The sequence below is a fragment of the Chionomys nivalis genome, chromosome 10, assembly GCF_950005125.1.
Source record: "Chionomys nivalis chromosome 10, mChiNiv1.1, whole genome shotgun sequence".
NCBI lineage: Eukaryota > Metazoa > Chordata > Mammalia > Rodentia > Cricetidae > Chionomys > Chionomys nivalis.
This window is the reverse complement of record NC_080095.1, coordinates 9,745,426-9,817,514: the sequence shown is the minus strand read 5'-3', so window position 1 is coordinate 9,817,514 and position 72,089 is coordinate 9,745,426. Positions and strand designations below refer to the sequence as shown.

The window sequence follows — 72,089 nt, the reverse complement described above, 5'->3', positions numbered from 1 at the left end:
AGAACCTGGAAACAACCTAAATACCCCTTGATGGAAGAATGGATAAGAAAAATGTAGTACATTTACACAGTGGAGTTAAATACAGCATAAAAAAAATGACATCTTGAATTTTTCAGGAAATTGGATGGAACTAGAAAACATTATTTTGAGTGAGGTAACCCAGACACAGAAAGACAATTATCACATGTGCTCACTCATAAGTGGTTTTTAAACTTAAAGCAAGGAAAACCATCCTACGAATCATAACCCCAAAGAACTTAGACAACAATGAGGACACTAAGAAAGACTTACATAGATCTAATCTATATGAGAAGTAGAAAAAGACAAGATGTCCTGAGTAAATTGGGGGCATGGGTGACCTTGGAGTTGTGTTGAAGCAAGAGGAGAGAGGCAGGAAGGGAAGCAGAGAAGAATGTAGAGTTCAGTAACAAGCAATTTAAAAAATTCTAAACAAACAAACAAAAAAACAGAGACAAGGGAAGGTTCCTTCCTTTTTTTTCTCACACCAGCTGCAGTAGTGATGTGTGTCTCCTGACAACATCTTGTGGAATGGAGTCAGCTGTCAACTTTCATGTACTGGCAGCATTCATTAAGCTGAGCAGTGCTGGAGGCTGACATAACAATTTAAGGTTCATCTTATGGAATCACAAAGCAAAACATACTAAGTAAAACAGATCTAGATAGGGAAAAAATCTAAACAGGTTACACTATATTTGAAAATATACATAGCCTTGGGAGAGAAAAGAAAAGGAGCGTATAGTTATATGTTTAAAAATCGTTTAAAAATCTTGAAGTCCTTAAATAAGGAATAAGTTAATAAATAATATAATAAGGTATGTAATGATGGGAAATACAAAGATACTGAATCCTGTATGTTATTGTGTTGTTTTTCAAATTTTTGACTGCTGATAAAGGTTCAAATAGCTGGTAAGAATAATTGAATTATGAAACTTGCCTGATTATGCAAAGATATATACTTTAGAAATATCTTGAAAACAAAATGTTTAGTCAAAAGCTGTGTTGCTTTGTGGAAGAGCTTATGCTTTTATTTCCACAAGAAATTAAAGGCTGTATATTCGCTCTAAGTTGATAAGGTTCACGTTTGATCGAGGAAGACTCCATGAATATCCTGGCTACAGATATAATGAAACAACAAAGAAAATCTACAAAACACATGATGTATATTTTAACTGTTCAAACATAAAATATAAAATCATCTTTGGCTAACACATGTTCAAAACACAATCTATACTTGTCTTAGTGCAGGTATCTATGTTACCTCTAAAGTTTTTTTATATATTCAAATCAAGCAGACTAAACATGAATGGAAACAAATGGCCAAGGTGATTCAGCCACTTAAAATGCCTCTATTGAAGTTTCCTCACAGTGCTCAGAGTTCTGCATCTAGATCAGCCCCAAAGTTGTTGACTGAGTAGGTGCAGACTCATAGAGTATGACTTGACAATGACCATAATTTTTTTTCACATTTTCTCAATTATGTCAGTGCCCTAAATAATCAAAAAGCAGTCTAGAAAAAAAGACATCCACATTCTCAAAATACGGATTATAGATGTTTGTCTTTATTAAGGGGATGGTTATAAATTATTATTTCTTATGGTAAAACAAAGCAAAACAAAACAACAAAAACTTAGCATTGGATTTAAATTGAAAGATATCTTTCTAAAGCAAAAAAAAAATGAAGATATAACACAGAAATGATCAGATAAAAGGGCAAGATATTGAATCTACTTTAATCCGAGATAACTATATAACTATTAATCTCAAAATGTTTTGCACACACACATATGCACACACACACATATATGTGTGCTATTTTTTGTTTATTTTTTGTTTAAATGTCAATGGATGTGGTCACTGATAAAGATCTAGTAAATTTATGTTGTAGCATAGAGGGGGTCCAGAACCAGCATCACTTCATTCTCTGATGTCCTTTTGGAAACTTGATAAATTCCTTATAGGACTGTGAAGTGACAAAGGGACACTCAGAATGATTATGTCTGTCTCCAGGACAATAATCTCTGTTATTTTAATCGAGGGCAGCTTCCTGCTCCTCCAGGGTTTCTAACATGCTCAGGATGTGGTTGTAACACTGTGTCTGGCACAGTAATAAACCGCAGAGTCCTCAGATGTCAGGCTGCTGAGCTCCATGTAGGCTGTGCTGGAAGATTTGTCTGCAGTCAATATGGTCTTGCCCTGGAACTTTTGTGCATAGCCAGTACGACCATTACTAGGATTAATATATCCAATCCACTCTAGGCCCTCTCCAGGTGTCTGCTTCATCCAGTTAATATTATAGTCAGTGAAAGTGTAGCCAGAAGCCTTGCAGGACATCTTCACTGAAGACCCTGGTCTCTTAAGCTCAGCCCCAGACTGCTGTAGCAGGACCTGGGACTGGACACCTGTGGAGAAAAAAAAATGAATAAGTGTCATTGTTACCAGAGTGTATAGACCATATTTATTTCTGGAACTGGAGAGCCACTTACATATAGATGCAGCCGCCAGGAAGAAGATGACCCAGGTCCATTCCATGGTGAGGACTTCTGTGCTCAGTGACTGCAGAGAGCACACTTTGATAATCTGTTGTGTGTGGACACCTTTGTATTTACAATCATAGATTCACATTGTTTGCATATTCATGAGGCATGGCACTTCTTAGATAAGGACCTAGTCCAGCTAGATCAGTCAAAAGGATGCTGAGGTATAAGTCCTCATCCTGTCTGAGGTGGTAGCCATTACTGAGAGCTGTGATAAACATATAGTTAATAGGAAAGGCTTAATCATTCAGCTTAATGGAATCCCAACGTGAGACATTTAAAAATTTTCCTGAAAATATTGATTTTTAGGTGGTGGTAGTGAAAAGGATAATTGTGAAGGGAAGTTAAAGAATTCTCAATTTATGAGAATTTGTAATCTTTTAAATGTACAAGGAATTAATATTTCTTTTGCAGCAGGTTTCAGGTATATATTCCTGGAATGTTTTCTTTGAATTCTTTTCTTTTTATTTACTTGTTTTCTTTCTGTAAAGAGAAGGAATGGTTGTAGAATTGAGAAGTAGGAATGTGGGAAGGATCTGAAAATAGGCACAAAAACTGTGATCAGAATAAAATATTGTTTAAAAAACTATGTTTTTCAAAAACCAAAAATAAATAAGTAAATTTTACTCGTATAAATGAAAAAGTAGATCAATGTTTAACAAAAACATTTTACTGTGTTTGAAAATTAGGGATTTTATATAATAACTGTATCAGGTGTTGTTCTATTAATAAAGGAGCCCACAAATACCACTCCTCATCTCATTTCTGTCTTGTTGATTATTGGCTCAATTTTGCCCCCTACTGGTCCTGAATTCCCCTGCAATTTGGTATGTCATGATTTATTCTTAAGTTTCAGGGTCTGAAAAGGCATGGGATAAAACTGGAACATGGCGGACAATGAGGGCTGCTGAGAAGCCAAGGACAATGGCACTGGGTTTTGATCCTACTGCATGTACTGGCTTTGTGGGAGCCTAGCCTGTTTGGATGCTCACCTTCCTAGACCTGGATGGAGGGGGGAGGACCTTGGACTTCCCACAGAGCAGGGAACACTGATTGCTCTTTGGACTGGAGAGGCAGGGGGAGGGGAGTGGAGGGTGGGGAGTGGGGGGAGGGGGAGAAAAAAGGGAGGCGGGGAGGAGTTAGAAATTTTTAATAAATAAAAAAAAGAGAAAAAAACAAGCAAACAAAAAAGTTTCAGGGTTTCTCTTGCACAATAACATAGTCACGCTACTTCAGTGCTCACAGAGATTGGCTCTTGTTTTCTTGGAGATACTGAAGGGATGTGCCACAGACTGTACCTCTATTGTTATACATACTCTGTTTAATGCCATGATATTTACTCATGGCAACTGAATTCATGTCCACCGTATTCGCTAGCACTACAAACTCACTGCAAAGAATGATTGCAAGCCAAATCACAGTTGACAGGAAAAATAAGCATTTTGTTTTTGCTAGACTCTTCATATTTTTCAGGGAATCATATAGTTGGTCTAGTCTAGTTACCTTGTGAGGCACTTGTCATAGGTTTCCAGGTTAGAGACCTTGGTTCCTGGGGCACTGTGTGCTTTTCAGTTCTTGATAAAAACAAGTCACTTCCTGAGGCAGTGAAGCTTACAGGTCATCTCTATTTCTTTATATTTCCTGTAAGTCCATGAAAGATATAGAAGCCTGAGAGAACAATTGGTCATAGACATTAATATTTAATACCCCAACTTTCAAATATCATAATATGCTGTTAAATACCATTTCTACAATCATAGCGACTGCTATTATAATCTTGTTTTGATAAGAGTATAAATATCTGATTGTTCACCATATAACTGTTACATTGTCAGTCTTACTGAGTTGCCTCTATCCTGGCCTAGTTAAAATTTAGTTCTCACTGACTATAATATGGACACTTTGGCTTGTTAAGAAAGTAATGCTGTTTACAAGGATTTTATCAATTGGACTAATGTAGTATTTTTAAGAATCATTTGCTCAAATCCTCGAAAAACAGCTTATTTCAAGTTCATTAAATATTGCTCATATATTTACCTCTTTTCTTCAGCATACATGGGAGATATTTAGAAATTAATTCACAGACTCCTGATGTCCATAGTGTGCCCAACCTTCAGGTTCACTGTTTTAATTGTTGGTCACTAGCAGCCATCTCTGATGACCCTCACTCTGACATTAGGGAACAGACAATAGATCTCTTGGTTTTTGTGTCAACACTGCACTTTGGAATGAGTTGTTTTTCTCTAGATATCAGTAATCCCATATTCTACAGTTGGTTTGTTCTCTAAATTTTCTTCATAGGTAACAAAAATATTATTTGAAAATGGCTCAGATATGAGCCTGCAGATTCTCTTTTTCTTTTACATATATATGAAATCTGTAATCCTTAATATTAAAACAACAGCAAGCTTTGCTTCTACCATTGATGCATCTCTAACTCACAGGTAAAACTTTCCAGCTTCCTTACTGTCAACAGCAACAAAGAATTCTATTTTAGTAAGCATGGAACCAATATAAACAAGAAAATATCTATAAAAAGCAGAAAACTATGAATAAGAATTTTTTGTCAATGGAGTGCAGTTAGAACAGAGACTGGAGATGACAGCAATTGGTATGTATATTGTCATCTCTCAGACTTTTTGACAACCTGAGGGTATAAGAAACACCTTCAAAGGAACAATTGCATGAAACATTAAGGCATAAAGTAATCTTTAGAAGGATGCAAATTTCCAATATGCATTTGTGAAAAATGTTGTTTCCATCCTATTAGGGCATTAAAACATTGGAAGCTAGAAAGAGTAGACATCTTGTTTGCCTCTCCTATTAAATCAATCCTTCTTCCCAATCCTTAGTTTGCTCATCCAGCCTATATTTCATGCCTAGCTACTGGCCAATCATCTTTTTTATTAAAAAGAAGAGCAACACATTTTTACAATGTACAGGATTATCCCAAAGCATTAAAAAAGTACAGATCAGAACCACCTAATTCCACGTACTGTGAAATCCCATACAAATACAAACTTAAAAGCTATACTATGTATGCAAAGGAACTTTAGGTTAAAATAAGAGATATATGAATAAACAAATAAATAAAATGACAAAAAAAAACACATGATATAATTGGAATAGGAGCCTCCAAAATGGTTTTCAATTTGATAACTGATGATTATCTTTTGCAGGTCATACAACTTATTAATGAATTTGGTTTTCTAAGTTAGACTCCCTCATAGAGAAGCATTTTTTTTTATTTGCAAGGGGTTATGTATTAGAGATGTTAGGAATGAGCAAATACGTCTTCTTCCCCATTTAGCTATAAGATCCCATCTTGTGCATATCCATACAGGCTCTGTGCATGTTTCTTCAGTCTCTCTGAATTTATTTGTGCAACTATACTATTCATCCAAGGGGCCTTTTATTTTTGGTGCTTCTACCACTCCTGACATTTGTACTATTTTCGTATCTTTTTCAGTGTTTCCTGAGCCTTGATAAGATGTCATGAAGTCATATAAAGTGGTGCTAATTGTCAATGGTTTCTCCATCTCAGAATATTATCTGATTGTGGGCCTCTGTATGTGTTCACATCTGTTGGAGGAGGTAGCTTCTCTGATTATGGCTGAGCAAGGCAATAATCTTTGAGTGTAGCAGAATATCATTGCGAGTAGTTTTATTGCAATCATCTTTTTATAGAACAACAATATTTACTTTTTTTACTTTATTTTATTCTTTTTTAATTAAAATTTCTGCCTCCTCCCCGTTGCCCATTTCCCTACCCCACCTCCCACACATTGCCCCCTCCCCCCACTCTCCTCCCTCTTTCCCCACTCCTCTCCCCTTCCCCCCACTCCATTTCCCCTCCCTCCCCATACTGAAGAGCAGTCCAAATTCCCTGCCCTGCAGGAAGTCCAAGGTCCTCCCACTTCTATCTAGGTCCAGGAAGGTGAGCATCCAAAAAGGCTAAGCTCCCACAAAGCCAGTTCATGTATTAGGATCGAACTTAGTGCCATTGTCCTTGGCTTCTCATCAGCCTTCATTGTCCGCCATGTTAACAGAGTCCGTTTTCATCCCATGCTTATTCAGTCCCAGTCCAGCTGGCCTTGTTGAGCTCCCAAGTGATCAGTTCCACTGTCACAGTGGGTGGGTGCACTCCTTGTGGTCCTGCCTTCCTTGCTCATGTTCTCCCTCCTTCTGCTCCTCATTTGGACCTTAAGAGCTCAGTCCCTTGCTTCAAATTGGGTCTCTGTCTCTATCTCGATCCATCGCCAGATGAAGGTTCTAAGGTGATATGCAAGATATTCATCAGTATAAGATAGGGTCACTTCAGGTTCCCTCTCCTCAGTTGCCCAAGGTACTAGCTGGGGACATCTCCCTGGACACCTGCGAACCCCTCTAGAGTCAAGTCTCTTGCCAACCCTAAGATGGCTCCCTTAATTAGGATATATATTTGTCTTCTCCCGTATCCACCTTTCCTATATTCCAACCATCCCATTCCCCCAAGCTCCCCCATCCTCCCCTTCTCATGTTTCTCACCCCATTTCCCCTTAGACCCATGCCACCTCATCCACAAGTTCCCAGTTTTTGCCCAGCAATCTTGTCTACATCCAGGCGGATGACTATACGTTTTTCTTTGTGTTCACCTTCTTATTTAGCTTCTCTAGGATCACAAATTATAGGCTCAATGTCCTTTATTTGTGGCTAGAAAACAATTATGAGTGAGTACATCCCATGTTCATCGTTTTGGGTCTGGGATACCTTACTCAGGATAGTGTTTTCTATTTCCATCCATTTGCATGTAAAATTCACGATGTCATTGTTTTTTACCACTGAGTAGTACTCTAATATGTATATATTCTACACTTTCTTCATCCATTCTTCCATTGAAGGGCATCTAGGTTGTTTCCAGGTTCTGGCCATTACAAACAATGCTGCTATGAACATAGTTGAACAAATACTTTTGTCATATGATAGGGCATCTCTTGGGTATATTCCCAAGAGTGATAGTAATGGATACTGGGGTAGGTTAATCCCGAATTTCCTGAGAAATGGTCTCACTGATTTTCAAAGTGGTTGCACAAGTTTGCATTCCCACCAGCAATGGACGAGTGTGCCCCTTTCTCCACAACCTCTCCAGCAAAGGCTATCATTGGTGTTTTTGATTTTAGCCATTCTGACAGGTGTAAGATGGTATCTCAAAGTTGTTTTAATTTGCATTTCCCTTATCGCTAAAGAGGTTGAGCATGACCTTAAGTGTCTTTTGGTCATTTGAATTTCTTCTGTTGAGAATTCTCTGTTCAGTTCAGTGCCCCATTTTTTAATTGGGTTAATTAGCATTTTAAAGTCCAGTTTCTTGAGTTCTTTATATATTTTGGAGATCAGACCTTTGTCTGTTGCAGGGTTGGTGAAGATCTTCTCCCAGTCAATGGGTTGCCTTTTTGTCTTAGTGACAGTGTCCTTTGCTTTACAGAAGCTTCTCAGTTTTAGGAGGTTCAATTTATTCAATGTTGTCCTTAATGTCTGTGCTGCTGGGGATATATGTAGGAAGTGATCTCCAGTGCCCATATGTTGTAAAGTACTTCCCACTTTTTCTTCTATCAGGTTCAGTGTGTTCAGACTGATATTGAGGTATTTAATCCATTTGAACTTGAGTTTTGTGCATGGTGATAGATATGGATCTATTTTCATTCTTCTACAGGTTGACAACAGTTCTGCCAGCACCATTTGTTGAAGATGCTTTCTTTCTTTAATTGAATACTTTTAGCTCCTTTATCAATAATCAGGTGTTCATAGGTTTGTGGGTTAAAATCAGGGTCTTCTACTCGATTCCATTGATTGACTTCTCTGTTTTTATGCCAATACCCAGCTGTTTTCAATACTGAAGCTCTGTAATAGAGTTTGAAGTCAGGGATGGTAATACCTCCAGAAGTTCCCTTATTGTATAAGATTGTTTTGTCTATCCTGGGTCTTTTGTTTTTCCATATAAAATTGATTAATGTCCTCTCAAGATCTGTGAAGAATTTTGATGGGATTTTAATGGAGATTGCATTGAATCTATAAATTGCCCTTGGTAGAATTGCCATTTTTACTATGTTGTTCCTCCCAATCCATGAGCAAGGGAGATCCTTCCATTTTCTGCTATCTTCGTCAATTTCTTTCTTCAAAGACTTAAAGTTCTTGTCAAATAGATCCTTCACTTCCTTGGTTAGAGTTACCCCAAGATATTTTATGCTATTTGTGGCTATCGTGAAGGGTGATGCTTCTCTGATTTCCCTCTCTGCTTCCTTATCCTTTGTGTGTAGGAGGGCAACTGATTTTTTGGAAGTGGTCTTGTATCCTGCTACACTACAAAAAGTGTTTGTCAGCTGTAGGAGTTCTTTGGTAGAGTTTTTGGGGTCGATTATGTACACTATCATATCAGCTGCAAATAATGAAAATTTAACTTCTTCCTTTCCAATTCAAATCCCTTTGATCCCTTTATGTTGTCTTATTGCTATTGCTAGCACTTCAAGCACTATATTGAAGAGGTATGGAGAGAGTGGACAGTCTTGGTATGTTCCTGATTTTAGTGGGATGGCTTTGAGTTTCTCTCCATTTAATTTGATGTTAGCTGTCAGCTTGCTATAAATAGTTTTTATTATAGTTAGGTACGATCTTTGTATCCCCAATCTCTCTAAGACCTTTATCATAAAGGGATGTTGAATTTTGTCAAATGCTTTTTCAGCATCGAATGAAATGATCATGTGGTTTTATTCTTTCAGTTTATTTATATGATGGATTACATTGATAGATTTTCATATGTTGAACCAGCCCTGCATCACTGGGATGAAGCTTACTTGATCATAATGGATAGTTTTTCTAATGTGTTCTTGGATTTGGTTTGCCCGTATTTTATTGAGGATTTTGTCATCGATGTTCATGAGTGAGATTGTCCTGTAGTTCTCTTTTTTGGTTGGGTCTTTGTGTCGTTTTGCTTTCAGAGTAACTGCAGCTTCATAAAAGGATTTTGGCAATGACTTCTCTGTTTCTATATTGTGATATACATTAAGGAGTATAGGTATTATGTCTTCTTGGAAGTTCTGGTAGAATTCTGCATTGAAGATGTCTGGACCTGGGCTTTTTTTGGTAGCGAGGTTTTTTATAATAACTTCTAATTCTTCGCGATTAACAGGTCTATTTAGTTTGTTCACCTGGTCCTGGTTTAACTTTGGTATATGGTACTTATCTAAAAAAGTGTCCATTTCTTTTACATTTTCCAATTTTGTAGCATACAGGATTTTGTAGTAAGATCTAATGATTCTCTGAATTTCCTCTGTGTCTGTGGTTATGTCTCCCTTTTCGTTTCTGATCTTGTTAATATGGGTATTCTCTCTTCACCATTTGATTAGTTTGGATAGGAGTTTCTCAATCTTGTTGATTTTCTCCAAAACCCAGCTTTTTGTTTCATTATACTTTGGATTGTTTTCTGTTTCTATTTTGTTGATTTCAACCCTCAGTTTGATTATTTCCAGTCTTCTACTCCTAGGTGAGTCTGCTTCTTTTTTTTCTAGAGCTTTCAGGTGGGCTGTTAGGTCTCCAATGTGTGCTTTCTCTGTTTTCTTTAAGTGGGCACTTAATGCTAAGAACTGTCCTCTTAGCACTGCTTTCATAGTGTCCCATAGGTTTGAATATGTTGAGTTTTCGTTTTCATTGAATTCAAGAAAGACTTTAATTTCTTTCTTTATTTCTTCCTTAATCCAGGTGTGGTTCAGTAGTTGACTGTCCAGTTTCTGTGAGTTCGTAGGCTTTCTGGGGGTAGCATTGTTGTTGAATTCTAACTTTAATCCATGGTGATCTTATAAGACACAGGTGGTTATCAATATTTTTTTGTAACTTTGTAAGTTTGCTTTGTTACTGAGTATGTGATCAATTTTCGAGAAGGTTCCATGAGCTGCAGAGAAGGTATATTCTTTCCTATTTGAGTGGAATGTTGTATAGATGTCTGTTAAGTCCATTTGATTCATTACCTCCCTTAATCCTCTTATTTCTCTTTTGGTTTCTGTCTGATTGACCTGTCCATTGGTGAGAGAGGAGTGTTGAAATCTCCTACTATTAGTTTGTGTGGTTTGATGACTGCCTTGAGTTTTAGTAATGTTTCTTTTACATAAGTGGGTGCTTTTATATTAGGGGCATAGATATTCAGGATTGAGACTTTGTCCTGATGAATTGTTCCTGTTATGAGTAAAAAATGTTACTCTCCATCTCTTCTGATTGATTTTAGGTTGATGTCAACTGTGTTAGAAATTAATATGGCCACACCTGCTTGTTTCTTAGGTCCATTTGCTTGATAAACCTTTTCCCAGCCCTTTACTCTGAGTAGGTGCCTGTTTTTGTGGTTGAGGTGTGTTTCTTGTAAACAGCAGAATGTTGGATCCTGTTTTCTTATCCAATCTCTTAGCCTGTGCCTCTTTATAGGTGAGTTGAGTCGATTGATATTAAGTGATATTAATGACCAGAGGTTGTTAACTCCGGTCATTTTTTCTTCCTTTCTTTCTTTTTTTTTGGTAGTAGAGTTTGTGTGTTTCCCTTCTTTGAGTTGTACTGGTGAAGGGTCATTAGATGTCTGAGTTATTGTGGGCATTGTTGGACTCCTTGGGTTGTGATTTTCCTTCAATTACTTTCTGTAAGGCTGGATTTGTGGCTACGTATTGTTTAAATTTGTTTTTATCCTGGAAAATTTTGTTTTCTCCATTTATAGTGAATGAAAGCTTGGCTGGTTATATTAGTCTGGGCTTGCATCCATGGTCTTTTTGTTTCTGTAGTACATCTATCCAGGACCTTCTGGCTTTCATGGTTTCCATAGAGAAGTCAGGTGTAAATCTAATAGTTTTACCTTTATAAGTAACTTGACCTTTTTCCTTTGCAGCTCTTAATATTATTTCTTTATTGTGTATGTTTTGTGTTTTGATTATTATATGACGAGGAGATTTTTTTTTTTTGATTCAGTCTATACGGTGTTCTGTATGCTTCTTAGACCTTCAAAGGAATATCTTTCTTAAGGTTGGGAAAGTTTTCTTTTATAATTTTATTAAATATATTTTCTGGACCATTGAGCTGTACTTCTTCTCCTTCTTCTGTTCCTATTATTCTTAGGTTTGGTCTTTTTATTGTGTCCCAGATTTCCTGAATGTTTTGTCATGAGAATTTCTTGGTTTTGCTGTTTTCTTTGATCAGTGTTTTTATTTTCTTTATGGTATCTTCAGTGTTTGAGACTCTTCTATCTCTTGTAATCTGTTGGTAGTACTTGTCTCTGTAGTTCCTGTTCATTTACCCAGATTTTCCATCTGCATTCTTCCCTCGGTTTGTGTTTTCTTCATTACTTCCATTTCATTCTTCAAGTCTTGAACTGTATCCCTTACCTGTTTGATTGCTTTTTCTTGTTTCTCTTAGTTTTCTTGGGTATCTTTGAGAGATATTCATTTCCTCTACCTTTTTGTTTGTAATCTCTAATTGATTATGGCAGTTTTTCACCTCCTGTTTAAAGTCCTCTATTATTTTCATATAATTCAGTTTTGTGTGGAATTCTTCTAATTCTTCTGGAGTAGGGTGTACAATTCTCTTATTTTGTGATTCCTGGATTCTGTTGATGTCATGTTGCCTTTCAGGTTGTTGGAGGAATTCTTGCATTGGCGCCTGCCCATCTGTTCCTTCAAATGGAGCCAGGAGAGGCCTGGATTCTTGGTCCAGTCTTTGCTGTGATTAACTCCCTGGGTGTATCTCTTCAGTGTAGGAGCAGGAACCATTCCCTTCCAGATGGACTCCTCAGCACCACCCAACTATGCCTGGTAGTCCAATGTAGGGGGTAGGGCGGGATCGAGTAGGACACAGGAGACCCTGCAGTGCAAGCTAAAGGTGCCTGCGTTCCCTTCCGGGGTCCTTGAGGCCTGCCTGGTAGGCAGGCACTCACCACTCTGAGTGGATAGCCTTAGTGTGGGAGCAGGAAGCTGTTCCTCAGCAAAGGACCTTGCAGACAAGGCAGGCTTTGGGGAGGTCGTGTGTAGGAAAGAAAGCCCTGCAGCAGGAGCTGTGGGAGGGGGGTTTGTGCTCTCTTTCAGTACAGTCCACCCCTGGATATCACACACTCACCCGTCCAGATGGAACTCCTCAGCACCTAAACAGGGAAGCCTGGTAGCCCAATGAGCCAGGGACAAAAGGAAGAACGTGGCAGGCAGGGCGGGGTCCAGTAGGGCACAGCAGACCCTGCAGCCCAAGCTGAAGGTACCCGAGCTCCCTTGTGGGGGGAACTTGAGGCCTCCCTGGTAGGCAGGCACTCCCCGCTCTGGGTGGGTAGCTTTAGTGTAGGAGCGGGAAAATTGTTCTTGAGCAGAGGACCTAGCAGACAGCAGGGCAGACTTGGGGAGGGAGAGCTGGGGGGCTGGGTCGTGTGTAAGAAAAGGGGCCCTGCATCAGGAGCTGGGGGAGTGGGCTTTGCGCTCTCTTCCGGGACAGTCCACCCCTGGATAGCACACACTCACCTGTCCAGATGGAACTCAGCACCTAAACAGGGGTGCCTGGTAGCCCAATCACAATATTTACTTTTATCCTATTTTCCCTGACTATCTAGCCTCAGATTTCTGGTTACTCAAGTAGTGTAGAATAGGAGTTCTATTTCTTGAATAGGACTAAAATAAAAAAGATATTATTGATTACTCCCAAAAAAGTTTCATCTACCTTTGCCATACAGCATCTTACAGGCAAGAAACCATTATAAATCAAAGGAGTTGTGGATTATGTTGTTATTAAATTTCTTCTACTGTATTATGTTTCCACACTACTGTTCAAATGTCCCTTACTTTTATCTCTCTTTCCTCTTATTCCTTTCCTCTTATTCCCTCCCTTACTTTCATTTTCTTCAAATTGTGATTTTGATCCTCCCTTCCAGCTATCCCTCCAAACATCCACAGATACACACTATTTCCTGTTCCTACTGGAGATATATCCTCTCCACCCTGACTTAATCTTAAGACTTATCTTAAGACTTAATGGTCTTAATTTTGAACCCATGTTTTCAATTCTGGCTGTGAATAATTTATTCTTTTTTTCTTTTTTAATTAAAACCATGAAAGGATTTTCTTCTTCTTCTTTTTCTTCTTTTTCTTCTTTTTCTTCTTCTTTTTCTTCTTCTTCTTCTTCTTCTTCTTCTTATTATTATTATTATTATTATTATTATTATTATTATTAATTATTATTATTATTTTATTACAAATTTTCACATCCTCTCCTCCTCTCATTTCCCTCCTTCTCCCCCCTCCCCCTCCCTCTCCAGTCCAAAGAGCAGTCAGGTTTCCTGCCCTGTCGGAAGTCCAATGTCCTCCCAGCCCCATCCAGGTCTAGGAAGTTGAGGATCCAAACAGACTAGGTTCCCACAAAGCCAGTACATGGAGTAGAATCAAAACCCAGTGCCTTTCTCCTTGTCTTCTCAGTCAGCCCTCCATGTCACCCACATTCAAAGAGTCCGGTTTGATCACATGCACCATCAGTCCCTGCCCAGCTGTTCTTGGTGAGTTCCCATTTGATAGGCCCCACCATCAAAGTGGATGGGCACATCCCTCGTGGCCCTGACTTCCTTGCTCATGTTCTCTCTCCTTCTTCTCCTCATTTGGACCTTGGAAGCTCAGTCCAGTGCTCCAATGTGGGTCTCTGTCTCTATCTTCATCTATTGCCAGATGAAGGTTCTATGGTGATATGGAAGATATTCATCAGAGTAGCTATATTATAGGGCCAATTCAGACGCCCTCTCCTCAGCTGCTCAAGGAACACACTGGGGACATCTCCTTGGACACCCGGGAACCCCTCTAGAGTCCATTATCTTGCCACCCCTCAAATGGCTCTCTTAATTAAGATATATACTTCCCTGCTCCCATATCCGCTCCTCCTCCATCCCAACTGTCCCATTTCCCCAAGCTCTCCCCATCCTCCCCTTCTCACTTCTCTCTCCCCATCTCCCCATACCCCCGTCCCACCCACACCCCAAGTTCTCTATTTTTTCCTGGAAATCTTGTATACTTCCAATATCCAGGAGGATAACTACATGTTTTTTTTGGGGGGGAGGGGGGTTACCTTCCTATTTAGCTTCTCTAGGATCATTAATTATGGGCTCAATGTCCTTTATTTATGGTTAGAATCTACTAATGAGTGAGTACATACCATATTCATCTTTTTGGGTCTGGGTTACCTCACTCAGGATAGTGTTCTCTATTTCCATCCATTTGCATGCAAAATTAAAAATGTCATTGTTTTTTACTGCTGAGTAGTACCCTAATGTGTATATATTCCACACTTTCTTTATCCATTCTTCCATTGAACCAAAAAAGACTTGATCTCCTGTGTAAATTATGAGTGTGGGGATCATTGGAGAGAGCAAAAGCAGAGGGGGGAAGGAAGGGTGGTGAGCAGAGAAAAATATATAGCTCAATCAAAACAATGAAATACAGCATACTGAATTCTTTCTTTTAAATAGTGTTCAGCAATTATACAACAGAATGGAAAAGAGGCTTCAACAACCTCTGCATTTACCATTCATCAGATAATGGGCCTCTAGGCTGATTCTGGTCTTAGCTTCTGTGAAGAGTGCAATACTGACCACAAATAATCTGGCATCTTTTCTGCAGAGAGTCCTTAGGTGTTTACCCCTGAATGATGTATCTAAGTCACATGAAGTTTTTCTTTTTAGCTTTTGGAGAAAATTCTAAGCAAACTTTCAAAAGAACAACAACAGTTCACACTCTCCCCAACCATGAAATATGGTTCCCTTTCTTCAATTAATCATCAATATTTGGTGTCATTTGTTACCTTAATAATTACTATTCTTACCAGGAGAAGATTGACTCTAAAACTATTTTTAGTTCGAATTTTCCTGATGGATCAAACGTTGAAAAATGTAAAAAGTATATACTAGCCATCTGTTTAGTGGTTGTGTTTCAATCATATGAAAAAAATATGCTTCTCAAAACACCACAACGGTCTGTATATAGAATGAAATTTGATGTGGGATTTCATTGGTTAATAAAGAAACTGCCTTGGCCCATCTGATAGGGCAGAATTTAGATAGGCGGAGTAGACAGAATAGAATGCTGGAAAGAAGGGAAGTGAAGTCAGAGACGCGATGCAGCCAGCCACCAGGTCAGACATGCTGAATCTTTCCCGGTAAGCTGTAGATACCTTCTTGAGATAACTTGATCAGAGTCAAAAATGTCAGATGAAGTTTTCAAGGCCCCTTTCAATTAATATCACAGGATTTTCTGACGTTATATCTCTCAGAAGCCTCCAGGCCCCCAGTAATGATTTGGGAACTTTAAGGGTTCCAGAATGATGAATGGAGCAGTTAACAGCTCTATGCACCTCTATTGGAGAGCCAGTGGGCAGATAGCAGGGAACACTTTTGGTTTTGATCATTTTCGTAGTTGTGGAAGGTATAGATACATATTGTATTTACAATAAATGTACTTGACATCAGATAAGTGCACATTTATGGTCTAACATTTTAAGCATCCATACAATGAAACCTTCTTTTACCATCATCAATGTCACAAAAGTGAACGAATAAAGGTCATCCATTGTAAAATTGAAACCAATTTACCAGTTCAGATGACATGAATATACATACAGAAATACATATATAAGCAAAAAGTTTGAAAAATTGGAGAACATTACAGGTCAAAATACTACATCACAGGCTCACAAATTATTGTGAAAGGGGGAATGTTCTGAGATGTTTATGCTTTTTTGGCTTTTTGAGGGTCCCAACATCTAGCTACCAAATAAATCAGACATGGAGGCTTATTATCACTTATGAATGCCCAGCCTTTGCTTGGCTTGTTGCTAGCCAGTTTTTCTTAACTTAAATTATCCTTAATTCATTTTTCCTCTGAACTTTTACCTTTCTTATTCTGTATATATTACTCTCTTTATTACTCGAGAGTTGGTTTGTTTGCCAAGTGGCTGGTCCAAAAGGTCCTTCTCTCATTCTTTCATTGTTCCTTCCTTCTTCCCAGATCTCAGCTACTATTTATACTCCTTGCTGGCTAGCTCCAACTACCATTTTTCCAGCATCACTGTTGACCATTCAGCTCTCTATTAGACAATCAATATTTTAGACAGGCAAAGAATCACAGCTTCACATAGCCAAATATACAGCATAAGCAAAATCACACACCTTAAAATACATTCTCCAATCTTTCCCATTTTTAAACAAAAAATGAAAAGTTTTAAATTTAATATAGGAGTACTGTATACCATAAGAGCAATTATCAAGTGAAGATCACATTTATAATGTACTGAACTCCTATTTAATTGTGTCTGATAAATTTAAAGAAAATACTCCATAATCTATCCTGTCTTAGTAAATCCAAAATTTTATACCTAACAATTTTTTATCACAACCAAGAAACAGTAACTATGAATATGTAGTCCTCAATTTCATCAATGGTACCAACACTATATAATATTCTTTAAGTAAACAAAAATTGAATTGAAAACATCTACTAAAAACTCTAAAAATGACAAAGACATTTGATTGCTTGGTCACTCCTCCAAATTTTCTCTGCAACATTGGGGCATCCATCTTTAGCCTACAGGCCCATAGTATCTGGCAGACATTTCAATGAAGCAAGAAACATAAAAGACTGTTCCACTTATATTTACAGATTGTCAGTCACATTTCTCTGAGTCCTGCAGAATTTCTGTTGATTTCTTTAGTAAATGTGGAACTCAGAAGAACAATTCTACCTAATTTTAGAAGAGTTGCTGGTCATTTTCCTGTTGGTCCTGCCGACCTAGTTTATACAACATAAAGTCAAGCTATCCAAGCAAGAACAACTTCTTTCTCAAGTGGCTAATCATGTCACAATGATAGTAAACTCCACAGAGAGTTTCTTCAGTGCCCACCATCTCTGAAATAAACTGGTACTTCCAGGAACATAAGACTCTCATTGTAATGAAAAGCTATAGGTTAACAAAATAGTCAAATAGCATATTCTGTTGGTCTTTGAAGAGTTTAAAGAACATTCATCTATCTAAACTAAATCTCTGTAATATCTAAAAAAAAAACATGTAAAACATATCTGCAAAATTGACTGTTATCAATGACTAACTACAACCATGTTTCTTGATTGTCCTATATAGATTAAAATAATAACTTTCAAAAACTAGAACTTCTCCATATATTTTCAAATCAACTGCCAAGACACAACATCTCAAACAAGAGGAGAAACACATATACAATATGCTGTAACAAAAGTAAACTTAAATTTTTATCGATATATAGAAACCTCTGAACAAAAGTAGAAACATACATATAGTGTGTTGTACCAAAAGTTGTCTTAAATTTGTGTCAATATACAAAAATCCTTTAGACCAGAGTGTGTGTGTATGTGTGTGTGTGTGTAGAGAGAGAGAGAGAGAGAGAGAGAGAGAGATAGTATTATAATAAAATTACAATAAACTGCTATGAATACACAAAAATTTAAACAAGAGTAACATATACAGTATAAGAAATTTACTTTGAATTTGTATCCATATACCAAATTCTGTGCCAAGATATATTATCTGAGATTAATAGTTGTTTTTTGTCCTACATTTCTATGTTCCCCTAAGTCATAACAAACATCCACAACCCACCAGTTAACTAAAAACCTCCCACAGCCCAGCTCTTGGGAATGCTTTAAGGGCCATATTATTTGGAGTGTGGAAAACAGTGTTGCTTAGGGCGATTTGTAATTTGGAGTATCACCTTAAGAACTTTCAGAGCAGAAGAATTTTAGTACGTGGCCTAGAGACTCTTCTTGTGATATTTTGGTGAAGAACATGGCTGCCTTTTTCCTTGTCTGAAAAATCTGCCTGAGGCTAAATTGAAGAGTTTATGATTAATTGTATTTGCAGAGGATATTGAAAAATAGCCTACTGTGGACTGTAACATGTAGTTATTAGTCACCATGTATATTCAGATTTATAATGAATAAAGCAAATTGAGCAAATAAAGTTAAATATACAACTTGAGGTGAAAGGGTAAGCACAAAGTAGGATTGAGATAAATCCTGTGTTCAAGAAGATAAACTCACTAAGAAAGTATTAAAGAGAGTGGTAAACTCAGAACTTGACTCACTATGCTAAGCTTCAAATTTGAGAGTATTATATGACACTGACATTGTCTACACATCCCTCTTGTCTCTCTTTGAATCTAAAACACTGTCCTAATCAGAGAATCTCAGTTTCAGTATATTCTGAATCACATGAAGGAAAAATCTCCCAATATTTTCTGAGCTTCTTTGGCATTTTATGTTTCTAACCAGTATAATATCTACATTCACCAGAAATTCCTTTTGTTCTTGTTAATTTTATAATGCTTGGAATATTTTCTGGTGTATATAAGCTTAAAGAAAATAATAAAAAGATTTAGAAAGAATTAGAAGTAAAATATCAAGAATGAGAGAATAAGAAATAACACAAATAGAGTTAGAAGAGATTAGAAAGAAACCATGAAGGGAGACAGAAGGGACATTTCTGAATAGATATAATAATACAAAATCAGAACACAAAAGAAGAATAAGGAAATGGTCTGAAGGAAACCATTAAGAGAGCGTGTGTCTTTTTGCTTTATTCTCACCGATTAAAAAAAATGATACAGTAAGTCAAATCCATGAGTTTATTTCAAGCTCAGAACTGCTGTAACCTGGCACACAAACAGCAGAACCTGGTGCCTGGAACAAGGATAATCAAGACTGTTGGTAGGAAGAGGCAGCTCTTTTTCCAGATATTTTGGAGTGTGGCATTTTCCTGGGGATTGTTCAAAAAGAAGAGGTAATCCCCTAAGAGATATCACAAATGGGATTACATATATTGTATTGGAGGCCCCTAGCTAGTGCCAGTGATAAAAAAGGATAAGCAATACAATAGTTCCCTAGTGTTTTTGCTTTTCTTTGATGAGGGGTCAACAAGGGTCTAAAGAAAAAAGAATTCTGAAAGCCACTTAAGGAAATGTTCAACATCCTTAGTAATCAGAGAAATGCAAATCAAAACAACTCTGAGATTCCATCTTACACCTGTAAGAATTGATAAGATCAATAACAGTGACAACTTATGCTGGAGAGGCTGTGGGGAAAAGGGAACATTTCTGCATTGCTGGAGGGAATGCAAGCCGGTACAAGCCCCTTGGATGTCAGTGTGGCAATTTTTCAGAAAATTAGGAAACATCCTTTCTCAAGACCAGTAATACCACTTTTGGGTATGTATCCAAATGATGCTCAATCGTGTCACAAGGACATGTGCTCAACTATGCTCATAGCAGCTTTGTTTGCCATAGCCAGAACCTGGAAACAACCTAAATGCCCCTCGACCAAAGAATGTATAAAGCAAAGAAAACCAGCCTACAAACCACAATCTCAGAGAATTTAGACAACAATGAGAACACTAAGAGAGACATAGATCTAATATACATTGGAAAGTAGAAAAAGACAAGATCTCCTGAGGACCTTGGGGTAGGGTTGAAGTGGGGAGAAGTGAGACAGGGAGGGGAGCACAGAAAACGTAGAGCACAATAAAAATCAATAAAAAGAAAAACAATTCTGAATATTATTTATAAATATTTTCTTAAGAAAAAAAGGAATTGAGATCAGCACTGTTTACATGACTGATTTTCTTATATTTGTACATTCAGCCTCTGGCTTCCAGACCAGTTAACTTTAGAAGTAGAAATTTGGAATATAGTGAGGGCATATATTAAGTACTGGTACACAGAAAAAGGAAGAAATGACACATCTCTTTTTCTAGATAGAACATGTTTAGACAGACATTATTTCATGATAAGGAGCCCGCGTGTGTTCCAGAGCTTTCTGCTTTGCCTCTTCATGAGGAAACTCCTTTATTATTATCTCATTCAGGATCTAAGCAAGAGACAACAAAAATTTTTATCTTGATTGGACTTCCTTGTCATTTCTATCTGTAAATCATTCCACACAACCCCCTGAGAATGTAAAAAGGAGTCAAAATGATTGGAAGCTGCCATAGTCAGACCCACCATCAAAGCGAATCTTTGGGGAAAGAAAATAAATAATTTGTGAAGAGTTGTGGGTCTGGGAAATAGCTTGGAGTGGCTGCTCAACTGAAATTAACAAACCAAGCCTGGCTGACAGTATTTGTGGTACTACAAGAGGCCCCTGATACTAATGGGAAATTTTAACAGTTGATTCTCCCATCCTTACCTTAATGTCAACACTCAGGAAAATTCTACTTGCTCATTTCTCCAGTTGTTTTCTTTTCCTACTCTGAATACTTGCTCCCCCTTCCCTCTTGGTAAACGTCACCAAGTAATGCCCTGTTTTGTTTACTCTTACTAGTAAACACACAACAATGTGTCAGGAAGCTTCTTCTAGCCCTACTGTGCTCCTATCATGTTGAGAGGGATGCCTCTTCTCTGTGATTTGGGACTTTACTATGTGACAAGCCTTTCAGGTGGTTTGGAGATGTTCCAGAATGAAACACTTGATACAGGACACTTACCCTCTCTGCTTCCTCATAATTCCTCTTAGCTCCATCCTTTAATTTTTTTGCCTCTCTCTAAGAGGTGCCTGCATTTGGCCACTCTCATTTAATTGTCATTTAATTTGAAAGATTATGAAATCTTTCCCCTTGACAGTTTAGAATAAACTTTTCTCCCTATTAACCATGGAGCAACTATTTTTATTTCTTTGCTGTATCTAATTTTACTAACAGTGCACTATAAAAGAATTAGTAAAATTACCAGTCTCCCTATATATTGTATTTATAACTAATATTTTTTATTTCAATACTGAAAGAACATCAATTCAAAAATCATTATTTTTAAGGCTAACAGGAATGAAACAAAAAGTTCTAGTATTAGAAAAACTACTAAATTAATGAAACACTTAAAGTCAAGTAAAAAAATACAAGTCAATGTTAAGTCACCATATAAATGATCAGATTATTTAATGTGTTAAACACTATATTTATAGTCATCCTAAAAATTAATGTAATCAATTTCTTAATTAGACCTCTGGCATTTAAAATGTTTAAGCTTCTCACAGAAGATAAAATTGACTCATGCCTTGCATGCTGCAAGGGTTCTTTTCAGACTATCTTTACTTGTGAGTGAATTGGCCTTCTTTGCCTGGTCAAGGTTGAGTCAGTCACCCTACACGCTGCTTTACAGGATAATCTTAGACATGGTTCTGGCAGCAAAAGTCCTACACTTCTGAAATACATTACTTGTAGCTAAAGACCTACAACCACTGGCCCCAACTAAACTGTGGAGACAATTGTAGTCTAAGGTAACATGTCTGAGTAATGGGTCTCTTTATTTTTACTTGATTCGTAGACCATTTAAATTATATTTCCAGTAATAATATATCCCTTTCAGATTTCTAAAGTTTCTGACCGGCAGCAGCTTTAAATAAAACTAACACTTTTACTGAGGCTTCAGGTGCTTTACACAGTTTTATTCTCAGTTAAAATCAGGCCACTGATCTCATTCCAGAAGGATAATGTGAAGTCCAAAACAATTTTTCTTGCTACAAGTTACCCAGTTAGAAAGAAACTCACCAAACAGGCTTCATAGTAAATTTCTTACTTTTTTGTTGTTGTTTAAAGAAACTTGTTTTATCAGTAATCTTCAGTAATCAAATATTTGTGTTCACTAATAAATAACTGGGTTTGAGAAAAATACAAAGTTTAAATTTTATGCTCTAATGATTAAAAGGGGCTTTCATATGTAAAAAAGTCTTTTAAGTTATATAAGAACAAAGCTTGACATGGTGGAACATAACTTTAATCCCTGAACTGGGGAGGTAGAGGCAAGTGGAATTCTGTGACTTTGAGGCCAGCCTAGCCTACAAGGTGAGTTACAATACAACAGGGCTATTAAAAAGAGAAACAAGTTTATATAAGATATGAGGATAAAAAAGCTTAAATTATGATAAAAATGATTTAAGATAAATAAAAATAAAAAAGATTAAAATCTCTTCTACTCTCTCTGCTATTGATAATTTTAGACTTCAAATGTTGAGGGTTTTGACATTAATCTATAGAACTCTAATAAGGTACAAATCTAGATCTGAAAAAAAACTGATTTTACAAGGTCCCTGTGATTGTTTTCTAAGTAGAGAGTTAAAAATGTTTCTCATTTTGGTAAAATCATCTTCCTAATCAATATAGATCCATTCTTCAAGATGAAGGAAAGCACGTTAATGATTTAAACCAAAATCACTTTTAGGTTTCCAAAATTTTACTGTGACTCAATGGCATTAATCTAGTGCCTGTTCTCTGTGTAATCTATTTTCTGTGTAACAGCCCTGACTGTATTGAAACTCACCCCTCCGCAGTGCAGGGTTTAAAGGTATGTACCCTAGCTCCCAGATTTGTTCTTATATAACTTTAACCACCCCTTTCTATCTGAGAGCCTTTCTTAATCCTTAGAGCATAAATTTTAAACTTTATATATTTTTCAAACCCAGTTATTTATCAGTGGACACAAGTACAATATGGACTTGAAAACACACTACAATAATAACATAATACTAAGACCTCTGGAACTTTTGCCCCTTAAAAAGTTTCTTATAAGCTTCAGGAAATCAACTTGGATACATCACTCCCTACAAGATAAATGAACTGCAGACAATTAATACCAAAATATAGTTTGTTTTCCCACCTATCTATTCCTCCAAGGGTGGGACATCTTCCCCTTTCTCTGGTTTGAGAAACCCCTCTCCCATATGCCAGTACTATGAAACTAGAAACTTCTAATGTACACCTAAGAGAAAAATTCCCCCATAAGATTAGCTCATTTTCTGCCCATTAATATACGTTGTTACAGCAGATTGCTAATCAATTAAAGACTATAGACTGCCACAACCGCTGCCTGAATGTACCTAACCTCAGATGGTCCTATAACAGTTTTGCTCTTGACAAAAGAAATTAGCAGTCTGATCTTCACAGATATAGTCAACATTCAATATTATAATTCCCCAAATATGCACCAATGTTAGCGGGGGTTAGTCATGGATGATTTCAGCACAACTTTTCACTCATTTGTTATAAGAAAAAAAAGACAGATGTTAAGTTTCAAACCCAGGAAATATGACTCTGGTCCCCACTTATCACATCAGAGCTGCTCCTGACAACCAGTTTATTCAAATTTTCCTCAGTCCCCACTTGCTAGAGGTTATGTCACACATACTCCATCTTCTAACATGAATGCTCCAGCCTTGCGGATGTACTCTATTAAAAATGTTCTATTACTAATGGTATGTATTCTTCCTACTCTCTTTATCATATATATATATATATATATGCATGTATATATAAGATCATATATATTGTAAATATACATGATAATCTCCATATGTTCTTCAGCCAATTAATTCAGTTTGAGGAACTTTCTGTGTATGTTTGAAACAGGATGTTACTGCTTTCTCATAGCCCAATTGGTTTATTGATTGCTTTTATGTCAATTTTGAGAACTCTGTCAGCTTCAACTATACCTACAACTTTTTTTCAGCAGGTGTACACTGATAATTTTGTGGACTATTTATCTAGAAATGTTTTATAAGCTCATTAAAATGATGGAGAATTAATATATACAATTAATACTTTAGAAGACATTCTTTACATGGGGACTAAGATTCAACATATTAAGACATACTTAACCATATTGTATAATGAGCACTATAAGTAGATTCATGTTAGTCCTCTGTGTAACAGTAGATCAGAAATATCCTTTGAGCCAGTGCAGCTACACTTATAAGTTACTTGGAATTGTTCTCAGATTGCTATAAATGTGAATGTTCTTCATTCTCTAATTAGTACCTTTAGTCATTCTAGGCTGAAAACGTGCTCTATAGAAAATCTGCCTTCAGATCTTTAGAATCCATGATATGCTCTGCCCAAAGAGAGATTCATGTGCTTCATTTAGCAAACAAAGGGGGAAGAGATTCCAGTGGCCATGTAAAAGGATCAGCAGATTACAATTGACTTCAGGGTGTCAGCCCACCAGGAGGTAAATCCTTGATGTGTGAATCTTGGATATAAAAGACTCCAGGACCAAAGATCATAAAGTGTCTTTTGATTCTGCTGTGCCATCTTTCTCTGACATGTAGTATGGTGTGAATGTGTATGCAGAGAATCTCACTGCCTGTAATGTAGTGTGTTTATCTCATAGATACATCTTGTTCTACTGGGCTTAAATGAAGATGATTTCTTCTTAGGTTGTTTTGTCTATTTGATAATAATAATGTTAGTTTAATAGAGTTTTAATGATAAAAAAGAAGAAAGTATTCTATAGCTAGAACACATGTGGTACAAGGTGGAATAAAGGTAAAAAAAAAACCCACAAGGTAAAATGCACATTAATATAAATTGGTTAAATTAAGTTATAAATGCTGATGGAATAAGCCTAATCTATAGTAGTTTTTATCATTAATTATAAGTCTTCATGTTACTTTTATGGGAGCTGGTGGCCCAAAGAAAAATCCATCTACAGGTATCTACCAGAACATTTTAACCAATTTCTTTCTTTCTTTCTTTCTTTCTTTCTTTCTTTCTTTCTTTCTTTCTTTTTTTTTTTTTTTTTGGTTTTTTCTAGACAGGGTTTCTCTGTAGCTTTGGTGCCTGTCCCGGAACTAGCTCTTGTAGACCAGGCTGGCCTTGAACTCCCAGAGATCCACCTGCCTCTGCCTCCCGAGTGCTGGGATTAAAGGTGTGCGCCACCACCGCCTGGCTCATTTTAAACCAATTTCAATGTAGAAACATGGAAACAAAATGTCAGGTTTTTATTTCAATGTTTCAGAACTTTCCCGCAACAAAATAATAAAATAAAGAGAAGATCAATTATAAAAAATAATTTAAGATTATGGGTTAAATAAATAATTACACTACTGTAAAATCTTCTCTAGAGCAAAAACTAAACTTGTAACTTAGACATTTGAAGTTAAAAGAAAATCACAAAATATAACACTTCAAGATGGGGTTTTGCAATATAATAAAATCATCTGAACAAGAAAGCTACAAAGAAAGAAATATATTATAGGACAAATTCTAATTGGTCTTAGTAATAAATAACTGGAATTGGATAACAGAGTAAATGCTGAAAGAGCAGAAATTAATGGAGCCAGCAATTAGAGAGACTTATTTTTAATGGGATCTGTTTTCTATGTGTCTAGCGAACAATCTTATAATTTTATTCAAAGGCCAAAGGCAGGGTATTTTTTTTCTGTTTCTGCCTGTGCATATCAGAACCAGCTTCCCTCAGGGTTTATGACACCCTCAGGATGTGGTTTTCACACTGTGTCTCTAGCACAGTAATACATGGCTGTGTCTTCATTCTTGAGGCTATTAATCTGTAGATATGCAGTGCTGACAGAGGTGTCCATGGAGAAGACAAACCGTCCTTTGAAGTCATCAGCATAGTTTGGCTCCCCAGTGTCTGTATTAATGTAGCCCATCCACTTTAGGGGCTGTCCTGGTTCCTGCTTCACCCAGTTCATTGCATAGCTTGTGAAGGTATACCCTGAAGCCTTGCAGGAGATCTTCACTGACTGCCCAGGCTGCTTCAGTTCAGATCCAGACTGTACAAGCAGGACTTCTGCTTGAACACCTATGGAGAGAACATGGGGAAGTAAGGAGACGTGCAACTGCCTCAGTTTACTCTGGAGCTCTGGATTTTGATGACTTACTTTGGACAGCTGCCAGCAGGAAAAGGAGCCTCCACACCCACTCCATGTGGTATGCAATTGGGACAGAGTTGTTTCTTGAGACTAATCAGGAACTCCCTTGCTAGGTGAGGGAGGAAAGACTCAGATTTCTATTCTAAAGGCTTTGCATATGGCAGATTTGCATAAGACTGGGTAGTGAACAAACCCAGATATTAGTTCTAATATACAAGAATACATGATTCCAAGTGAGTAAGCCAATCCCCAGTGTCTGGTGTTCATGTCTTCATGTTGGTTGTGTTGTCCCCCAAGGATTCAGCTGCCTGATCCTGTTTAATGAGGGCAGCAATGGTCTTTGCCTCCCATTCATCATGTGCCTGTCTATGTGCCTTTATCATTTCTTGTGTAGACTGTCCTCTACAAACTGAGACATCTGCATCAGTTCTTCCTTGACTATTGCTTCTAGTTAGGTGTGGTATTTGAATTCTTAAGGTTCTCTGCACTCCTGTATCAGGGTCAAACCATTCTTGATAAAGCAGATAGAAATAAAATACATTTCTGTTCCAAATTATGAAATGGGTGGTCTCGCTTTAAATAAGTTATGTAATAAAAGTTATAGATTTGAAAAAGAGTAAGGGAGTACATGTTGAAGTTAAGAAAAATGATGTACTTATATTAAAATAAATATTTAAAATTACTATAATAAAAATGGTGAAGCAGACTTTCTAATGAGGAAGCGTATAAATCTGGTAAAATAGATCAGTGGTTATATACATGTACTTCTTTCCAAAACACTTGAATTTTATTTCTAGCTCCCGTAGGAAGTGCACAACCACCTACAGTTCTCAATACATGATGAACAAACCCCTTCAGCCTTCTTTTGCACTTATGTTCATATACCCACAAAAAGACAGAGACACATAATTACAATTTTAAGAATTTGAAAACAAAGAATAGTTTAATCAGAAATCAACTTAAGTGAAAAATCTTACATGAAAATATGAAATCTAGGTATATTACTTGTAGTTTTGTAAATGTTTCAGTGCAGATGATCCATACTAGATATTTTGAAATCTCCTGAAGAACTTTTGCTCATTTTAACCTCTTTTCTGCTCTTTTATAATCCAAACGTAACAATACTGCAAGTCATTGCAGAAATCTGACTCTATGAACTTTACACATTTGATTCTTCTGATGAGATATAAATTTGAAAAAAAAAAGTTGGCTGGTAGGAATGTACAGTGCCTGCCATCATCAGAAACGAATTTATAAGCGGGCTGGGAAGAAAGGCACTAGGGATATCTAGGGATGTATTGCTTCTGACTTAAAAAAGGTAGTATTGTCTGAATGTAGACAGTACTGTGTGCTGATAGTGGGGATATAGGACAGACAATGATAACTGGGCACAACAGAAAAAAAAGGTTGAGTATAACAGATAATTTAAGAAATAAGTACAAGACTGCTATGCAAAAAGGCCAAAATTTTGTAATTTTCACCATCCATATTCTGGTAGCATAAATGCTATTTGCAAAATAAGTTAATAATTGCCAGCTTCATGATCCTGCACTTTGTTCTTTGTACTGGGCAGGGAGAGGAAGTCAGCACTGATGAAAAGTATATTCTGGTCTTCTCTGCACCTGGCTTGAGGATACAATTGAAACATGGAGATTTGGTGCCCCCTGGCTTCCTGCAGTATAATGGTCTTACTCCTATGGTCAGAGCACCATGAATGCTCCCTCTACATTATTTGTCAGGAATAAAGTCCTGTCACAAAGCTTATGCATGATTTGGAATTGAGGAATAAGAGATTGCAGAAATATTAAGAATTCTGATAATTTCAGATTATAACTTAAAATTGTGTGTTTATTTTCTTCTGCTATTGGTAGGTGGGTCACATAAACATAGGCGATCTCTTGTGGCAAGTGAAACAGTTCATCTACCAGGGGCATTTAGAAGTAGTCCTTGTCAGATATTGATGCAGTAAGGCAGGCATGGCTCTGTGTGAGACAAAACTCCTCCTATAATAGATGTTATAATTTCTTTTGTGATTTGTTTTTGTTCTGGGTGGACACAGATGAGTCACAATCAGTGACATAGCTTAGAATGGTTGTCTTGTATGTGCTTCATACTGTCTCACTGTGGTATCCTGTCAGTGCCTCATTCAGAATCGCATGTATATTCTCTTCAGGGGAATATACAGATATATTTCCTATGCCATTGATTTATTAATTTCTACTCAAATTATTGCTTTTCCTTTATCTGTTTATCATGGTCAAGTTTCATGTGAAATTCAAATGAACAAATATTGAAGTAAACAAAAAACCTTGAAAGTTACAGTATTCACACTGCTGGGGTTAACCCAGCTCTCTACTTCCTAACATCACTTCACACTCAAGGAAAACCATGCATCCTTATTTGTACCCAATATTCCCAGGACTTTCTCATCATATCCTCTATGGAAATATCTGGCCTTGAGTCTCATAGAGTTGAAAATGTGATGTATGAAATAGTAGTCTATGTTTTCTTTAACTTTTAATCTCCTCCAGATTCACCCATACTATAGGATAGAAATCAATTCATCCATGCTAAATGTTGAGAGCACAGCATGAAATTTTATGGACATAGTAGACATGTAAAATCATTCAACAGTTAACAGTTTCTGAAGTAGAGTAAAATATATTTTAAGATAATGTCCATCTCTGTAAAAATTCTTATAGGAATTCCAAACTTTGGTATTTTATTATATACCACAATGAGGCGAATTGATGAATCACAAATGCTAACTCTTCATTTTGGGTATTGAGCCTATTTATACAAACTTGCTTAGTATCTTCTCTCAATCTCTCTTTCAGTCTCCCTCTCTCTCTCTCTCTCTCTCTCTCTCTCTCTCTCTCTCTCTCTCTCTCTCTCTGTCTCTCTTTGTGTTTGTGCTGTTTTTAAGCATTGTGTGTGTATTTGTGTACACAGGTGAGTGTGCTTGTGTATATTCACAGCATACAAAGGGGAATCCCACATCACCTCCCATTTTCTGTCCAAATAAAAAGACCCCAACATTACTGGCTTGCTTTTACATATTAAGCATTTTTTGTAAATCCCAAACAAATTGGATCTAAGCACAGTGACGTGGAAATTTCTCAGCTTCACACACATTATCCCTCCCCACTGCCACGCAGCAACTTGTGCACTTTGTGATTTGTGCTTTCTGCTCATGAATTCTCACCTCCTTGCTCCATGTATAAAATTGATTTAATTGTTTTAATTTGTCAAGCAAAGCATATTTCTCAGTATTTAACTAAGCACAAAGGCAGAAAATCAAAGAGGCACAGGACTACTTATGCCACCACTGGTTGCACAGCCACTGGCCGGCGACACTTTGCTCCACAGCTGCAACCACAAAACCTGCTAGAAAATAAAGATATTATACCTAAAACAGTTTACTGAAATATGATAATACAGGTAACTATTTGATTAATAAATGAATCAATAAACTTGAAAGTTAAAAGTGGCAGACATTATTATCATCCAGGAATGAACGAACCTTTTTTACTTATACTATGGATTGCATATTGCAAGGCTTATATGTTTATTGTGATACATCAATTTATTGGATATTGGAACTCATTTTTCTTCTTTATATTAAATCTTTAAGAAAATATTTGATAAAAGAGTCACGAATGAAGCACTTTTAGAAATAATAAAATCTTTGAAGACTAATAATGAAAAGCTAGATGATAAGATTAATATCATCGAAAATCAAAAATTACCTGATAAAATTAATACTATTGAAAAAATAACATTAATTTGACAGACAAAATTCAATTCATGCCAAAGGGTACTGAGAAATTATCTGAAATAATTCAAACTGTTGAATTTGACAATCAAACTCTATAAAAATTATGATATGTTATCAGATATGCTAGTATCTATACAGGAAGGCAATATTCATGCTATACAAATAAAGTCCAAGGAAGAGATATTATTTTTAAAAGAAAACTTCATGCCTTGGAAGGACATGTGCAGAATGAGGACCAGAGGTTAGGTGCCTCAATGAAATCACTAGAAATATATGCAGACCAAGGGACTTAGGCTTTACAAAAAGCAATAGTAAAAAGATTTGAAATGATTCAGGAAATTATTGGAGCTGATGAGCAGAAAATGAAGGTACCTTGACATTATTTAACATTACCAATAACTGGCAGAGATGACTACCCAGGATTTTAGCTTCCCATCCAGTAATCAACTCTGAAAAATCATCAAGTTCTAAATGCTCATAATGATCCAAAGAATGTTGATGCATACCTGTAGAAATGAATGGTCTAAAAGAAAATAAACAATCAGTAGTATCTTATAGCTTGCATTCAGAATTAATTTGGGAGATGGGAAAGACATGGGTTTCTAGCAATAAGGCTGCCTAGCAATTACTGGCTTCAGTTAGTTCCAGCCATCTTGAATTATGGGCCACAACTACTCTGGAAAAGTTATTTTGGGGAAGAGGCAAAACTTTTAGGAAAACATGAAAAATTAAAAGATCTTGAGACTTCCCAAGATGAAATTCTTGGTAAGGGGACTTATGTTGACCCACAGGCTCAAGCTTTTTACAATGAACATATCTTGTCTCTATGCCACAAAGCAGCCTCAGGATTCAAGAACTAGGAAAATGAAGTGTGTACCAGGGATAAACAGGGTCAGAGAGAATTTTTCAGTGACTTTTTACAAACATTAACTAAGGCTGTACAAATAGGAGTAAAAGACCCCAAAGCTAGATGAGTACTTAGTGAATCTCTGACTTTTGAAAATGCCAACTTATAATGCAAAATGATACTTGGGCCTTTAAATATTAGACCATCCTCAATGAATAAATGAATCCTGCACACAATGAACATTGAGACATCTGACTATAATACTGAAACTTGGGTAGGAAAAGCAATTTCCAAAGCTATAAGGAGACATCAAAATGCCAAGTATTTTAATTGTGGTAGAATAGGACACTGAGAAGGGACGGTTGACAAAGAATTACCAGATCTAATATCTCCTCTGGTAATGGCAAAAATAACAGATATCAAACTTCTAGATTATGCAGGAGGTGTGACAAAGGCAGATCCAATGAATACAGATCAATAAAATAGAGACAAGACAACTCAATACCATTGGGAAACTCCCTAGAGTGTTTCTCACAGGCCCCCAAAGTTAAGAGTGGTCCAGTCATTCCCTGTCATTGTTGAGAACATCTAACACCAGAAAGATTAAAATATCCAGTGCCTGTTGTAAAATATATATTGTTATGGATGATGGAATAAACATGGAGGATAAATCAAAAATTCCAGAAGAAAAGAGGATACATATATTCTGGCAGACTTCTATAAATGATAAAAGGCCAAAACCCAGAATGCATAAAAATTGCATTGTAATTTATGATAAAAGACCAAAATCCAGAATGCATAAAAATTGCATTGTAATTGCGGGTTTGATAGACATGGGAGCAGAAGTGAGTATCATTATTCCAGAATTTTGGCAACCAAATTACCCTCTTCAAGAGAAAGATGTTCAATTCCTAGGAATTGGAACCCTATTACAAGTGAAACAAAGCATGAAGTGGTTTGAATGTGTAGGACCAGGAGGATAGAGAGACATAAGTGGCTAATATGACAGTGAATGTATGTGGTCATGACCTCCTGCAGCAATGGAATACCTAGATTAATATTTCTGTAGTCCCAGGAACTCTTATTTCTCAGAAGGATATTTTAAGGTACTATACACAAAGGTCACCAGCTACTTAAACTGTACAAAACCACAAAGCAACTAGCAAACCTTTAGATGTACCAATGGCATTACATTTAAAATGGTTAACTGAGAAACCAATATGACTTAAATAATGGCCTTTAACAGAAGAGAAACTGCAAGCTCTAGAACAGCTGGCACAGGAGCAGCTAGATGATCACCATATTGAAGAAACAACCAGCCCATGAAATTTTCCTCTATATTTGTCAAAAGAAAAGCTGGTAAATGGAGAATAGTGACAGATCTTTGATCTATCAACATGGCAATTGAACCTATGGGCTCTATGATCTGGAATTCCTCTGCCTTCTTTGTTACTGAAAGAATGGCTTCTTATAGATTTTGATTTAAAAATTGTTTCTTCACTATTCATTAACAAGAAAAGGACAGAGAAAAATTTGCCTACACAGCTTTTGAAAGCAAAAGACACTGTCACTAAGACAAAAAGGCAACTTACAAACTGGGAGATCTTCATCAACCCCACAACAGACAAAGGTCAGATCTCCAAAATATATAAAGAACTCAAGAAACTAGACCTTAAAATGCTAATTAACCCAATTAAAAATGGGACACTGAACTGAACAGAGAATTCGCAACAGAAGAATTTCAAATGGCCAAAAGACACTTAAGGTCATGATCAACCTTCTTAGCGATCAGGGAAAGGCAAATCAAAACAATTTTGAGATACCATCTTACACCTGTCAGAATGGCTAAAATCAAAAACACCAATGATAGCTTTTGCTGGAGAGGATGTGGAGGAAGGGGCACATTCATCCATTGTTGGTGGGAATGCAAACTTGTGAAAAATCTTTGGAAATCAGTGTGGTAGTTTCTCAAGAAATTTGGGATCAACTTACCCCAGGACCCAGCAATACCACTCTTGGGAATATACCCAAGAGAAGTCCTATCATACTACAAAAGCCTTTGTTCAACTATGTTCATAGCAGCATTATTTGTAATAGCCAGAACATGTAAACAACCTAGTTGCCCTTCAATGGAAGAATGGATGAAGAAAGTGTGGAATATATACATATTAGAGTACTACTTAGCGGTACAAATCAATGACATCTTGATGCTAGAGGGGTTCCCAGGGGTCCAGGGAGATGTCCTCAGCTAGTTCCTTGGGCAGCTGAGGAGATAGAGCCTGAAATGGCCCGATCCTATATCCATACTGATGAATATCTTGCATATCACCATAGAACCTTCATCTGGAGATGGATGGAGATAGAGACAGACCCACATTGGAGCATAGGGCTGAGCCTCCAAGGTCCAAATGAGGAGCAGAAGGAGGGAGAACTTGACTCTAGAAGGGTTCCCATGGGTCCAGGGAGATGTCCCCAGACAGTTCCTTGGGCAGTTGAGGAGAGAGAGCCTGAAATGGCCCAATCCTATAGCCATACTGATGAATATCTTGCATATCACCATAGATCCTTTATCTGAAAATGGATGGAGATAGAGACAGAGACCCACATTGGAGCACAGGGCTGAGCCTCAAGGTCCAAATGAAAAGCAGAAGGAAGGAGAACATAAGCAAGGAAGTCAGGACCGGAGGGGTGCACCCACCCACTGAGATGGTGGGGCTGATCTAATGGGAGCTCACCAAGGCCAGCTGGCCTGGGACTGAAAAAGCCTGGGAGAAAACCGGACTCTCTGAACGTGGTGGACAATGAGGGCTGCTGAGAAGCCAAGGACAATGGCACTGGGTTTTGATCCTACTGCATGTACTGGTTTTGTGGGAGCTTAGCCCTTTTGGATGCTCACCTTCCTAGACATGGATGGAGGGTGGAGGTCCTTGGACTTCCCACAGGGCAGGGAACCCTGACTGCTCTTTGGACTGGAGAGGGAGGGGGAGGCGAGAGAGGGGAGGGGGGAAAATGGGAGGCAGGGAGGAGGCAGAAATTTTAAATAAAAAAATTAAAAAAAGAAATGTGCATGAATTTTAGTTACAGAGAAAAGGAAAGAAAGAGGATACAAACAAATGTTTACAATTATATATAATCTATATACTATATACATTATATATTGTTTTATATATGCTGTGTATGGAAGTATATGTGTGCACATACACAGGTACATGTATGAGTGTAATTGAGATAATATTAGATAGACAGACAGATGGGTAGAGTAGATGAATAGATATATTTAAAATTGCATTCTAAATGTTTTCTGAATTAATTTGAATATTTGTATACACATGTAAAAATTTTAATACCTTAAGGTTTAATAATAAGAATGTACTGTGACTGTAAAGAATTTTCTATATTCTATATTCTGAATGATTCTGTGTAAAAATATTTTTGTATAAATCTTTTCCAAATTTAACATAACTTTCACAAGTTAATAAAAGAGGGTAAAAAAGTAAAAACAAAAAAAAATCAGCCTGCTAGGAGATATCAGTGGAAAATCTTCCCCCAGAGAATGCTCAATAGCCTCATTCTGTGCCAATACTTTGTAAGTGAGCTGTTAAAAATAATATCTAAACAATTTCCTAAATCTATAATTTACCATTACATGGATGACATTTTTCTATCTGAATCCAATGTGGATTTTTTTTTTAAGAAAGAATGTTTGAAGAAGTACCAATACTTTGCCTACATGGACATTACATGTTACTCCTAAAAAATTGAGGTAAGACATCCTTTAAATTACCTAGGTGATAAAATAGGTTTACAGATAATTAGAAAACAAAAACAAAATTTAGGAGAGACCTATTGCATACATTTAATCATGTTCAAAGATTGTTAGGAAGTCATTTTAACTCTACAACTTGCTGTTGAGTTAACATCTGATTTAATAGTTCATTTAAATAAAATCTTAGATGATAACATGGACTTAAATGGTCTCATGGAATTAACAGCTGAAGTTGAAAAATAATTGATTGTCACTGAAGAAAAATGACAAGAGGCACATATGGATAAGGCGAATCTAAATCTTAGAAGCATTCTAGTCCTATTGCATTACAGAATTTCTCCTACAGAAATGTTAATGGAAAGGGACGATATTATTTTAGAATGAATTTTTTGTCACATAAACCAAATAAAAAAATTAAAAACCTATATGAAACATCTCTCTGAATTAATCAAATTTGTCAACTATCAGGAATAGACCAAGCAGATATTACAGTGCCTTTTACTACTCTTGAAATTAAAAAAAAATATGGGAAGACAATGAACCTTTTTCAAAGTGTTTGTACTATTTTTTAGGAGAGATTAAGAGCAGTTATTTAAAAAGTGATAGCTTTAATCTTATAAAGAGAACTGCTTGGATATGTTCTGACACTGTACATAGCACACCAGTAAATGGTGCCTATACATTCAATACTGATGCAAATAAATCTGGAAATGCAGGTTACGAATGATGCAAATAAATCTGGAAATGCAGGTTACAAATCAGAAGATTAATGTAAGGTGGAACGTAACCCTTATATTTCTGTTCAAAGGCAGAATTATATGCTATTCTCGTGGTACTAAGGGATTTTAAAGAACCTCTCATATAGTTACTGATATATAATATGCAGAACAAAAATGTCTTGCAAATTGAAACCACTGAATTTATACCAGACGATACAGAATTGACTTCATTATTCATACAAGTACAAGATATGATCAGGAAAAGTCTTTCTCCCACATACATAACACACATATGATCCCGTAAAGGTCTGCACAGGGTAATACAAAATTTGTTCAACTATTGATTGAAAGTTTGCTGAAGGCCATGGAATTTCATAAGTATCAACATGTCAATAGCAAAGGTTATTAGAAACAGTTTTCTACTACATGGCAACACGGTAAGGAAATTATAACCAGATGTTATACTTGCTTATTCGACCTGCAGAGTGTAACCCAAAGGGTACTCAAAAGAATAAAATTTGGCAGATGGATATGTTCCGGTTTGCAGATATTGGAAAATTAAAATATATATGCCACATCATTAATAATTATTCAGGTTTTCAATGGGCAACTGCATTCAGCTCAGTAAAGACTGATTCTGTAATCACCCATTTATTAAAAGTTATGGCCATTATTTGTATACCTGGACAAATAAAGATAGAAAATTGTCCAGTACATGTCTCTAAGGAAATGAAACACAAAAGATGAATATGAATCTTCATCTGGTGATGGATGAAGCTAGAGACAGAGTCCCACATTGGAACACTGGACTGATCTCCCAAGGTCCAAATGAGGAGCAGAAGGATAGAGAACATGAGCATGGAAGTCGGGGACATGAGGGGTGTGCCCACCCACTGTGATGGTGGCACTGATCTAATGGGAACTCACCAAGGCCAGTTGGACTGGGACTGATGGACCATGTGATCAAACTGGACTGACAAGGAGGGCTGACTGAGAAGCCAAGGACAATGGCACTGGGTTTTTCTTTCTTTCTTTTTTCTTTTTTTTGTTTTTTCAAGACAGGGTTTCTCTGTAGCTTTGGAGCCTGTCCTGGAACTAGCTCTTGTAGACCAGGCTGGTCTCGAACTCACAGAGATCTGCCTGCCTCTGCCTCCTGAGTACTGGGATTAAAGGCGTGTGCCACCGCCGCCCGGCTGGCACTGGGTTTTGATTCTACTGCATGTACTGGCTTTGTGGGAACCTAGTCTGTTTGGATCCTCAACTTCCAAGACCTGGATGGAGGAGGGAGGACCTTGGATTTCCAACAGGGCAGGGAACCATGACTGTTCTTTGGACTGGAGAGGGAGGAGGAGGGGAAGGGGGAGGGATATGGTAGGAGGGGAGGAGGTGGAAATTTTTAAGTAAAAATAAATAAAAAAAAAGAAAATGAAATATTAGTAGACTTCCTATATATAAATGACAAAGAAGCTGAGAAAGAAATCAGAGGAACATCACCCTTCACAATAGCCACCAAAAGCATAAAGTATCTTGGGGTAACACTAACCATGAAGTAAAATACTTCTTCTACATAAACTTTAAGTCTTTGAGGAAAGAAATTGAAGAAGATACAAGAAAATGGAAAATTTTGATACTTTTTGATAGCTAGGATAAAAATAATAAAATTGGCAATCCTACCAAATGCAATCTATATATTCAATGCAATTCCCATTAAGATCCCAACACAATTCTTCACATGCCTTAAAATAACAACAATCAACTCCATATGAAAAAAAACCCAGGATAGCCAAAACAATCTTGGACAACAAACAAAGTGGCAGAGGCATCACCACCCATGCCATCAAGCTCATTATAGAACTACAGTGATGAAAATAACATGGTATTGGCATAAAAACAGACAGCTTGACACCTCCCTGCCTCTCCTCTCACCTTCAACCATTTCCAAATGTCCTCATGCTCCCAATTTACTCAGGAGACCTTGTCTTTTTCTACTTCCCATGCTATTAAATTTATGTATGTCTTTCTTAGGGTCCTCATTGTTGTCTCCATTCTCTGGGATTGTTATTTGCAGGCTGATTTTTTTGACTTTATGTTTAAAAACCACTTAGGATTGAATGCATGTGCTAATTGTCTTTCTGTGTCTGGATTACCTCACTCAAAATAATGTTTTATAGCTCCATTCATGTGCCTGCAAAATTCAAGATATTGTTAATTTTTCCCTGCTGTGTAGTACTCCATTGTGTAAATGTATCACATTTTTCTTATTCATTCTTTAGTGAAGAGACATTCAGGTTGTTTCCAGGATTTGACTATGACAAACAACGCAGCTACAAACATAGTTGAGCACATATCCTTATGGCACAAATGTGCATCCTTTGTGTTTATACCCCAAAGTGGTATTACTAGGTCTTCAGGAAGGTTGTTTCCTAATTTTCTGAGAAATCACCACACTAGTATCCAAAGGTGCTGTATCAGTTTGCATTCCCAACAGCAATGCTCAAGTGTTCCTTTTACCACACAACCTCTCAAGCATAAGTTGTCATCAGTGTTTTTGATCTTGACCATTCTTATAGGCATAAGATGGAATATCAGAATTATTTTGATTTGAAGTTTTCAGATGACTAAGGATGTTGAGCATTTCCTTAAGTGTCTTTCAGCCATTTTAGATTCCTCAGTTGAGAGTTCTCTGCTTATATCTGTACTCTATTTATTACTGAACTTTTATTTCTTTTGATGACCAATTTTTTGAGTTCTTTGTATATTTTGGAGATCAACCCTCTGTCTGCTGTGTGGTTTGTGAAGAATTTTTTTCTCATTATATAGGCTGTCATTTTGTCATGTTGACCATGTTCTTTGCTTTACAGAAGCTTTTTAGTTTCAGGATGTCCCATTTATTAATTATTCTCTCAGTGTCTGTGCTACAGGGGTTATATTTAGGAATAGTGTCCTGTTCCAATGTATTCAAGTTTATTTTTCAATTTCTTTTCTATGAGGTTCAGTGTTGCTGGCTTTATGTTGAGGTCTTTGATTCATTTGGACTTTAGTTTTGTGCATGGTGATATATACGGATCAATTGTTATTTTTCTACATGTTGATATGTAGTTCTGCCAGCACTATTTGTTAAATATGCTTTCTTTTTTTCCATTTGATATTTTCTGCTTCTTTGTCAAAAATCAGGTGTTCAAAAATGTGTGGATTAATATCTGGGTCTTTGATTCAGTTCCATTGGTCCTCCTGTCTGTTTTTATGGCAATAACAGGTTGTATTCATTATTGTACCTCTGTAGTAGAGTTTGAAGTCAGGGATTGTGATGCCTCCAGAAGTTCTTTTATTGTTCAGGATTGTTTTGGGTATCCTGTGTTTGTTGCTTTTCATATGAAGTTGAGAACCATTCTTTCAAGGTCTGTGAGAAATTTTGTTGTGTTTTTGATGGGCATTGCATTGAATCTCTAGATTGCTGTTCCCAATATTACATTTTTACTATGCTAATTCTACCAACCAAACTTCAATTTCTTTCTTCAAAGATGTAAAGTTCTGTCTTACAAGAGTTCTACTTGTTTGATTGGAGTTACTACAAGATATTTAGGCTATTGTGAAGGGTAACATTTCTCTGATTTCTTCCTCAGATCAATTATCACCTATGTACAAGAGGGTTACTGATTTTTCTGAGTTTGTCTAGTATCCTACTATGTTACTGAAAGTGTTTATGTGTTGTAGAAATTCCTTGGTAGAATTTTGGGTTCCTTATATAAACTATAATTTTATCAGTAAATAGTGAGAATTTGACTACTCTTTTCCAATTTGTATCCCTTTAAACTCCTTTTGGTGTCTTTTTGCTCTATCTAGGACCTCAACAACTGCATTTAATCTATATGGAGAGAGTGGACATCCTTGTCTTGTTCCTGGTTTCAGTAGTATGACTGGGGATTTTCTCTTCAATTAGTTTGATGTTGTCTGTTGGCTTTCTCTATATTTCCTTCATTATGTTTAGATATATTCCTTGTAACCCTGCTCTTTCCAAGACCTTTATCATAAAGGGATGTTGTATTTTGTTGAAATCTTTTTCAGCATTTAATGAGATGATGATGTGGTTTTTATTTTTTAGTTTTTTTTATATGGTGTATTACATTGACAGATTTTTCCTATGTTGAACCATCCCTGCATCTCTGGAATGAAGCCAACTTGATCAGGTTGTATGATGGTTCTGATGTGCACTCGGGTCGATTTGCCAGTATTTTTGCCTCAATGATCATGAGTGAGATCGGTCTTTAATTCTCATTCTTAGTAATGTCTTTATGTGGTTTGTATAGAATGGTAACTGTAGCCTCTTAAAAAGAGTTTTGCAGTGTTACTTTTGCTTCTATTGTATAGAACAATTTGAGGAGTATTAGTATTAATTTTTCTTTAAAAATCTTATAGAATTCTGAGCTGAAACCATTTGGTCCTGGGTTTCTTTTGGTTGGGATATTTTTGATGACTTTTTTTATTTCTTCAGCAGTTATGGGCTTTTTTAATTTGCTTATATGGTCTTGATTTAATTTTGGTAAGTGATATTTATGCAAAAGTTGTCCATTTCCTTTAGGTTTTCTAATTTTGTGGAGTACAGGATTTTGTGATATGACCTGATGGTTCTCTGTATTTCCTCCTTATCTGTTGTTATGTTCCCTTTTTCATTTCTGATTTTGTTAATTTGCATATCCTTTCTCTTCCATTTGGTTAGTTTGGATAAAGGTTTGTCTATTTTGTTGATTTTTGGAAGAACCAATTCTTTGATCATTGATTTTTGTATTGTTTTCTTTGTTTCTATTTTGTTGATTTCAGCTCTCAATTTTATTATTTCCTGCCATCTAGTTCTCTTGGGTGAGTTTGATTCCTTTTGTTTTAAAGTTTTCAAATGTTCTCTTAATTTACTAGTGTGGGATTTTCTCAGATGCTTTATTCCTCTTAACACTGCTTTCATTGTGTCCCATAAATTTGGGTATGTTATGTGGCTATTTTAATTGAATTTTAGAAAGTATTTCATTTCTTCCTTTATTTCTTCCTTGGACTATTGATACAGGTGAGCACTGCTTAATTTCCATGTGTTTGTGGGATTTCTGGAATTAGTATTGCTGTTGAATTCTAGTTTTAAGCTATGCTGATCTGATAAGATACATGAGTCTACTCTATCTTTTTTTATTTGTTGAGGTTTCTTTTGTTACTAAGGATGTGTTGAATTTTTGAGAAGGTTACATGAGGTGCTGACAAGAAGGTATATTCTTTTATGTTTGGTTGGAATATTCTATAGATGTGTGTTAATGTCATTTGAGTCATAACATCTGTTAGTTCTCTTAATTTCTCTGCTAATTTTTTTGTCTGACTGACCTGTCCAGTAGTGAGAGTTGAGTGCTGAAGTCTCCCATTATTTGTGTGTGGGATTTAATGTATGATGTAAGCTTCAGAAGTGTTTCTTTTACATATGAGGGTTCCCTTGTATTTGGGGCATAGATGTTTTTACTGAAATTTCCTCTTGATGGATTTTTTTGTGACTAATAAGAAATGTCTTTCTTTACTTTTTGATTGATTTTAGTTTGAAGTCTATTTTGTTAGATATTAAGAATGATACACCAGCTTTTTTTTTTGGTCCAATCAATTGGAAAAATTTTTCTCAACTAATTTCTCTGAGGCAATATATGTCTTGAAGGTTGAGATATTTTTCTTGTATGCAGAAGGATGCAATCTGTTTTAGTATTCAATCTGTATGACTGTGTATTTTTATAGTTGAGTTGAGTTTATTTATATTAATGGATATTAACAACCAATGGTTGCTCTCTTCTGTTAATTTAGTTTTCATTGTTGGTGATGTTATTTTGTACATTTTCCCATTCTGTAGGATTTGCTGCTATGACACCATTAATTGCCATGTTTTGTTTTGTTTTGTTTTGTTTTGTTTTTGATGTAACCATCTTCCTTGGGGTGGAGTTTTCCTTCTAGTATTTTGTGTTTGGCTGGATTTGTGGCTAGGTATTGGTTAAATCTTCTTTTGCCATGGGATATCTTGTTTTGCCTTCTAATGGTTATTGAAAGTGTTGCTGTGTACAAAATCTTCACTGGCATTCCTGGTCCCTTAATGTCTGCATAATGTTTGACAATGAACTTCTGACTTTCATTGTATCTAATGAGAAGTCAGGTGTAATTCTGATATGTCTCTCTTTACATATTATTTGGCCTTTTTATGTTGCACGTCTTAATATTCTTTTCTTATTCTGTATGTTTAGTGTTTTGATTATTATGTGTCAAGGGGACTTTTTTTGATTAAGTCTGTTGGTGTTCTGGAAACTTCTTGTATCTTCATAGGCATATCTTTCATTAGGGTGAGAAAGTTTTCTTCTATGACTTTGTTAAACATATTTTCTATACATTTGAATCGAAATTGTTCTCCTTCTATACTTACTATTCATAAGTTTTTTTTCATGTTGTCCCATATTTCCTGGATAGTTTGTGTTAAGCTTTTGTTAGATTTAATGTTTTCTTTGACTGATGACAGTCTATTTCTTCTATTGTATCTTTAGCGCTTGAGATTTTTCTCTTTCGTCTCTTGTATTTTACTGTTTATGCTTGCATTTGCTGTTCCTGATTATTTTCTTATGATTTCTGTTTCTATAATACCTTCATATTTTGTCTTCTTTATTGTCTTTATTTAAGTTTTCTAGTCTTGAATAGTTTCTTTTATATGTTTAATTATTTTTTCTTGGTTTTCTTTAAGGGATTTGTTGATGTCTTTCAATTTTTTGTTTGTCTTTTTCTCTATTTCTTTGGGAGAATTTCTCATGTCCTCTTTAAGAGTTCCAAATATTCTGAAGTTTTTTTAGGTCATTTTCTTCTGCCTCATTTATATTTGTTTGTTAAAATCTTGCTGTTGTAGAATATCAAGATTTACTGGTCCTGTGTTTCTCTTTGTGCTGTTTTGTGTATTCTTACCATTTTACTCATCTTTTCCTCCAATTGGTGTGATTGTGTCTGTCTGTGATTCTGGTGAATAATCTTCTAGCTGCCATTGAATCCAAGAGTCAGATGATTGATCTTTGTGGTACAGCCTGTGCCATGGTTCTAGTTACCCCATTGGTCACTCTGTGTTTCTGGAGGTCTCTCAGCACTGCAGGACTTTTTTCTGCTCTTATGGAGTTTGCTGTCTCAGGCCTGCTCTGGCCTAGATAATTGGCTCAGTCCTGTTTATATAAACATCCCTGGTCTGTATCTGCTCCTGAAGAGGTCCCTAGGATAGGGATTGTTCCTGCAAAGGTCTCTACCTATGTTCTACTCCCTCAGAGGTCTCAGACTTGGTTGTACCCACACCTACAGAAAACCTGGTTCAGGCCTACCCCCTCAGAGGTCCCAGACTCATGCCTGAATCCACAGAGGTTTCTGGTTCCTGCCACTTCCTTTGATGTACCAGACTGACACCCAGACCCACAGAGGTCCTGGGTCAAAGCTACTCACTCAGAGGTCCCAAGCCCATTCCATCCCAGGTTGCTGGGTCAGTCCTGCTCTTTTGGAATTTTTGCCTCAGACCTGCTCTGTCATAGGGCACTGGCTCAGTCTTGTTCCTATGGATTTCATGGCCTCTGGCCTGCTCTAGTCCATGTCACTGGCTCATTCCTACTTCTGTGGAATTTGTTTCTTCAGGAATGCACTGTCCCAGGTCAATGGCACAGTCCTGCTCCTCAGGATTACAACTTTATTCCCATGACTCAGGAGACAGGAAGACAAATCTCTGTGAGGTCAAGCCTACTGAGGTCTATACCAGATCAATCCCAAAACAGATTCAGGTTGTGGTGGCTAATAACTTTAATCTCAGTGTTTGGAAGTCACACACATTTAGTCCCAGCAGTAGAGAGGTGGAGGCAGGAGTGGAATGACTGAGTGGTAAGAAGAATATAAAGGTGAAGACACAGGAAGTCAGTAGATTGTGGGGTCTGAGTATTTATGGAGACAGGATCTTGCCTGTTTGGTCTGAAGATTTGATATATGTAAAAGTTCTCTCTTATGGTTCACTGCTTTGCTTTTCTGATCTTCTGCTTGAGACCCAATGTCTGTCTCTGCATTTTTATCATTCATGTTACAGTCCTATTTTATGATGTTTCTATGTGTCATTTCTGTCTCTCGCTCAAAACTCATTATTCAATAAGTACATGCATTCAAAAAAGAGAAGACAGTCATTAGCAATAATAAGCATAGCTGCACAAACGACATTTCTGGTTGATCACAATTATAGGCAAAATTAGCATGAAGTTCAATCATCTCATGTTTACTTCTTCTTAACTTGATAGGGAATTTCTTTGTTTCATATTTAAATAATTCACCATTGATCTTCAAATGATCTGACATCTTACAATTCAAATTACTCTTAGTTCATCATTTTGACACCTCAAAATTTTAATAGTTATTTTCATATGTGTGTATGTGAATTTCTTTGTATATGTGTACTTGAGTGCATGTGGCTGTAAAGCACAGAAGAGGGTGTCATATCACATGCAACAATACTTATATGTGCTTATGAACTGTTTTCAGTGCTCAGAATTAAACTAGAACCTCTTCAAGAATTTGATTACCTCAATTGAGCACTAGTTCTAGTCTCTAGAATAATCCAAATCTTAACTCTATTGATATTATTGTAAGTATCAAAATCCAAAAGCTAAGAGTAATCAGTGAATTGGAATTCCATTTAAATAAAAAAAGGATATGTCTTTCAATAAACATTGTCACATGGTGTGGGAGGTCCTTCTGACTACGTGTTGATCTTATTGATTAATGAATAAAGAACTGCTTTGAGCCTATGGCAGGAAAGAACATAACTAGGAGGGAAAGGCTGGACTTTATACTGGGAGAAAGAAGGGAAGAGTCAGAGAGAAGCCATGGAGCCACTAGAGACAAATGCTGGGAACTATACCTGGTAAACCACAGCCACATGGTGATATACAGATTAATAAAAATGGATTAAATTAATATAAGTGTTGGCCAATAAGAAACTAGAGCTAATGGACAAAGCAGAGAATTAATACAGTTTCTGAGTGATTATTTCTGGACTAAGCTAGCTGGGTAGCTGGGAACATACAAGCAACCTCTCTCCAACAGTCACAGAGTAAGCATTCCCTTCAAAATGGTCCACAAAATTTATTACAAGGAACACAGCAGTATCTGTGTGTCTTAGGTGACCATCATGTCACATCCAAACTATAATTGCATTCTCTTATCATTTATGTGATTTTCTTTCTTGTGCATAGGTCAGGAAGTATACAGATGAATTAACTGGGGATAGGCAGTATTCCCATTTTTATTATTCTACTGACTGCTGACATGTAGCCCACTAAAACTTGCCATGGATGGTAAATGTGAATCTTGCCATCTTTATTACAACTCTTTGAGTAAGGGTATTATGTGCTTTCACATTAAGACAAGCTTACTAGCAATATGAAACCTCACAATTTCAAGCTCGTTACAATATTCGTTACGATCTTCAGTTTTGAACAAAAACAATGGACAACTGATTTTGTACAAAGTCACAGAAGATACTAAAGTGAACAAAAGTTATTTTCATCTGTAAGAATAGTTGTGATATGTTTATCCCTAGGTAAATTCATATACAATAATATGACATTAATGAAGAGAAACCCAAAGCTTGTAAATGACAGAGACATATCAATTAAGATTATAATATGTACAGACATAGACAGGTGGAAGAATTATGGATGTTGTTTGAGGAATAATGTTACATGAATAATGAAAGGGTGAAAAAGGTGATACTGAGAAGAACAGTGCCCTTCTTTTCCAGACTCTATATTTCTCATACATGAGGCCCAAACTGTAGTCCTTTCATTGGATATATAATTTTGAATTAGAAAGCCTCTTACAGACTCATAAGTTTAAATACTCAAGTCTCAATTGGAGAAAATGTTTGGGAAAAAATAGAAGGTGTGATCTTGTAGGAGAAGGTGTGCCATTTAGAAAACTTAGATTTTTCTAAAGACTCAGGTTATTTCAGAGACTTTTTCTTCCAGTTCACAAATCAAACTCAGGACACTCAGCTGCTGCTCTAACCACCAAGTACTGACTCAGTCATAATCCACTCTAAGATTCTGAAGTTGTAAGCATAATAAATGTGTTCATTTTATGTTGCCTTCATCATGTTGTATTATCATAACAATAGAAAAATAACCAAGATAAATATCCTTAGTGTTTTGCATAGTATGGTGAATATTTCTGTGGATCTAATAGGAATGAACTTGCTCTGCCAGTGATGAGATTTTACCTCAAACACTCAATGTACATATGGCAGATTCACATAACAATGGCATATTGTGTGTTTTTGATTTGCTATGTAGGTAGATCTCACTTCTCATAAACTTTTTTTGATGGAATCGGTTTATATAAATTTCTATTATAAACCAAGTTGAAAGTCATGAAGTAATAAACCAAATGAACTAAAAGCATATCTGGATCTTGTTTGACCATGAGTGCACAATCCTCAAGGAGAAGAGAGAAGATTATATATATGCTAGGATGTTTTTAATCTAATGATCATGGTGTCATTTTTCTCTACTTTTCCCTTAAACATTAGTGCTGCTATAATCAAAAAATATGACCTAAACTCTGCCCAAAATATGAAAATACTCAGAAATGCCCATGTACTTTCTTCTCATGAAATCTCAATGACTAATGTAGAGTACTTTGTGTCCCCATAGTTGTCAGTTTACACTTTGTTCATGGGAGACTGTGCCTCATTTGATAAAATAGCACAAGAAGAACATATAATGCATTGAGGACATTGGATCCCTTCATAACGTACATGTGGAAAATTCCAAAGAAAGTATAAAAAAAAATGCAGGTCAAACACCTGAGAAGAGTGCTTAATTTAATCATGTCTGCATAAATTCTTGCATTGAACCTGTATTCTGTGTCTTTTGCACCACCTGGTGGTCTTGATTGGCCTAACAGTGAAGTTTCTGCTTGAGTTAACACTGAAGTCCCATCACTGTGTCTCTAGCACAGTAATAAGTAGCTGTGTCTTCCACTCTCACATTGTTCATTTGCAGGTACAGAGTGTTCTTGGCATTGTCTCTGGAGATGGTGAATCGATCCTTCACAGATGGTGCATATCTTATAGTACTGCTGTCTTTATTAATATCTCCAACCCACTCCAGCCCCTTCCCTGGAGCTTGGCGAACCCATGTCATCCAGTAGTCACTGAAAGTGAATCCAGAGGCAACACAGGAGAGTCTCAGGGAACCTTCAGGCTTCAACAGGCCTCCTCCAGACTGCACAAGCTGCACCTCAGACTGGACACCTGCAAACACAGAGAATGTTGTTAGTAAATTGCCACAGACGCTCTATCTTTTATATATCTTGTTCATGTTCACTAACACACTCAGTATCTCTTCTTCATAAATTACCTATAAAAAAAGCAACAAGGAAAACCCATATCAACACCAAATCCATTGTGTGTTTTGTTTTCTGTGCTGATCACTGAATGGCAAGACCTGGGCATCCAGGACTGATTCCTTTGTCTGAGATTCAGGGTCAGTGCTTATCTGGTTTTCACGAGAAGAGATAAGTCTTATTTGCATGCCTTCCTGGTATATAAGTTCTGCTGTTGGAGCTAAGAGCCAGTGTGTTCTAATATCTTTATAAATGTTCTGGGGAAGTCTAGCAGGAAAGATAATGTTAGGAAATTTCTGTATCATACTAAGCTATTTTGGGGGACTCATTAAGTATCATCGATTACATTTAATAATCACAATCAAAATATGCATTTTAGAAATAATTTCTGCCCACTTTTTATGTCCTGTACTATAGAGGTCAGTTGGCATTGCTTTCTGACATGCTCTGGAGATCTTTCCTTATTCTATGTTGTCTTCAACACTGATGCACTAGGTACCGCCTGAGTCAGGTACAGCCCTAAGTGTAGTTGCCTCTGGAGTTTAGAAGCTCAATTTTTGTGTTGAGATCACTGGATTGTTGTCACATGACCGAATTCATTTGTTCAGGAGGTCACCTCCAGAGACTTTGTCCACATTCATGTGTACCAAGGAGTATAAAATTATTGTTGTTTTTTTTCTATTTTACTCTCTTTTTCCAGAATCTTTACCTATCTCTTTATTAGAAACAGGGAGTGACTGATAAACTGAACTTCAATGTACAACTCAGGATTTGAACTCTAAGTGTTCTACTCATATGCCTTCACAGGCCTCCCAGGAGGATAACCTCACTCGTAATACCCCTTCCCTTTACCTTTCTTATTCAGTCTGTTTCATGCCGTTTTAAAGTTAGTTACCTCTCATGACATTATGTGAATTAAAAATTTTTTGTCATGTAATTCTCCAGGTTTCGAGCTTAGGCCTGCACCAGCAGACAGAAGTCACTGTCCAGGGCCTATTCTGCTGGAGGTTGCTGACTGGGGTCTACTTTCACAGATATCTCAGGCTAGGAACTGATCCCACTGAGGATAGTGGATCTGACCCAGTCACACAGAGGTCTCTGGCTCAGGTCTGCTCCCTCAGCACTCACACAGTCATTCCTGTTCCTGCAAGGTCACTGGTTTTGGTCAGGTCCTTCAGAAGTCAATGTCTCTCTCCTGCTCTAGCAGAAGTTGCTGGCTTGGTTCTGCTACTGCAGATGTTCCTGGCTCAGGACTGCTCTGGCAGAGTACACTGGCTCAGGCCTGGTCCTACAGGTGTCTTTGTCTCAGGCCTGCTCTTTTGGTAGTTTCTCCCCAATACCCACTTCTGTGAACGTCCCTGGATCAGAACCAGTCCCATAGAAGGACTCAGGGGTCCTTGTCTCAAACCTGCTCAATTGGTAGTTTCTCCCCCATACCTGCTCCCGTGGAGGTCCCTGCCTCAGGCCCAGTTTCATAGAAGGACTCAGGGATCTTTGTATCAATCCTGCTCTTTTGGTAGTTTTTCCCCCATACCTGCTCCTGTGAAGGTCCCTGTCTTAGGACTGCTCCCACTGAGGTTTCCCCTTGTACCTGTTCTGGCAGAGATTGCTGATTCAGGCCCCATGCACAGTTCTAATATTAAATTATATGCTCTTCAATGCTTTTGACTAAAGGCTATTGAATATAATTTCGTGTGTGTTATGACAACCATTTATCAAGAACACAATGTATAAGTTTGAAAATATCTTCTAAAATGAATATCAAAAATTGTTGATGAAATCATACAGATAATGCTTTTTAAACAATAATGTTTGTTATTATATTTATTACTTGAATCAGTTGGAATCAGTAATAAGGGACCACCCTTGTACAACTGGGTTAAAGATTTCTCTAAATACCCCTCGAGTTTTCCAAGAGATGTTTTCTGTGCTGTTCAACAAATACAGAGAAAAAGATCTTTGTTATGATTTTACCTCCAATACACACATGAATATATGAACTCACTTACTCACATACACACAGAGAGAGAGAGAGAGAGAGAGAGAGAGAGAGAGAGAGAGAGGAAGGAAGGAAGGAAGGAAGGGGAAATAGAGGCAGATAAATCGAAATTGAGATTCAGACTCATACATCAGAAAAGTAGTAACAAAAGTAGACACAGTGAGAATAAAGTAGAAAGTTCAAGTTTGGCCTCACTTTATGTTAAATAACATTAAGGGGAAGTTTTTGATTTATTTCCTTAATGTGATGTGGAAGAAGTTTTGCTGAATATGTGTTTATTATTAGTGTGTTTGAATCTGTACATTTAGAAACTTGTGTGAGAAACCATTAATGGAATAAACCTGCTTATTTAGTTGGGAATATTTAGTGTATTAGTGAAATATTTTGAGCACCAGTGGTGTAAATGATAGACTGAACTCTTAATAGGGATAATCCTTTGTGGAGGATATTGGTTTTGTTCATAATTTTCATCAAAGCTATGAGATTCTAAATATTTTCCAAAGGTTCCCCCCTCATCTTTCTGAGCTGTAAAAAGTTTCCACAGTAAAGGGAATTTTGTACTCCTCAGGTCTAAAGTAGTTGGATCCATGCCCTAAAAGAAGTCTTTTATTTCCTTGTTTCTCTTCCAGTAAATGGTTCTGTTGGATTCTATTTCAACTTCAAACACAGGGAACAAACAGTTTCTGTGGGATTATTTCAGTAGCAGTTGGGAAATAAACAAGCAGCCTCCTACAACAAATTGGTACAACAACATGAGACTGACTACATCCATATAAGATCTGAGAATGCTTGGAAAGAAATTCTAGACATAGAAAAGCAAAGTTTAGCCACATATTTTTTTTTTCTGTCAGCATGTGGCAGGTCCTTTAAGAGAGGTTTTTCCTGGTTGAGCAGTAGCAGAAAAAAGCCATGCAGTTTTGAAATGATGGCTTTCTGGGTCATACTGCCAGCATAAACTCTGACTTTTTCAGCAGGCCAAGCAATAAATACAATTTGTGGGCAGCGTGATGCAAATTACTTGTTGGCAGTATGGGCCAACTGGTTATGAGAGTTGAGATGGTGAGGATTTCTCCAACCTAGCATTCTTAGAGGAAGTGAACAGACTTCCATCATGTTGGACTGGGTGGAGCAAGCAGGCAGGGCCTTCTTTGCCTTAGCAATGACACCGCTTAGAATTTTAAAAAGCACTAAGCATTTTAAAAAGCATTTCTGAACAGAAAATTAATAAAAATACACAATAAAGACATATTAAGTTTTTAAAAAGACCTCTAAATGGATCACAGTGCTGGATAAATGCACATAGGCTTGGGAGAGAAAAGAAAAAGAATATAGACAGTTATAAAAGAAAGTAAATGTTTTTTATTTAAAAGGTAAAGTCTTTGAAGAGACAGAGTACAGACAGGAATAGATTAAAGTAGTAAAGAAAAATAAGCCACATAAAGATGGAATATACATATTTGTAATAGCCAGAACGTGGAAGCATCCTAGGTGTCCTTCAATGGAAGAATGGATGAAGAAAGTGTGGAATATATATACATTAGAGTACTACTCTGAGGTAAAAAACAATGACTTCTCGAATTTTGCATGCAAATGGATGGAAATAGAAAATACTATCCTGAGTGAGGTAACCCAGACACAAAAAGAAGATCATGGGATGTACTCACTCATAATTGGTTTCTAGCCATGGATAGGGGGCCAATGAGTCTGTAATTTGTGGTCCTAAAGAAGCTAAACAAGAAGGCAAACCCAAGGAAAAACATATAGTTATCCTCCTGGCTATGGGAAATAGACAAGATTGCCGGGCAAAAAATTGGAATCTTGGGGTAGGGTGGGATGGGGGTAAGGGGAGATGGAGAGAGAAAAGTGTGAAGGAGTGGATGAAGGGAATTTGGGGAAACGGGATGATTGGGGATATAGGAAGGTTGGATAGAGGAGCAGGGAAACTCATATCTTAGTTAAGGGAGCCACCTAAGGGTTGGCAAGAGACTTGAACTTGGAGTGGCTACCAGATGCCCAGGGCAATGTCCCCAGTTAGTTCCTTGGGCACCTGAGGATAGGGAACCTGAAATGAACCTATCCTATAACCATACTGATGAATATCTTGCATATCACCATAGAACCTTCATCTAGCGATGGATGGAGATAGAGACAGAGACCCACACTGGAGCACCGGACTGAGCTCCCAAGGTCCTAATGAGGAGCAGAAGGAGGGAGAACATGTACAATGAAGTCAGGACCACGAGGGGTTCACCCACCCACTGAGACAGTGGGGCCAATCTATTGGGAGCTCACCAAGGCCAGCTGGACTGTGACTGAAAAATCATGGGATAAAACCGGACTCTCTGAACATGGTGGACAATGAGAGCTGATGAGAGGCCAAGGACAATGGCACGGGGTTTTGATCCTACTTCATGTTCTGGCTTTGTGGGAGCCGAGACAGTTTGGATGATCAACTTCCTAGATCTGGATGGGGTGGGGAGGACCTTGGACTTTCCACAGGGCAGGGAACCCTGACTGCTCCGGGGACTGGAGAGGGAGGAGAATAGGAGTGGGGGGAGGGGAAGAGGGGCGGGAGGAAGGGGAGGGAAATGGGAGGTGGGGAGGAGGCGGAAAATTTTTTTTTCAATAAAAATAAATAACAAAAATGATGGAATATACACAGAGAGTCTGGATAATGTCTATTATTATGCTTACTTTGAATATTTTGACTGCAAAGAAACAGTTTTGAAAACTACTAATCTAAGCAAACATATATACTTTAAACTTATCTTGATTTCAAAGTTTGAGTCTAAGGATATGTTACTTTGAAAATGCGGTTTTTCTTTTGTTTCCACAGAGAATGAGATCATGTGGATTAATTCAAAACTAATATGGGTTGATGGACCCCCACAAAAGTTCACCATAAGCACCCCTAAAAATACTTCACCCAACAAAAAGCAGAAAGTAGTTGAGAGAGAACTATGCCCAAATTCCCAAATATTGTTTATAAATGTTTGTTTTCATTTAAAGGGAGATATGATATAGAGAATTACATTGGTATGGTTCTTAGTTTATTGATACAAATTTAAGGTGAATTTTGTTATACTGTGGATATGTATTTCTTGTCTTGACTAAGGTATTGTGTATGTCCAGCTAATTTATAAATGTAATGCATAATTAAGAATATAGGTTAATAGATAGCCATCTATAATAGTCAAACTTGTACTCATGTGAGTTAGGTTTTCTAGATATATAGAGACATATTTCAGTTAAATGGATATTCTTCAAATCTTCAGAGACTTTCAGAATATGGTGTTAAAATATTTTAAGAACTTAGGACTTTTTATGTCAGTATGACACATCTGCTCCTGGCACCACCAATTACTTCAAGAGGAAGATGTGCACTGTAAAGGCTCCTTATGGAGTTTTCTAGACATTTGATTAAGAAGCTGCTCTTACCTAGGCTGCTTGATGTTATGCTGCAAAAAAATTGGACATAAAGAACCCACAGAAATATGACTGCTGAAGTTTTAAAAGAAACGTGAGGCAGTCCTTTGGCATTGCTGCTTCATAAAAGAGACTGCCAGACATGCTGCAGGACACATAAAAAGTGAGTAACAAGCTGCCAATATAGGCAGAACTGTCTTTGAAACTTCCTGCTTCATGGAAAAGTCTGCTGGATCCTATGGGCCTGTAGGGAGAAGATGGATGCCCCAACAGTATAAAAAAGCTTTGGGTAACTATCCAGGCAGTGAGATGTCTCTGTCATTTCTAATTTTGTAAGTTGCTCACAACGCACTTCCTGTTTAATTAGGTAATATTAGATTCTTCTTGAGTCTTTGAAGGAGTTGAAAAATAGATAATTATTATAATAATTTTCTTAAATTATGAAAAATAAAAAGACGAAATATATATATATAAATATTGTAACTCTAATTCTTGCTTGATAACTATTTTGTTATATGTAATTTTACCATGGTAAATTTAAAACTTTCCATTTTGTTTAAACAGAAAAAGGTAGAGGATGTTGTATTCTAATATTCATGTTCTGAGTACCATTGGTTAAAAAAGAAACTGTCTTAGGCCTGTGCAGGGAAGAATAGAGGTAGGCAGGGGAAAACTAAACCGAATCCTGGGAGAAACAAGGTAGAATCACGGGACAGCATGTAGTTGCTAGAAAGACATGAGCTGTCAGGACCAAAAACTCCATAATAAAATACAAAATAATGGAAATTGGATAATCTAGATGTAAGCGCTAGCTATCAATACACTTAAGTGATGGCCAAGCAGTGATTTAAATAATATAAATTCTGGATGATTATTTTTGGAGTTTGTGCAGATGGGAAACGAACAAGCAGCATCCTACAACATGGGACTTTTGAACGGTCTCAAAAAAGGAAGAAGAAATATCAGAAATATTTTTCCTATTGAATTTCTTATATAATTTCTGCATGATTTCCTGCCAAATAGTAATAAATTAAGTGATCCATAGTCACTGAAAATTTTAAAAAGCTCCTCAGGAAGAAATATATTTTCCATTAAGAAATTTTGGAGACATCACAATCCCTGCCTTCAAACTGCATTACAGAGTTACAGTACTGAAAACAGCCTGATATTGGCATAAGAACAGAAAGGAGAACCAATGGAACTAAATAGAAGACAAAGATATTGATTCACACACCTTTGAACACCTGATTTTTGACACCATGCACAAAATTCAAGTTCAAATGGATTATAGACCTCAACATTAAGCCAGGCACACTAAACCTTATAGAAGAGAGAGTAGGAAATACACTTGAATGCATTGGCACAGGTTACCACTTCCTAAATAAAACAGCAGCAGCACAGACACTGAGAGAAACAATTAATAAATGGGACCTCCTGAAACTGAAAATTTTCTTTAAAGCAAAGGACATGGTCAACAAGACAGAACAACATCCTACAGAATGGGAAAACATCTTCAACAACACAATATCAAAGGGCTTATCTTCAAAATATACAAAGAAATCAAAAAATTGATCATCAAAAGAACAAATAGTACAATAATAAATGGAGTACAGACATAAATAGAGAAATCTCAACAGAGTAATCTAAAATGGCTGAAAGATGCTTAAATAAATGTCCAACATCCTTAGTCATCAGAGAAATGCAAATCAAAATGACTCTGAGATTTCATCTTACAACTGAAAAAATGGACAAGATCAAAAACACTGATGACAACTTATGCTGGAGAGGTTGTGGGGTAAAGAAACACTTGCTGGTAGCAATGCAAGCTGGTACAGCCCCTTTGGATGTCAGTGTGGAGATTTCTCAGAAAGTTAGGAAATATCCTTCTTCAAGACCAAGTAATACCACTTTTGGGTACATATCCAAAGGATGCTCAATCGTGCCACAAGGACATGTGCTCAACTATGTTCATATCAACATTGTTTGTCATAGCTAGAACTTGTAAACAACCTAAATGCCCCTTGATCTAAGAATGGATAAGAAAAATGTGTACATTTACACAATAGAGCACTACACAGCAGAAAAAATAATGACATGTTGAATTTTGCTTGAAAATGGATGGATGTAGAAAACATTGTTTTGAGTGAGGTAACCCAGACACAGAAAGACAAATATCACATGCACTCTCTCTAAGTGGTTTTTAAACATAAAGCAAAGAAAAAAAAACCTACAAATCACAATCCCAGAGAACTCAGACCAAAATTAATACACTAAGAGTGACATACATAGATCTAATCTACATGGCAATAGAAAAAAACAAGTATGCATGATACCCTTTGAATAGCAAACACTACGAAAAATCTCACCAACCATCAGTTTAATCTGTGACTTAAGTACAGTATCAACAAATCCCTATCCAATGCAGCTTATAACCAAATGCAAGGATTCCTCTAGAAATTACTTATTATCAAATTGTAGAGTCAATAGTTTGCCCGTCCTCATATGTTTAATGGCCAAAGAACCCAAGCTGATATTAAAAGCTTGGAATAAAGTTTCTAATAATAATAATACTTCAACAGGCAATGTTCTGATTATAGACAGAAACTTTAGGGCCCTTCATGACTCTCTTGATTTTATACAACAAGTGTTATTCAGGAAGAAGGAGAGTAAAGAAGGTGATTCTTTCTTGTTTCTTTTAATTATAAGAAGCTCCATACTGTAGGTTCTAACACTTCTCATACTATTACTGATTTGATAAAACCATGGCAAAATATTGACACAGAGGAGCATAACACTCAGATTATGTCAGTATTCTTGTGTTTCCCTATGTGTTTCAAGAGTATTGTATAGCTGGGCGTTGGTGGCGCACACCTTTAATCCCAGCACTCGGGAGGCAGAGGCAGGCGGATCTCTGTGAGTTTGAGGCCAGCCTGGTCTACAAAGGGAGTTCCAGGACAGGCTCCAGAGCTACAGAGAAACCCTGTCTCGAAAAAAACAAAACAAAACAAACAAAAAAAAAGAGTATTGTATTGGAGTAAAATGTCCATTTCTACAGTCTTTGCAAACAAAACTTGCTACTTAAAATTAAATTAAAAATAAAAAACCTCCCTCTAAAACACCCCCAAAATATAAAACTTATTATCACTGTTCTTATTGATGTCCATCTGAAAGTGGTGAAAGACACAATCCAGCTTCAGAAATGTGGGGAATGAGCACAGCCCAGGGCTGCTGAGGACAGAATCCCTGCTCTTACAATCAATCTCAACTTGGAATCCCACTACTTTTTTTCACAAGGCCATCCTTAAAACTGATGATAGTCTGTAGGTCTTGGTTGGCCTGGCTGGATGTCCATTCAGTTCTTCATTCCTAGAAATCTTATATTTGATTCATTAATTCTTTCTGAATGATCTTTAGGCTGTGGTTTTCCATGATGGTGACAGATATTCCCAGTGGAGAGGCAGATGTTCAGAGCAGGTTCTGAGGGACTGCAACAACTCTGCATGCTGTCCCATTTTATTGGTAAAATTATGATAGTTTGGGGGCTATTAATTTCAGATAATATTTACCATACTTGGTTTCTTCAAATTTTTCTAATGTTCAGAGAGAGTTTGACAAAAAAAATCCCAGAATTTAATATAAGTCTTGTTCACTGAATGGAGTGGTTATTCACTTAAGTAGGGGTATGATAAGATTCCATTTACACTATCGATTTTGTTTTAGTTACATAAGTGAGGCACTGTGTTTCAGGGTCTATAATTGGGTTAGAATTACATTCCTCTAATAATATTGGAATAAAATCACAAATCAATGAACAATCTTTCAAGGAGAAGGTCCAAGCATATCTAAACACATACTTTTCAATTCTCTTCTATGTCAGAGGTAGATCCTTCTCTGACACATTTAAATAAATAATCAGTGTGAACATGAATATTTATTTGATATGATGTTTTAAATTCTACTGGCAATTCATGTATTTTCTTGCACAAAATATTTTGTCTTTGCAAGACAGTTGATATTGACAACAGAGTTATTATATCCATTCCCTCCTACGCACTTGACACCAGTACATACCCTGCTGTGCATTACACAGTTGGTAATACAGCAGTAGTGATATGTGGAGCCCCAAAACACAATATGTATCCTTCTGTAGGCATCCCAGCAAATGGTTTGTGTGAACTGACTAGGATGTGCTTGAGGAGTGTGTAAACAATCAAAAGTGGAATCACAATTGTTACAGAAAAATTACTGTCATGTGAAATCTGCCGCGTTTCAAAGAGCTATTATCATTAAAACATATTCCTACAACCAGAAAGATGGCTCTGTTGGTAAAGGCTTCATCCGCGTTCAAAATGACATGAAATTCTGCCTTGTACCCTGTCTTCAGTGACACAGTTAGAAACAAATAAATGTGGCTTCACACAAACAAAATATTTCACGATCAGATAGAGGAATGAACCTCTATCTTCTTTGTTCTTAGGCAGTTAGAAGAAAAGCCAGAGAAAAACCAAGTGTTTTTCTTTCTCTGCCTGCAGTTTTAAAGTTCCTGAGATCAGTTAGGGCTGAGCTCCCCCTGCTGGTCCAGAGGTCCTCTACAGGGAGGTTTGTGTCTGGGCTAATGCTAAAGTTCCCTCACTGTGCTTCTTGCACAGTAATATGTGGCTGTGTCCTCAGTGGTCAGAGAGTTCAGCTGCAAGAAGAACTGGTTCTTGGATGTGTCTCTAGTGATGGAGACGCGGCTCTTAAATGACGGGTTGTAATTAGTACCACCAGCACTATTTATGTACCCAATATACTCCAATTTCTTCTCTGGGGACTGTCTGACCCAGCTCCATACGTAACCACTAGTAATGGAGTAACCGGTGACAGAGCAGGTGAGGGACAGTGATTGTGATGGCTTCACCAGGCCAGGTCCTGACTCTTGAAGCTGAATCTGGGACAGAATTCCTTTAGACAAAAAAAGAAAAAAAAAGAATTCTGTCAGTCACATGTTGTCAGAACCCCACATGGACACATGTATTAAGTGGGAACACTCACCAGGAAGGGCCGTCACCAGGTAAAGAAGATCAAACAGTTTCATCTTCTAGAATACACCTCCTTTTCTTCAGAGGTCGGCCTCCTATGAGAGAGATGTGAGCTCCCACAGTACAGGAGAGGATTTAACATAGAGCTAGAAGATACATTTGCATGAGGGAAGTCAGGCTAGACTTTATAAACTGGAGATGGAGACTACCCTACTGGGTTATTACAATATGGTCAACAGTGTCTCTGACTTCCTACAGATAGAGTCTGGAATAAGAGAGCTTGGGTACTACACTCATCATAGTAAACACATCTTGGCATGAACCTGCATCCATTTCCTAGCCCAACCTCCCCATCAAATTCTTCTGCTTCTGTATTTTTAGGTCACAACTCAATGCCAAGCTTCTGTTCACACTACATTTCCTGAGTTCTTGATTTTTGATTAGTATGACCACACTGCTACTAATGTCATTCCCTTTTCTCACCCATGAGGTGGGATTCTGACCTGTAACAATTTTTGCACACTTTAAATATGCATTATTCTCACTGGTTACTAAAACGCTGATAGGTATACACCTTGATAGGAAAGATGGTGCAGGAGAATAAGACTAGGAGAATTCTGAGTACATGTAGGGCAGAGTTAGAAGAGGTCACCAGAAGATGCAGAAGGTACAAGGTGAAGGAGATGTAAAGACAAGAGCTATGTGTCAACATATAGAATCATAGAAATGTTTTACTATAAATAAAAGTAACAATCCAGTGCTATTGCCCCAAAATTTATTTTTTTTTATTAATTCTTAGTATATGTTATTTGTTTGCAGGCAGACTGGAGAAAGAAAAGTCTGCTACAAGTTTCCAACTTTCCTATAAATTTGACCATTCACATATAGTTGTTTTATAGGGACAACACCTAATTCTTCATCCATTCATTTTGTGGAATGTAAGCACATTCTGAGAGAAGCAGCTGAGAACTCTTCACACCATGAATTTAATGAAGACATCTTGTATAGTACTGAATGTCCCAAGGTCTCTCACTCTCAAAATATTATCAGGCTTTAGTTCTGTGTATTTATTCAAGTCTGTTACAGTAGGAAGTTTTTCAGATCATGGCTGAGCAAGGCACTGATCTTTACATGTAGCAAAGTATTATAGGGAGTCATTTTAATATAATCTTATTTTTTAAAAGAATGATATTTATCTTTACTGTAGTTTCCTATAGTATCTATTCTCAGATATTGGTCCCTCAAGTAGTGTAGAGTATGGGTTTTTTTGGGGGGGGTTCATATTTTTTCAATTATTTATTAAAAATTTCCACCTCATCCTCTCTTTCCATTTCCTTCCTACTGCCCCTCCCCCTCTCTTTCCAGTCCTAGAGAAGCTAAATAAGATGGTGAACTGAAAGAAAAACATGTATTTGTCCTCCTGGATATTGGAAGTAGACAATACTGCCAGGCAAAAGTTGGGATCATGGGGGTGGGGTTGGGATGGGGGTGATGGGGGATGGGTAGAGAAAAGGGAGAAGGGAATGATTGGGGAGAGCTTGGTGGAATGGGATGGTTGAGATGGAGGAAGGTTGGAAATGGGAACAGGGAAGTAGATATCTTAATTAAGGGAGTCATTTTAGGGTTGCCAAGAGAGTTGACTCTAGAGGGGTTCCCAGGTTCCAAGGAGATGTCTCCATCTTGTTCCTTTGGCAGGAGAGGAGTGGGTTCTAGTTTTTGAAAAGCCTTAAGCAAAGCAGATATTGTTGGTTACTCAAACAAGTATTTTTCTATCATTGACCTAGCACATAATGCTGCCTGGAAATCATTATAAATCAAAGGAGCTCTAACTTATCTTTGTGTTTACATATTTCCTTTAGAATCTTCTACTGTATTAAGTTTCTATTTTATCCCTAAAATGGCTCTTACTTTTAGCTCTTATTCCCTTCTTCTCTTTCCTTTTTTTCCCCTTTGATTCTCCCTTCCAACCATCCTCCAATGCATCCACTACTATCTATACTATTTACATTTCTACAGAAGATATACCCTTTCAACCTCAATCCCTTAAGGCTTAAATTTCTTTCCTGTGAATCTAGGTTTTCAGTTCTGGCCCTGGATAATTCATTCTTTACCAGAGACTTAAGGATGAGAACACGAAGTTGACGGAGCCTGTATCACATAAATAGGCACAACATTTTAGTTTAAATAGTAGGTATTGTAGTTGATTATTTTTGTAACTATTTGGAGTACTGCTACCCAGATCTCAGATAAATACAGGGAGACTTATTCTTATAAACAGAAGGACCTCCTACACCATTTCCCCTTTTCTGTTTAAACAAAAAGGAAAATTTTAACTTTATTATAGTAAAATTATATATAACAAAACAGTTTTCAAGCAAGAATCACAGTTACAATATTTATATCTACTTTATCTTTTATCATAACTAAGGAAAACTGTAACTATATTTTTTTAGCTCCATCAAAAACTCCAGAACATATAACATTACCTAAGTAAACAGGAAACATATTATAAGCAACTTTCAAAACTCTAGAATTGACAGAGACATTTTGCTGCCTGAATAGTTACCATAAGTTCTTTTGTACTATGGGGGAATCCATCTTTAGCCTACTGGCTCATAATATCCAGTAGACTCTTTAATGAACCAGGAAATTTTTAAACACATTTCTGCCTATATTGGCAGTTTCTTAGTCACATTTTGGTGTCATTCACAATGTCTTGCAGACTCTTTCTTTCTTTCTTTCTTTCTTTCTTTCTTTCTTTCTTTCTTTCTTCCTTCCTTTCTTTCTTTCTTTCTTTTTTTGCAAAAGCAAGGTTTCGTTTATTAAGTACAGCCTAGCACGTGTCCTCTGCTGCACAGCCTGAAACAGCAGATAAAGGGAGTAGGACCTTTCTATTTTTGTATGAATTTTATAAAGAAAAAAACCACAAGACAGTCATAAGATTACAGTCTCAAAATACAGAATTACTTATCCTATATCTTGGCTAAAGATTAGGAAAAGCTTAGCTGTTATTCAAAATACCAATATAACTGAAATACTTCTCTGTACGTCTAGAAAATCTAACTAACATGACTGCAAACTTGACTTGATTATTATAGACGATTATATATTTACCTATACTTCTTAATAATACATTAAATTTTAAAATGACCTACACAATCACAATACCTTAGTAAAGATTAGAAATACATATACGAAAATTGACCTAAATTTGTATCAATAAACCAAGATCCATACCAACGCAAATTATTCATATCTATATCATATCACCTTTAAAATGTAAATGTTCCCAAATATTGTTTATTTTTTCTCTTGTTTAACAGCCATATTGACTTCTCTTTCCTGACTAGAAATTGGCTATTTAGAGCTTTAGTAGACCAATCAGGAGATTTTGTCAGGCAAAGTAGCACAGCTTTATGGAGTTAAACAGATTCAACATAATAGAATGCAGCACATCTTTGCAAAATTGAACAATTAACCCAAAGCATAAATTATGTAACATATCTTAAACTAATAGTCTACAAGACAGGATCATCAATTACTTCTGCAATTTGAAACAGTAAAGCAACTGTTTTGATTGAAATATAATTGACTATCCTATATGCTTGCTGAATCTTCCATTACAGATCTAACAAGTTTAATGAAATGGAGCATGAACCTGAGTGCATGTACAGATAGAAAAAAAAAATGGGTTTCAAACACATCTTTATTGTCCGTTCATCCATTGATGGGCCTCTAGAATGATGCCAGCTCTTAACTACTATGAAGAGGGTGACATTTCACAGAAATGATCTGGTATCTTTTCAGTAAGAATCCTTAGATGTCTTTCCAGCAGTGATATAGTTAGTTCACATGACAAATGTATTTTCAGATTTCGGGGGAAAATACAGATGATATTTTATAGAGAATAGAACAATTCACACTCTCTCCAACTATGTATATAATTTTCCTTTCTACAATTAATCAAGAACATTTGGTGTCATTTGTTTCCCTATTGAATATCATTCTTACTAGGATAAAATAAAATATCACAGTATTTTTCAATTTGCATTTCTCTAATAGATTTATATGCTGAAAACTTTAAAAAGTATTTAATAATCATTTGCTTAAAGTATTTATTACCCAAATGTATAAAAACAGTGTGTTTTCATCAAATGATAAACTTATGAAGTTTCTCTCAGCACCAGTGCTGTCTGTCTATAGAATGAATTGATTCTTGGTCTGTAAAAGACTTTAGAAAGAACTCTGTTTGTTGTGGCAACAAATCAGGGAAGAACCACCTTTCCATATTTGTATTGAGTTTCAACATATACCATGCTTGGGATGCTCTGTCTATATTTAGAGTACATGATCAATTAACAAAACTGCTCAAGATTATTTGTGGGAGCATTGTGCACTGCTGTGTGATCTCAATGAGTGTCAGACCAGCAAGGGAGAAGTTAGGAAGATCATAGTGACTAAGATTAGGATATTAGAACCTGCCTGATCCTAGTTTGCTCCTTTAATATGTAAGATCAGTAAAATTCTGACAGACTGTAGAACTTGGAAAATCATTATATTTGGTCAACTCCTCTGACTTCTGTCAATGGGATGCCTCTGCCATTGCCATAACACCACATGGATAAGCTCTGGATGATGTAAAAAGTCTGCTAAGATTAATTTTTTAACTCTACTGACTGCATTTCCATCACATACAATAATGTTTATGAGTTGCTCCTTCCAACAAGACAAATGAACATATGGTAAAATAGGCAAAGAAAATGGGGGGTTCTCTGCAGGGGGTTGACAGCAACACTCACAAGAAATTTCCTATCTTCACACTGCTCTATCTCCCAAAGCATGAAAATTGCTTTTCTTGTCTGTATAGAGCTTTGTGTAGTCATGGAAAGATGAGTCTATTTACAGATGTGTCATTAAAGTTCCATGATCAGTTTTATCAAAAGAATTTCTGCATGGTCCTGTTGCTAGTGTATATCTAAGGCTTTAGAGAATATGTAGAAAATCAAAGGCACTAAAAAATCATTTAGAAAAGTAACAGTCTTATTTATCTATGTTTGAAGGACCTTCTTTGTGTATAGAGATTTCCGTAATTTCAGCAGCAAATAATGACAATTTTTTATTAGTGTTGACACACTTCTAGACATTCACTTGAAATTTCTAGCAACTATTGAGATTTATATTATCCATGGTGACAGTGATATTCTCAAGCAATGAATATTTGAGACTTTAAATCATTTTTATTAAGTTTAAACATTCAAAGAAAATGTGGATATTCCCTATCTGAAAGCAAAGATTTATGTATATCCTCATAAAAGAAAATTGTGTCCTGAGCTACCAAGAAAATGTATCACACGTGAATGTTAAAAAAATATGGCAAGACTTAGTCCTTCCAATCTGTACTCTTAGGATAGCATAAAATATCACTTATTGTACTGGGAATGTAGCTCAGTTGGAAGAGTATTGCTTTGCATGCCTGAAGACAAAACCCTAGTATTTGGGTTTTTTCCAGATGAACAGTGTCAGTAATATGTATAATGTCAGAGAGAAGTTCTGATATGCAATCAAAGATTTATTGGTTATACCAACAAAAGGTTTTCGGCTTACATGGTACCAAAGTAAAAGGATAAACAGCAAACCAGCCACAAACTATTTTGACCTCTAATAATTTCTGCTTGAAAGTCACTAATATATTTTTAACTGTGTTATGAGAACTTATACTGTCAGATAAAAGTTCTAACATGCACATTAATAAAGTTCTTTTTATTTGTACATGAAGACTATTGCAGAGATTCATATTAGGTAACATGCAGAGAAAAGGTGATGCTGTGATAACCATTTACAGTAGATATATCTTCAATACAAATCATATACTAAAGTCTCAGGGAAAGTCCTGAAGAAGACAAAGAACTATTGTAAAATTTAGAGAACTAGGATGTAATTATGAAAAGTATTTTCTAGATGGAGTAGGAATGCTGCACTCATGAAATCTTGACAATATTGAAGCCAAAACTAGATACCAATTCATAACAGGAAACATCTCTGTTCCACACCCCTAAATGAAGAGCTACAGTTAATCAATAGCTTTTGTGAGAGGGAGAATCAGGTTTCTTCAGGGACTAGCTCCCTGATAGGTTGAAAAATGGAAAATGATGGTATGCCCTGGCAATGCTGAAGCATGCACGGGTAGCTCATATATTGTGTTCCTGTTGAATTTGTCCATTTTGAATTTCATTGCGTAAGCTGATAAGTACAGCTGACTCTTCCTCAAGAGAGAACCATTTCTCATCACAGATGCTGGTGAGCCACCATGTGGTTTCTGGGAATTGAACTCAGGAAATTTGGAAGGGCAGGCAATACCCTTAAACACTCAATTAGACTGCTTTATATGTATGTACATATAAGTAGCTATAACTGAAATCAATATGATAGACATAGGCAAAAACACACACAAAATAATTAAGACAGAGATAGAGGGAAGAGAGACGGGTAAATGTTAACTAAAATTTAAAAATTAATGAATTTTATATGGAATGAGAGTTGGATGTGGGAATTGGTTTAGAAGGATTAGCAAATTTTTATGAATGTTGAATCCAGATATGATATTGAAGAAATGGTTTCCAAAGGTGCAGCTTAGTGCTGATTCATAAAAATGCCTGGACTTTGATATCCAGTATTGAAAAACAGTGATATGTATGTGCCATATGCTATGATTTTTCTGTAAATAATTTCTAAAATTTCAACTCATCTATTAATATTTATTGCTAGTCTTGTATTGGCTGTGTAAGATGTAGCGTTCCTGTATGAGGTCAGTGTTTTTAAACTATTTATTTTCTTTTTTTCAAAGCTTTGGTATTTTATTAAAAATTTCCACCCCCTTCCCTCTGCCCATTTCCTTCCCCCTTTTCCCTCTCCTTCTCCCCCTCCCTCTCCAGTCCTAAGAGCAGTCAGTGTTCCCTGCCCTGTGGGAAGTCCAAGGTCTTACTCCCTCCATCCAGGTTTAGGAAAGTAAGCATCCAAACAGATGAGCCTTCCACAAAGCCCATCCATGCAGTTAAATCAAAACCCAGTGTCATTGTACTTGGCTTCTCAGACAGCCCTCATTGTCCGCCACTCTGAGAGAGTCTGGTTTGATCACATGCTCCATCAATCCCAGTCCAGCTGGCCTTGGTGAGCTCCCATTAGATCAGTCCCACCGTCTCAGTGGGTGGACACATCCCTCATGGTCCTGACTTCCTTGCTCATGGTCTCCCTCCTTGCTCTCCTCGTAATAAAGGAAACATAACTATGAGTTCCAAAAGGTCAAGAGTATTCTAAACCTTCCACTATAGGGTCCCAATCTGATTAAATTCCATCTAACTAATACTAACAATCACATTTCAGGAAACAGGTTAAAGAGCATGCAGGGCTCCTCATAACTTTAACTAGTCTTTTACATTCCCAGTTTGGAATCCCACACCTCTGGCCTAATGTCTTCTGAGCAAGGGTACAAAATGTTTTCAAAGTAGAGACTCCACATGTGTACACTCCACAGAATGACATGTAGGTACATCCTAACTATAAAACAATAAGAAATTTGATTATTGTCCCCAAAAGCAAGTCAGGATTGGAATTAATTATTAATAATTATATAAAATTATATTTATGAGAAAAAGTAAAATGACTTCCCATCAAACTATGGGGAAAACTTTCAACAAAGTATGTAGTATACAGGTATATCAAATTGATTATTTTTTTATTAAAAAAATTTCTGCCTCTTCCCCACCTCCCATTTCATCACCCCTCCCCCACTCTTCCCCCTCTCTCCACCCCTCTCCTCCTTCCCCCATTCCTTTCCCCCTCCCTCTCCAGTTCAAAGAGCAGTTAGGGTTCCCTGCCTTGTATGAAGACCAAGGTCCTCCCCCCTCCATCCAGGTCTAAGAAGGTGAACATCCAAACAGGCTAGGTTCCCACAAAGCCAGTTCATGCAGTAGGATCAAAATCCAGTGCCATTGTCTTTGGCTTCTCATCAGCCCTCATTGTCTGCCATGTTCAGAGAGTTTGGTTTTAACCCATGCTTTTTCAGTCCCAATCAAGCTGGCCTTGGTGAGCTCCCAATAAATCAGTTCCACTGTCTCAGTGGGTGGGTGCACCCCTCGCGGTCCTGACTTCCTTGCTCATGTTCTCCCTCCTTCTGCTCCTTATTTGAACCACGGGAGCTCAGTCTAGTGCTCCAATGTGGGACTCTGCCTCTATCTCCATCCATTGCCAGATGAAGGTTCTATGGTGATATGACAGATATTCATCAGTATGTCTATAGGAAAGAGCTATTTCAGGTTCCCTCTCCTCAGCTGCCCAAGGACATAACTGCGGATATCTCCCTGGACACCTGTGAGCCCGTCTACACTTAATCTCTTGCGAACCCTACGATGGCTCCCTTAATTAGGATATATGTTTTCCTGCTCCCATATCCACCCTTCCTTTATCCCAATCATCCCATTCACCCAAGCTCTCCCCAACCTCTCCTACTCACATTTCTCTCCACATTTCCCCTTAACCCCATTCCAACCCACCCCCATGTTCCCAATTTTTGCCCGGTAATCTTGTCTACTTCCAATTTCCAGGAGGATGGCTATATGTTTTTCTTTGGGTTCACCTTCTTATTTAACTTCTCTAGGATCACAAATTATAGGCTCAGTGTCCTTTATTTATGGCTAGAAACCATTTATGAGTGAATAAATCCCATGTTCATCTTTTTGGGTCTGGGTTACCTCACTCAGGATAGTGCTTTCTATTTTCATCCATTTGCATGCAAAATTCAAGAAGTCATTGTTTTTTACTGACAAGTAGTACTCTAATATGTATATATTCCACACTTTCTTCATCCATTCTTCTGTGGAAGGGCATCTAGGTTGTTTCCAGGTTCTGGCTATTACAAATAATGCTGCTATGAACATAGTTGAACTATTGTTTTTTTGTAATATGATAGGGCATCTCTTGTGTATATTCCCAGGAGTGGTATTTCTGGGTCCTGAAGTAGGGTTATTCCAAATTTCCTGAGAAATCGCTACAATGACCTCTAAAGTGGTTGCAAAAGTTTGCATTTCCACCAGCAATGGATGAGTGTACCCCTTATTCCACAACCTCTCCAGCAAAGGCTATCATTGGTGTTTTTGATTTTAACCATTCTGACAGGTGTAAGATGGTATCTCAAACTTGTTTTGATTTGCATTTCCCTGATTGCTAAGGAGGTTGAGCATTACCTTAAGTATCTTTTGACCATTTGAACTTCTTCTGTTAAGCATTCTCTGTTCAGTGAAACAGATAATCTTCTGTAAAGCAAAGGACACTGTAACTAAGGCAAAAAGGCAACCTACTGACTGGGAGAAGATCTTTACCAACCCCACAACAGACAAAGATTTGATCTCCAAAATATATAAAGAGCTCAAGAAAGTAGACTTTAAAATGCTAATTAACCCAATTAAAAATATGGGGCACTGAACTCAACAAATTGAATTTTGAAAAGGGTTTTAGTTTGCCCTGGTAATTTTGATTTGTATTTTACTGGAGAAATTCATATTATAGTATATTTTCATTTACTCCAAACACAGTTCTAAACTCTTAGCTTTAAAGAATATATTGATAATATAATATGATGTCAAAGTTTGCTATTCCAGAGTTTGCTATATTTTGTTTCTCTAAAGCAGAAGCATGTCTAAGATATTGACTGATAAAGATCTTGTCAAGGTATGGAGGACTATAAGTGACATCCAGAATCAGCTTATCTTCATTCTCTGATGTTCTTTTGAAATGTTGAAAAACACCATACAAGAATGAGAAGAAATGGCTCACAAATAGACACTCAGAATGATTGATATTTTATCCAGGCTAATCTTTGATGTCATCTCAAATTCCTGGTCCTCCAGGGTTTTGACAGATTCATCATGTAGTTGCATCACTTTTTCTTGCTCAGTAAGAGATCACAGAGTCTACAGATGTCAGCCTGCTGAGCTCCATGTATGCTTTTCTGGAGTATTTGCCTACAATAAGGGTGGCTTTGCCTTGGAACTTCTGTTCATAAAGAGTAATGACATTTCCAAGATGAACTCTTACAATTCACTTCAAACTCTGCCCCAGTCACTGATTCACACAGTGCATATAGTAGCTAACGTTTTGCCAGAAGTCTTCCCAAAGGTCCCAGGCCTCACAAGCTCAGAACCAGATCACTGAAGATGGACCTGGGAGTGGAAACCTGTGAAGAGAAAGGCAGAGCGGAGTCACTGTTAACTGCGTGTGTGGACACTCTTCAAGTCTGGAACTAGGAATCCACTTTCCTGTAGCTGTTGCCATGAGAAAGAAGATAATCCAACGGCATTCCATGGTGAAGGCATGTGTACTCAGTGACTCTGGAGAAGACACTGATCAAAAGTTGTTGTTGGATGTGGACATCCCTCTACTTACCATCATAGACCCACATGTTTTGTATATCCATGAGGCATGGATATTATTTCTTACATAAGTACCTAGTCCAGATCGGGAAGAAGCAGGTAGACGAGACCTGTATCAGGCAACAGAATGCTGAGTCCACATCCTCACCCTGTCTGGGAAGTATATATTCTGGAGACCTGTGCAGACCCTGTGGACATAACACCAAGGCGTAATCTCTTAATTTAAAAACAGAATCATAACTGGAGACATTTGGTCTTCTTGGTTACAAAACTGATTTACAGGTGATGGTAATGATGAGAATAATGTGACTTGAAATTCAAAAAACTCCTTAGGAGAATTTCTAATTGTTTTTCATGAATAAGAAATTCATATTTGCTTTTCCAGAAGGTTTTAGCTATTAGTATCTGGTGACTTTTTTTCTTTTAGTCTATTTGTTTTCTTTCTATAAAGAGAAACAAAGATTGTGGAATTTAGTGATAGAAACATGGTAATGTTCTAAGAGGAGTTGGGAATGGAATTAGTTCATAATATATTTTTGGAAAAAAATACTTGTCCATATTCAAAAAATAAATAAATCTTAATGAAATAAATGAGAAAATTTTGGTGCAATATGTAACAATGAATTTTTACTGGGTTTGAAAATTTGAGACATCACATATCAATTGCAGCATGTGTTGTTCAGCTAATAGACTTTAAGGTGTGAGTTCACAGAGTCTATGGAATCCCCTCCATTTCTCATTTTTGTCTCGTTGATTGTTGGCTCCATTGTGCCCTCTGCTGGTCTTGAGCACCCTTCAGGTTGGCATGTCACTGAATTTACCAATACACTTTTAATATTCTTATTATTTTACACACTTATCATTCTAAAAAGAGTGAAAAAATTCAGATTGTTAGCAATAAACTTGTCACAGATTCTGTCTTGCTGTGACTGCTTCATACTGAGCTGGTTGAAATTTACTACTCACTGACCATACTCAGGAAACCTTGACTTGGTAAGTAAGTACTGGCGGTTACATGGATTGTATCAAATGTAGTAATCTCATTGCTGAAGAATTATTTTCCCAAATACAAGATGAAAAATCTCATTTCACATTCATTAAACATGGATCATACATTTATCTATTTTCTTCAATATACATGGAAGTTATCAAGAAGTTATTCCATTGACTCCTGGAATCCAGAGTGTGCCCAACATTCAGGTTGCTGTGTTCATCATAGGTTACTGGCACCAATGTGGACTGCTCTTTTTCTTGTCATTAGGGAACAGACTGTAGATTCCTTAGTTATCATTGTACACTGTTTTTATTTTTAATTGTTCTGTGTTTGTCTTCATCTCAGGGATCCGATATTCTATAGCCTCCTTGTTCTCCAAAAGTTCTTAATATAAATCTGAGATCACTATATTACTGTCTAGAGGAGGCTCAAGCCTGGACCAGGTGAGTCTCTTTTCCTTTTACAAATTCCTAAAATATGTAATTCTTAACTTTACGTTTTTATTTTACTTTACTTCTCCACTAATGCTAATCTAACTCAGACATAAAACATTCCAGCTTTCCTATATTCAGCAGCAATAAAGAGTTTCACTTCAGTAATCATGCAGGAAATTTTTACAAAAAAAAAAAAAAAAAAAACTACCAAAAAACAGAAAACTGTGGTAAGAAACTCTGTTGCCATATCACCTGGCATGTTCACATTGGTCACTCAGACTTTTCAACAAGTTGGGGATACAAGAAACACCTCCAGTGGAATCATTATATGGGAAATTGGGTTGTAAAGTAATCCTTAGAAGGATGAAAATTTTAAATATGCATTGTGTGAAAAATGTTAATTACTTCCACATTGTTAGAGCATTAAAACACTGGAATATGGAAAGAATAGACAACTTACCTTCCCACCTATCTGTGATAATAACAAACATTCAAGGAAATAAAATAATGATATTCATATTAATTAAATTTCCCAGTAGTTTCCAACTAAACCTATCATAATCATCTATTAAACTTATAGATATTGTAGAAAAACACACAAAGAGATTTTTATGTTCATTTCATCCTATAACAAGTGACAAATGCTTATCTTAGATGTTCCATTTGGAAATAATGATATGCTTGTTAGACATTAAGAAAATAGTAATTGTCATAGAATATAACAAAGCAAATGTACTCTAGATTTTTGAACAGGAAGGAAAAAACATATTCTCATATGTAAACAGACATGTGCTTTTTTATAAGGAATCACATGATAGAAATTCAAAACTGCCTATAATATCTGTGGTACCTGTTCATTTTGAGTAGCTTCAGTAGTTCTTAAGGTTCTCTGCTGTTTCTGAGCTCCCGCCTAAGAAGGTTTGTGTCTGAGTTCACACTAAAATCTCCTCCCATGTTCTTGGCACAGTAAGACATGGCACATGGCTCAGATTTAAGAATACTTAGCTATGGGAGTTATCCCTACTGATAATGATGCTTTAGTTGAAGTCCCAATTACAAACTGTGTCTCCAAAAGTCCATAGTATGGTACCAGCATATTCTAACAATTCCTTTATAAAAATTGTATGTGCTTCTGTACAAAATCAATGGGTAACTCATATATGGCAGTTCTGTTGAATTTGTACATATTGGGTTTCATTGCCTCAGTTGATAAATACAGCTGACTCTTCCTCAAGAGAGAACCAGATCTCATCACAGATGCTGGTGAGCCACCATGTGGTTGCTGGGAATTGAACTCAGGAAATTTGGAAGAGCAGGCAATACCCTTTACTGCTCAGTTAGACTGCTTTACACACATGTACATATAAGTAGCTATAACTGAGGTCAATATGATAGACATAGGCAAATACACACACAAAATGAAGACAGACATAGAGGGAGAAGAGACTTGTAAATGTTACTAAAATTTAAAAATTCATGAATTTTATATGGAATGAGAGTAGGATGTGGGAATTGGTTTAGAAGGATTAATGGCTGGCCTTTCTGCCTTTCTGCCCCTGCACCTTAGGATGTGCATACGTTATTTTGGTTTTAATTTATTCTGCCTTATGGCAAAAATATTTAGCAATGCTATTGTTCATATGGACTTTATATCATTTGATATTCACAACAAACAATATCTGAATGTGTTTTGCTCTTTTTTTATTTTTTTTTGGCAGAACAGGATCTTCAATTGATTGATCTCCCTCTCATGTAGTGATTGTTTTAAAAAGTTTGTAGCCACTTTTATATTCTGTCAGCAATCCTGTGTAGGTGAGTTAGGCTGTCCTAGGAATCTTGTGTTACTGTGATGTATTAGAGTATGCACAAGGCACAATTCTATGAAGGATGGAAGCTGCGGCTCTTCTTGATAATGCTAGGTAATTCCTGCAAAAGTCAGCCCTATGAATCCTGCATGGGTCGACCCAGTTCAAATCTAACAATAACCCTCCATTCATACCACTCTTAGTCTTCCTGCTAATGGATACCCAGAATTCCTAGATAAGAGAACCTGTCTTTAATTCCTGTCTTGACTTTGTAATTTATATTTGAACAGGAGAGTTCTTGATGTTATTGACATGTTATGTTGTACAGAAAGGCATTAGGCTGTAAAAGATAAGAAATTTCTGTTCAGTTTTTCTTGGTGCAGGAGAAATTTCCTGACTATCATGTGATCTACTGGACTGGAAAATGCTTGGAAGATAAAGAAGGATAATGATGAACTGTGAGAATAAATTTCAGGAGGAAAATAAATACAGTGGCAGGAAAACAGATGCTCTGATCTACATTCAACCTGGGGGTGTTCATGTATGTTAGAAGAACTATGTGAGATGGAAAAGAAATTGGGTATTCTAGTTGCAGGTTCTTGTTTACACAACAGTTTACACTTTTATTTGAGACAATAAATAGATAATAATTGCATAAACATATAAATACATAAAATAAAACTGTTTATACCGGAGAATCCCAGTGTCCACTGCATTGCTTTCATTTTTCTTTTTCTTTTTATTGTCTTAATCAAAATAGCAAGATTGTAGGCATGTTAACAATGGAAGTATTACTTCTGCTCTGGAAATTCAGCCATTTTATAGCCAATGTATATGTGAATTCTCCTATTTAAAACAAACAAAATTAAAACCAAATAAAACAAAATTTAAGAAACATACATTGTCTGAAATATTTGATTTCAGACTTGACAAAATGATGGCAGAGCCAAAAGTCAATAAAAGTCCCATGATGATCCTGTTGCTTCTGTTTGTATGTGTATGTGTATTTGTGTATGTTTGTGGGTCTAATGTACTACACAATGATGTCCATTTAATTTCAATCAATATCAATCTAGTACTCGAGATAAAGACAATACAATTTCAGGAAACAGGGTAATGAGCATACAGACTTCCTCATAACTTGAACTAGCCTTTACATTCCCAGTTCAAAATCCAACACCTCTGGCCCAATGTTTTCTGAGCAAGG

The 72,089-nt window shown here is 36.8% G+C and overlaps 3 gene segments (V, D, J or C); all 3 read right to left on the bottom strand.

The window, feature by feature from the left end:
- Window positions 1-2,091: 2,091 nt before the first annotated feature.
- LOC130882796 (immunoglobulin heavy variable 1-8-like) lies at window positions 2,092-2,550 on the bottom strand. The segment is given in 2 exon segments: window positions 2,092-2,420; window positions 2,505-2,550. Coding segments are annotated over 2 exon segments (375 nt in total).
- A 23,320-nt stretch (window positions 2,551-25,870) lies between these two features.
- LOC130882795 (immunoglobulin heavy variable 7-4-1-like) lies at window positions 25,871-26,359 on the bottom strand. The segment is given in 2 exon segments: window positions 25,871-26,187; window positions 26,267-26,359. Coding segments are annotated over 2 exon segments (363 nt in total).
- A 19,996-nt stretch (window positions 26,360-46,355) lies between these two features.
- LOC130882794 (immunoglobulin heavy variable 3-21-like) lies at window positions 46,356-46,839 on the bottom strand. The segment is given in 2 exon segments: window positions 46,356-46,687; window positions 46,794-46,839. Coding segments are annotated over 2 exon segments (378 nt in total).
- Between the last annotated feature and the right edge of the window lie 25,250 nt (window positions 46,840-72,089).